The sequence below is a fragment of the Phaseolus vulgaris genome, chromosome 3 (assembly GCF_051622355.1).
Source record: "Phaseolus vulgaris cultivar YP4 chromosome 3, ASM5162235v1, whole genome shotgun sequence".
In the NCBI taxonomy this organism is placed as follows: Eukaryota; Viridiplantae; Streptophyta; class Magnoliopsida; order Fabales; family Fabaceae; genus Phaseolus; species Phaseolus vulgaris.
The window spans coordinates 36,619,971-36,691,390 of NC_143500.1; the positions used below are offsets into that span (position 1 = coordinate 36,619,971).

Sequence of the window (71,420 nt, forward strand, 5' to 3'; positions counted from 1 at the left end):
GACTACGTGAAAGTAATGGTAATGCGTATGCCGAACGAGGCATAAATAATTTTCTTTAAAGTAATAAGTTAATTTGGATGTCAAACGAGGCATAAATAACTTTCTTTAAAGTTAGAAGTTAATTCGGATGCCGGACGAGGCATAAATAATCCTTATTACTTTGAAGTAACAAGTTAATTTGGATGCCGAACGAGGCATAAATAACCCTGATTACGTTAAAGTAATGTTAATTCGGATGTCGGACGAGGCATAAATAATTTTCTTTAAAGTAATAAGTTAATTTGGATGCCGAACGAGGCATAAATAACTTTCTTTAAAGTAATAAGTTAATTCGGATGCCGGACGAGGCATAAATAATCCTTATTACTTTGAAGTAACAAGTTAATTTGGATGCCGAACGAGACATAAATAACCCTGATTACGTTAAAGTAATGTTAATCCGGATGCCGGACGAGGCATAAATAACCCTGATTAGGTTTAATTCAGATGCCGAACGAGGCATAAATAATCCTTATTACGTAAAAGTAATGTTTATTCGGATGCCGAACGAGGCTTAAATAACCCTGATTAGGTTTAATTCAGATGCCGAACGAGGCATAAATAATCCTTATTACGTTAAAGTAATGTTTATTCGGATGCCGAACGAGGCATAAATAACCCTGATTACGTTTAAGTAATGTTAATTCGGTTGCCGGACGAGGCATAAATTGGGAGTAATAAAAGGAGTAGGAGATTGATTTTAATTTATAGTGCCTTGTTAAAACCTTCTCGGTCGTAAACCCTCCTTAGGGAAAAACCGACCGAGCGAGGAAAGAGTACACTTTTTATTAAGTTCAACTGTAATAAAATTTGAGATGCGTGGCATTCCACGTTCTCGGTATGTCTTTCCCAGATAAATGTTCTAAGTAATAGGCTCCACCGGCTGCCGTATCTGCTATGCGGAAAGGTCCTTCCCAATTACTAGAGAACTTACCTCCTTCCTTCCGAGCGCTGCTCCGCATTCGCCATACTAAGTCGCCTTTGTGGAACAATCTTGGTTTAACTTTGGAGTTGTATCGTCTGGCCGCCCGAATTTTGCATGCTTCTTCTCTAATTCTACATTTGTCCCAAAGTTCGTTGATGAGATCGAGGCCGACCGAGAGGCTTTCCTTGTTTAGATCAAGATCAAGGGTTTGCAGGCGGAGAGAGGGTTCGCCAATCTCGACGGGGATCATAGCTTCAGTGCCATACGTTAGGCTGTACGGCGTTTCTTGTGTAGTCGTCTGAGGAGTACAGCGATATGCCCATAAGACTTCTAAGAGTTCTTCAGTCCAGTTGTCCTTTGCTGGGCCGAGACGTTTCTTCAGTTCGTTCAAAATGACCTTGTTTGCAGCTTCTACTTGTCCGTTTGTTTGCGGATGTTCGACAGAACTAGCGATGTGTTTGATGTGGAGCTTCTCGTAAAATTCAGCTAACGTTCGGTCGGTGAATTGCCGACCGTTATCGGTGATGATGATTTGTGGAAGCCCGAAGCGGCAAACGATATTTTTCCATACGAAATTTTGAACATTGCGGGCGGTGATTGCAGTCAGGGGCTCGGCTTCGATCCACTTGGTGAAGTAATCAATGCCGACTAGTAAGAATTTACACTGGCCTTTACCGGGGTCGAAAGGACCAATGATGTCCATACCCCATTGGACGAACGGCCAAGGTGATAACATAAAATGGAGTTCCTCAGGCTTTTGATGGGACAAAGTGCCAAACTCTTGGCATTTAAGACATTTTTGGACGAAATTGGTGCAGTCACCCTGGACGGTCGGCCAGTAGTATCCGGCCCGGAATACCTTGGCAGCCATTGTCCGTGCGCCGGAGTGAGTTCCGCAAATTCCTTCGTGCAACTCTTGAATGACATAGGAAGCTTGGTCTGGTGTCAAACATTTAAAGAGTGGTTGGGTATAACCTTGGCGATAAAGGTCGTCGCCGATTAAGACAAAACGGGCGGCCTGCAGCTTCATGGTTTTTTCGCCGAGAGGACTACATGTGCCGTCGAGTAAATATTGCTTGATTGGGGTAATCCAAGTAGATTCCGCGTCGGTCGTTAGGCATTCCTGTAGATCGATGCTTGGGCGTGCAAGCGTAACATGGATGACCGACCGATGCATTCCTTTACACTTCGTGGTTGCTAACCGGGACAGGGCGTCCGCGCGAGTATTGTGATCGCGTCGAACGTGCTGCATAGAAATTTCAGAAAAGGTGTTCATCGACTGTTTGACTAAGTGATAATATCGCTGTAAAAAGCTTTCTCGGACTTCATATTCGTCATTAAGTTGACCGATGACTAGCCTGGAATCACTTTTACAAATTAACTTAGTGATTTCCAATTCTTGAGCGAGGCGTAGACCGGCTAAAATGGCTTCATATTCGGCCTGATTGTTTGAAGTTTTGAAGTCAAATTTTAGGGCTTGCTCGATGACAATCTCGTCGGGACCTTCCAAAACGACTCCAGCGCCGCACGACCTTTCGTTGGAGGAGCCATCCACGTATAGGACCCACGATGAGTGTTCAGTCTCGGCTGAGGAAGGAGTGAGTTCGGCTGCGAAATCAGCAAGAGCTTGCGACTTGATGGCCCCTCGTGGTTGGTACTGAATATGGAATTCGGACAGTTCTATCGTCCATCCGATCATTCGTCCGGCTAAATCTGGTTTAGTGAGAATTTTTACGATGGGGTAATTTGTCCGAACAATAATACGATGATTTTGAAAATACATCCGCATTCGTCGGGCGGTAATAACGAGAGCCATAACTACTTTTTTGATCGTTTGGTATCGGATTTCGACACCATGGAGGGCGCGACTGACGAAATAAACTGGTCGTTCTTCCAAATTAATTTCTTGCACTAAGACCGAACTGACGGCTTCGTGTGAAACAGCGAGGTAGACTATAATGGGCTCTCGGACGTCCGGTTTCTGGATGATCGGCGGGGAAGATAGAAAAGTTTTCAATTGGAGGAAAATTTCTTCGCATTCGGTCGACCATTCAAAGCGGGATGCTTTTTTCAATAGTCGGACGATGGGTCTCGTTCGTTCGGCAAGTTTAGGAACAAATCTGGATAGAGCAGTGAGTCGGCCGATAAGTCTCTGAATTTCCTGAATGGAGTTGGGACTTCTCATTTCGGAGATAGCTTTACATTTCTCGGGGTTAGCTTCGATGCCTCTATGAGTTAACATAAAACCTAAGAACTTCCCTCCCTCGACGCCGAACGCACACTTGTCAGGATTGAGTCGCATCTGGTGTTGGCGGAGGGCCTGAAAAACTTCTTTTAGGTCAGCAATGTGTTGTTTGCATGAGTCGGACTTGACAACAATGTCATCAACATAGACTTCAACATTCCTGCCGATCATGTCGTGGAATACATGGTCCATTAGTCTTTGATAAGTGGCCCCGACATTTTTGAGTCCGAAAGGCATAACTTCATAGTAGAAGTTATTGGAATCAGTCATGAAGGCTGTCTTCTTTCGGTCGGCCGGGTGCATTTGGATTTGATTATAACCTGAGTAGGCGTCAAGGAAACTGAGGATGTGATGTCCGGCCGCTCCATCAACGAGACGATCGATGGTAGGCAGAGGGTAAGAGTCTTTTGGACATGCCTTATTGAGGTCCGTGTAATCAACACACATTCGCCATTTTCCGTTTGCTTTCTTTACCATAACCACGTTGGCGAGCCATGTGGTGTAATGGGCTTTCCGAATGAATCCAGCTTGTAATAATTTATCTGCTTCGTCACGTGCGGCTTGACGTCGTTCCTCGCCTACATGTCTTTTCTTTTGAGCTATTGGCCTAGCTTCTTTATACAGTGATAGTCGGTGAGTGATAACCTGTGGGTCTACGCCAGGCATATCCACGACCGTCCAGGCGAATAGATCGGCATTTTTAACGAGTGTCGTTCCGATGGCCGTTCGGTCGTCCGGCTTCAGCGAAGTGCCAATGTGCGTAGTGTGGCGATCATCGCGAAGTGGGAATGGATGCAAGTCTTCTCCTGCTTCCATACGGGGATCGTCCATACGAGGGTCGAGGTCAACAAGGGCTATCATCTGACGACGAGACATGTGCCGTCCGGAACGCCGAGTGGGGGATCGTCCTCGTTTTTGTGGGACTCGGTCGTCCGGATTGGTTGTGTAGAGTCGTCGAGTTGGCTCACTTTTCAAACTTGCGACATAACATTCTCTAGCGGTTTTTTGATCGACATGGATGGTTGCAATGTCGTTAGTGGCCAAAGGGAATTTCATGGCTAAGTGTGGGGTGGAGACAATGGCTTTTAATCTATTGATGGACGGTCGGCCGAGCAGGATGTTGTAGGAAGTCTAGGCGTTAACCAGTAGATATCGTACGTTTATTGTTTTGTGGAGACCGTCTTCGTCACCAAAGGTTGTATATAAGTCTATATACCCCTTAGTGTCGACCCGTTCACCTGAGAACCCTACAATTTGTTCGTTATATGGTTGAATATCTGATTCTGGGATACGCATTTTCTTGAAAATTTCCCAGTATAATATGTCGACCGAGCTACCTTGGTCGACCAAGGTTTTGGCGATTGCGAACTTGTCAATTTCTACAGTGATTACCATAGGGTCGTCCTGGGCTGGATCTATAGCTGTAAAGTCATCGTCAGTGAAGGTGATCGGAGGTATGTGTGGACGCCTCCTTGTGGTAGCATGAGCGGACTGGATGTCCCTGAGATGTTTCTTTCGGGCGGAATTTGAGCACCCGCCACCGGCAAAGCCTCCAGCTATATAATTTGCTTCGTGGTTCGGTTCGCCCAAGTTAACGGGTCCAGCAATCATGTTGATGACTTCGCGGACTCGTTGGCGAGGACGGGTGTTTCGGTCGGGACTTGTGCTGCGGGCGCGTGTACGCCGAACGGGGCTTCCACTGCGTTTCCGCGAAGCTTGGTTATGGTCGGTTCGGCGTTTGTAATCGTTACGGTATGACCGGTCAACACCACGAGATGAACGGTCGGTACTCCATGGTGGGGATCTTGAATTTCTTGTCCTCTTAACGAACTGTCTCAAATGACCAGCCTGGATGAGCTCTTCGATTTTGTCTTTCAACGCCTGACATCCTTCGGTCGTGTGGCCGAAGTTTCGATGGTATTGGCAATGCTTAGTGGTGTCTGCATTCGGTGGCGTTTGATATTGCTTCAATATCGGGATCAAGTCTGTTTGTAGTGCTTCATCTAGGGCTCGTCCCCTCGGCACAGTTAAGGGGGTATAACTGTTAAACCTGGGGATTCGGCCTCCTCTGCTCCGGTCGGATCTTGGAGTGATTCGGACAGTTCGTTCGGTCTCGACTTCTCTTTCTTTGTTCGGGGTTTGATCTTTGAGGACTCCAGATCCGACGGTTTTGAACCGTTGGTGGTAATCGATGTGTTCTTCGATTTGCATGAATTTGGTTGCTCGAGTTCGAAGGTCTTCCATGTCTTGAGGCGGCTTCTTGATGAGACTTTCAGTAAAACGGCTCGGCCAGATGGCCGAGACCAAATGGTGCAATGCAACTTCCTGCTTGAGTCCTCGGATGTGCATACATGCTTTGTTGAACCTATCTAGAAAAGTTCTGAGAGATTCACCTTTTTCTTGTTGTACCGCTAGGAGAGACATGGAGGACATGTGATGCGGTCGGCTGGTGGCATATTGTGTGGAGAATTTTACAGCTAAGATGTCAAAGTCGTCAATGGAGTTCGGAGGCAGCTCTGTAAACCAAGTGAGAGGTTCTCCCTAAAGGGACGTGGGGAATACTTTACACCACACATTATTATCTGTGGTATACAAAGTCATTTGTGTCTTGTACACATTTAAATGCTCGTCCGGGTCGGTCGAGCCGTCATAGAGTTTAATAGCGAGACCTCTCCATTTGTCAGGAAGTGGTGTGGTGATAATTTCGTCTGTAAAAGGATGACCCCTTTTACTGGACTTTCGTTCGACTGTTTCAGCTCTGGAAGCAGGATTGGTATTGGTCGGTGTAGGTATGAGAGAGGCGGTTCGGTCGGCCATATGGGATTGGCCTTCTCGTTCGGGATTATCGACCTGTTGCTGGAGTCGTGCATTCTGCTCTCTCAATAAGGCGATTTCTTCTTCTTGGCGGCATCTATCTTCTTCATGTTGGCGATGGTCTTCCATCCCCTTTTGTCGCAGTTCCTCCATCTGAGCTTGGAGGGTTTGAATCATAGTCATCTGTTCTGCCATAGCGTCGTTGTTGTTTCTTGTCACAACCATTATATCTTCAAAAAGTTGAAGATTTGTCTCGGCCCCACGGTGGGCGCCAATTGTACTTGAGTGGAGAGATGGGGCCCAGGCACGGTCGGTTGATGTAGTGTAGTTGCTGACGTGTCGGTCTTCTTCTCTTTCGGTCGGTCGCTCCTTCTTGGTGTCTCCTTCGGTCGGGCGGGGGAGGGTACCTGCGAAGGCACTCCGACGCTCAAGTAAGTGTGAGATTCTAAGTGTGGTTTAGTCAGTGATTGAAAAACGTACCTTTCTCTGGCTTGAGCACATATTTATAGGATTGCCTAATGGGCTTTCTATTCCTTGGGCTCAGGGTAGTTGTGGATAGGTCCTGTCAATCGTGCTCCGAAATGCCCGGGGAACATATCTTCTTTAAACGCGCATTCCTTATTCTTCGGAGGTGTATCTTAACCACTTTTAGTTGTCATACATGCCTCACATTTATTGTGGCTTCGGTCGGTCGGTCAAGTTCGTCCGGTGCCTACCGATACACATCTTGTACACATGTTTTTGACATTGTTTGGATGAATTCATACCAAGTAATTATTCTAACCAAGGTTTGGATAGCAAATCCTAGAAGTATTATCCATGGATGTTAGCTATTCCCACACCTTGTTTTGGCAAGGCTTGTACACGACCTCAAGCCTATACAAGGGAGCTAAGGAAAATCTCACCTTTGTAATCAATATATGAGGTGTATTTTGAGAAGCTTTTGTATCTTTTTTCAATGTGAAAGAACTTCATCTTAGGTGGTACTATCAGGAAGGTCATCAAACTCCAAGAAAGTCTTCCACCTAAAGTAAATCTTGATTTCTTTTTGGTCATTTCAGCCTATATTCAAAGCTAGCATGCATAAGAATCCTTCCAATAACCACCACTTCCACCTTCAGGAATCCTATCTGAAGACTTCCACAGACATAAAATCTAAAGAAAAGGAAACTAAAACCTCTGACCACTTAGGTTTGATATCTCTATTGTGTTCCTTACTACAAAAACTTAACAAGAACCATGTAAGTTTCCTAGGTTGAGTGGATTATCCTCTCTTCTCTTTCAAGAAAGTTTATTCCAGATCTATGATTAAGAATTAGGAATGGAGAGCAAAAAAGTGTATATATATATATATATATATATATATATATATTCTTTTATGTGTTTTAAGAAATATTTGTATATTATATAAACATTTTTAATTTATGTAAACCAAGATAAGAATAACATGAATATCATTAAATTTGATTGTAAAAGTAAGTCTTAAGTTTTGTCTCACAAATTTTGTCCTAAATTTTTTAGTTTGAATTTATAGATAGAAAAAAATATAATTGGAATAACATATTTCAGTCAATTTATTCAATAAAAATTAAGAATAACAAAGGAATTAGTTAGAGTCTTGTTTTTTACCCATAAAAAATGTTAACATAAATGGATGTATTTTAACTTGCTATAGTCAAATGATGAACATAAAAATGTGTGTCTACTTTCCAAATTGATTAAATATGTAAAAGTTCAAGTTGTTTCTTTAAATTAAAATAAAAAAAACAAAATCTGAGACGAAGAATGGAAAAATAAAATTTATAACATCTTAAAAACAAAATTTGAAACAAATCTCACACAAAATAAAGAAAAACAAAATCAAAAAATTTTGAAACCTTGAAAACCGAGAAACGGTTAACAAAATCTAAATCACAGTATCTTTCCAAAATTCTTAAAACAGGAAAACTATAAAAAGACACAAACCTAAAGAGAGAAAAAATAGTGTAAAACATATAATATGGTGTATCCACAAAAATAGTAAAGTTAAATATTTTTATACAATTATGAAAAAAAAAATTAAAAGAATGAAAAGCTTGGTAAAATTAAGAAAAAAATAATAATTACATTCAAGTATGAGAAAGTTGTAACTCAATGCATAATCTCAACTTCAATTCTTAAGATCAACTATTGATTCAAAGATGTACTTTTTTTTCCTTCATAAAACAAACTCATTCTAATTACTAAAATGATCTAATAAGTGGTGGAAACGCAGGACGAAAGGGGAGGTTGTTACTCAGAACTATGGAAAATTAAGGTTTGTCCACTGCAACAATTTTTGCATGGAAGGTTCTTAAATAGAGATTGGCTACAAAAGAAAGTCTATGTAGGAGAGTAGTTCATCAAATAGAGCTAGTTTGTCCTGTGTGCTAAAAAAGTACTGAATCCTTAGAACATCTGTTTTTTTTACTGTAAGATAGTACAAAAGGTATGACACTCTTGTGAAAGTTGGGTGGGTATTATAATAGGTAATGATATATTACGAATTTTAATATTTTTATATTATTTAATTTCAAACTTATAACTTTAAGAGTTATGAAAGTATCATTTATAATGTAACACATAATAAATGACAAGAACATTTCAATTAGTTTGGTATAAATCAGCTTAATTTGAAAGGGAATCTGATCTGGAAAGGGGTATGGGTTGGGGTGATTTGGAATCTATGAAAACAAAGGAACCCAGTGATATTTCAAAAATGAAAAATCAGATGTAGAACAAATTTTTTGTTTAGTATAGCTGAAGGTTTGGGCTTGAATTAGGAACTTGTATCCAAAATCAATTTTTTCTTACTCTGATTGTATTTCAATATGGTTTTGTGCATCAAACTGTTGAAATAGGAAGCTATTAGGAGTACTTGATTTTAGGGTAGGTAGGAAACCATGTTACGAATTGGTCACAGTAAAGAAAACAATATGGAATATGGTATGTGTTTGTTTGCTTTGTTATAGACTTATTGCAAGTTATTTTTTGGAGGCTAATATGCTACCAGAACACAAATTGAACCAGTTCTGGTGCAGATTCATGATAATGAATTAATTCCATAAGGGTGGCTGTGTGTGTGCAGCCAATGCCATAAACATGAAAGTTGGTTTAAGTAGTTGGGATCACACAAAATATTCTCAATTGCTTACAATGACCACTTCTGGGACAGTATATTTTGGAGGCTTTCTTCATTATCAAATGCACAATTTGAGACTGATAAGAGCATAATCATTTTCACTGACTGAGCATAATCTTCGGAGAAGTTTTGATTAGGCAACAAGGACATTAATTGTAGATTGATACCTTGTAACCAGAACCTTGTGCAAATGTGAATCTTTAATTTCAGAGAGAAGGGGAGAGGGATTCACGAATGTATCCAAATATAATGTCATTTTGATGCATCTGTTTTGCAGTAGGCAATAGGTAGTTCTTCTGGATGCAATGTACTATTGTGCTGGACGTGTATGAGGGCTATGACAGATAGCTTAAAACTTGTTGAACTTCTTTCAAATGATCTAAGTTTATTTATTTTATTCTTCGTGGAAAAATAAAAAGTGGTGGAAACGTAATAAGAATTTGTTACATTTTTCATGATTTTTTTAAATATTTACATAAAAATATAATTATTTTCTAAAGTTCTAATATTTATAAAACTATATTTATTGTTATTGATTTAATTTCAATATATTTTAGTGAGTTGAAAGTTTATCAACCTCCATCATCCAAGAATTAGTGTTTCTACTTCCCACATAATGAATAGATAAATAAAAATAATAACTTGAGTTAGAAAGTAAAAGTATGTAATTTGTTTTTTTTAACATAAGTGCACAAAAGTAGTCGTGGTCGCTTAAAGTGACATACCTCAGCCTGAGCCCCATATCGGTACGAAAAAAAAATTCAATTCATTGCATGGAGCATGTGAAGTGAAGGGCCAGTAGATGCTGAAGACTACAACCTACCCACTAGGCATCACAATTATTTCACCCCACATAACTTAGTTTTTGAGATTCAAATCATAGAATGAAAGACAGTTATAATTTGTTAAGAGAAAAAAACAGAGTTCCTTCTTTTACTAATTGAAACTAAAAAAAATATTGTTAATTTTGATGGATAAATTGAAATAACCAAAGTATCACTCAACCTTGTGTATTTCAAAATTTATCTTACATCAGAGTGGTAAAAAGTGTATTTCAAAATTTGATTGCAATGGAATTTAAGAGAAATCACTACATCAGATCTTACGCCATGCCTCGAATAAATTAAGCTTATTTGCTCACATTTAATTGGAATTCACACTTGAATTTTAATAATTTACACTCACAAAATTCCCAACCCTACTAACTCATTTATGAACTTTATTGAATTTCCAGTATGTTCTCTTTCAAGCGTGACTTCAAGGACTAACTCGATCTTATGAGAATATGACTTGACCTAACGTCCCAATTTAAAACCATAAAACTGTAAATTTATGGTTCATTTCATTCATGAATTCCCAACTTTGTCTATTCTCTTTTAATGTGAAACTTACTTCATCATCATGCGGAACTTGCTCTAGTATTTCTACCAAAAAATTTCACCACCTATACACACAAAAAGAGAGTAAGCACTTTTAATTTCTTCAATAAAAAAAGCATACTGTTGTAATTTCATAAGGACTCTCTCATACTTAGATCAAACCACTACTAAGAGAGTTTCCAACTGATACAGACATAAGAATCATGCTATCTTTCGTAAGATACAGCTTCTCTGAGCAGACAAAATCATGAATCCAACTGCAGAATGTGACTGTTCTGTTTGAAAGAGACAGAATCATGGCCATTTATAATGAGACTGCCATGTGATGCTCTTAATTATTGATCCCTTTTTGAGTTTATTAGTGCATTGAGAATGCATATTATGTTATACTAAATACTCAGTGCATCCAGTATGAAGTTAAACATTTACAATAGCATAATTCGGTTAGAATGTTGAGAACGAAAATAGTTTTAGAAGCACTGCAAATTAGCTACTATCTCTATACAAAAGGGCACTCAGAAGTGGGTGTATAAGCTGTTTGTTTATTATTGGAATAAAGTAGAAAGTAATCTAGGAATCTGAATGCATGAACCATATCAATTCGGTGGTCCATGTAAGGTTGAAAGGATACAAACAAGTTATAGTGCTATTTAAGCTTTAGACCTTGAGAAAGCCAATGTGGCCCCTTTCCTTCCCGAGTAAATGTAACAGTGGTGCTACTCATTGGGGTGGTGGGGTCACTGTATTCTCCTGTTCTATCTGATTTGAAGGAGGCAGATGAATTCAGCTTCCTAGTTTTCCCACTGATTGAGTTTGAGCATGCTAAATGAGGTAATTGAGAACTCTTATTAACTTGACTACCACCTATACTTAGTGTCAAATCCACTTCCATTTCTTCATCATAGCCACTAGTACTTAGTTTACAACTCTGAAATGCAGTGTGGGAGCTAGGCCCTGCCTCACCTTCATCAAAGCCACGCCCTTGAGAAAAAATGTCCTCCTCAGCAGGCCTTTCAAGATCAAAACCTCTTTGCATCTGTATGGTGTCTGACCAGCTTCTAATCTTTTCTCTTGACCAAAGATCCTCTCTCAAATTTTGAACATGGAAATCAGGCTTGTGTGAAATCTGTGTCGTTTGATGTTGCGGTTTAATGAGATGTGGATGGCTTACATCAATCTCATTCCTGTGGTGCCAAAATTTCGGCTGTCTAGTTTCGTTTTTGAGCTCACCCATCAACATCTTTTGCACACTGTATACCCGGTGTAGCTCTCTTACCTGCAAATTCCAAATTCTCATAATTGTCAACTTCTTAGAGATTCATGTTTTTTCAACAGTATTGGCACCAATATTTCACTTTCGCACATAGTGGCTTCTTGGAATTGGTAATAAATAATAAATGAAGTTCAGAGTAACGAAAATTGATCATAAATAAGATGTCATGGAAGAAGGGCTTCATCACACACTGATTTTGACATCAGTATGTTCAGTTTCAAAGCACTATCATTGTATTGCCATTTACACACAAAATGTAATGTTGCTGCCTCCAAAGATAAAGAAAAAGAAATGCCACTGAAATGAAAAGGCTCTCTCCTTCAACCTCTAATGCTCATGAATTCAAGCCTAAGTCACTTGATTGACCATATGATCATGGTTGTCAAGGAATGCAACATTTGTCGCAACATGAATTTTGTAATTTTTAAGACGAAAAGTGCAATCATACAACATCATCCGAATACCTGGTGTTTGAAGATGTCCTCATGCATCTGCATTGTCTTTTTGATGGACTCTACATTGTTTCTATCAAGCATCCTATCCATGGGACCTTGCAGTTTTCTGATTTCAGTCCTTTGATTCTTGTTCTGATAATGCTCCCAGACATCCACTCCACCCACAGCTAAGTTGGTGCTGTCTACTATGGTTGCTAGAAGATTTATGGAATATTCAATTTTGGTTCCCATGCCTGAAAAAAGAAAAGATGTTTAATTTTTTTCAACTTTTTTCTATCACACCTTGCAGGTGTAAGGTAATGCCTCAAGTCAACAATTAGAAAATTTCCGTTTAATGAGAAAATCCTTGAGAGAAGTAATAATGAATAAAACATGTCTTGTTCCTTTCTCTGCTTTTTAGGCTAAGCAATGCGGTTATGATCTCTGAAGCTAAAATGTGAAGGTGGGGACAAAATTCAATTATGCCGAGGTTGGAGAATTTTATTTAATATCTAAACGGCAAAGGTTGGCTGAAACTGCAAACTCATAATTTTGGACTTGTTGAAAAACCCACATTTGTAGGCAGCCATACCAGACACATGGCAAGAAATTGAAATGAAAATTCAACAGGATCGACCAGTCATGATAAGCTGACATTATCCTGCAAGATTCTGTCACTGCCCTTTTTGGTGCACAAATGCAGGCAATATATAGGGAAGATTCTTGTTTATGTTGTGAGGTAATTTGTCAAAATAGGGACTATCACTTTAGCACCCAAAAGTGGAGAGAGAGAGAAAGAGGGGACCAAGAGAATTATGCATTGAAATGTTCAAACGTGCAATCAAACATTGCTGGGACACTGATGCAGCGTGTAACATGAACAACGCAACAGTAAAACCAACTAATATGTGGGTCTGTGATTGTATGATGAAAGCATCACTAGCCATAAGGTCTATAACAGTGGTTATCATCCCCTACTCCTAGACACTGGCCTCCGAGAAGTGTCCACTTATCCTTGTTTCTTTTAAAGCTACCCTCTCTTGAGCTATTCGAAAGACAACACCCAAACTTTATATACAGTGAAGCTAAGGTAAATAGGAACTAGAAAGAATTCACTAAAACTCAAAGATCACACCGACACGAGGAGTTTACATGCCACGGACATGTGCAAAGGAGTCAACTTATTTTCCTTTTTATGTTATTCTGGAAACTTTTGATGTACCACCAAGGTTAGATAATTGAAATCATTTTCATGGCAATTGCAAATTTCAAACTAACAAAAGAAACGGACTTCAACGTGATGAAATAAATACTCATTGAATCTCAGAAGTCAGAACTGCAACATGAGACCTTCTCACACCATGTTTGGAGACCACACATGAAGAAAATATCAAAAACTAAACTCATTAGGATTTTGTACGTAATTCAAGTTAGTGGAAACATATTTCTGTGCTGTTGTCTAGTACCTGTACCTGTAATAAGAAGTACCAAAATAGCAGCTTTCTGTGATGAAGGTCATTGAACATGTTCTTCTCTCATGCCAGCATTTTTATACCCATAAAAGAGCCTTAGAAATAAGACCAATTCTAACATTACAAAGGGCCAATTGTGTCACGAGTCTCCTTGAATCATTCCCAAGGCAAAGGACGGATCAATCCAAAGAGTGCAGCACCTGGGGAATCAGGAGAAAGCTCATTGACAGCATCAAATCTCTTGGCATATGAGAACCATTCAACCCTTTACTAAGAAACAACAAAGCAATAACAGCTCAAATTTAAAACTGTAATCATGAGTTTAATAATTCAGGCTTGACAGGCTGTGAGGCAAGGAGGCAAGAGAAAAGCTGGAGTAGCAATGTGTCTGTTTGTGTAGTATGAGTGACTTTGTGATATTTAGAAAGAGAGAGAAAGAGAGAGAGAGAGATGTATGTTCATATTATAATATATAAACATTTTTGTATTTGTATAATACTAACATTTACTGTAGTTGATTGTATTTTGTACATATAGTTGCTTTACTGTAATGTGGGAAAGGATATATAGAAGAAAGGGGGACCACAATGATGTATAATAATAAAAACAAATGACACTCAACATGAGCCAATGTAGGCCAGTGAACAAGATATTCCAGACAAGGTCTTGCAGAACTTAATCAAGATATGCATGAGCAATGAAACTTAGTGCTTGGTTACTGTACCACCACGACTTATTTCTCTTTAAACTTTCTTGGTTCAAATTCAATTATACTTCTGTCATCAGAAACCAATTTCAGTTGTTGGATGACTTCATTTCTCTTGGTACCAAGGATTTGAATCGTCAGTTCTATTGAGAAGTCTAGCATCATACACATTTTTCTTTTCTTCCTGGCAAAAAATCCTCAACATTTTTTTTCTTGCTCTCTAAATATGATTTATCAAATCAACTGATCAGTCTTCAACATGGTCTCTGGGTGGGGGGAAACTAGGTAAGTCTTATTTCCTTAATAATAAAATCACTATCAAAAAGCGGTTCTGATTTTCATCATCAAAAAGCTAAATTCCACTCATTTTGTTATATTTCCTCTGGAAGAAAAAAGCAAGAAATAATAATACATGGATTGAAAATGAAGAAGTCATTGATAACTTTTATGTGTCTGGTCATAACGATATTGTATACTAATACCTTGAAGAAAGATGCATTTAATAGTGTAAATAGAAAGTGGCCTAATAATGCATCATAGATGTCCCCTCTTCTGTAGTTGTCCTACCATTTAAAGATTACTTATTATTTTCTTGTTAAAACACGTGGATCTTTTGTCAAAAAAGAACTATACTACAATATATTATCCCATCAAACAACCCTGTATAGTTGTTATTGTATCAACTAATATAGAGCTTTAAAATGGCAGAGTTTAACAATATCTAATGATTCTATGCATTTATTGTCACTTTTTAATTCTTGGTGTTCTTGTTATTAAAAAAACATTAGCATATGATCTATCTAATCTGATCTTATCGTTAAAGTGAACAAAGAAAATAGTTAGGACTTAAGACTCCGATAAGAAACCTCTGGTGTATGACTTTTCCCCTAAAAGCTGAAGGGCAAGAAATACCACACACCTAAACTTTACAAGCTTCCTAGCTTTCAAAATTCTGATCATGAAAAATCAGAACCACACACGTGTATATTTGTCCAAATCATGAGTCTGATTATTTAGCAATCCATAGATTTTGTTACTTAAAATCTCCTTTCATCTTATATATATGGGCATTCATGTCTTTGTCTCTTATTTGTTAAGTTTCTGTCTGATTGCTGTATAGTTTCAAATAGTGTAGCAATAAATGAAAAGATAGGTTTGGCAAATAGATGAACAACACGCGTGACATTAATAACATACGACCCATAATCCCATATCTTGTCTGGGAGGAGATTGAATGGGAAAACATCAATCAAAATTTTAGAAAATGGTCGCCATCGCAGTTTTTTTGCCTCAATTTTAAAAATATACCAAAATTTTCTGATTAATTATTAGCATGGAAATAAATAACTTCAGAATACATACCAAAGCATGACCTCACAGTACGTTGTGAATTCTACAAAACGCCCAAACTGAAAAATGTGAGATTGCTTTCCATTTTGTTGAAGAGTGAAGTTACATTGTTACCTATGTGATTATATTGTCCCTTTTCTATTAAAATTATCTGTTATTATTATTCTCTTTACACCACCAGAAAGATCTGCTAGCAGACACAAACTGGTGGAGGACATCGAAAGTTGTCAGAATCAAAGATGAGTTTTATATCCAGCTTGACTCAAATGACTTTGTTCTCCAAAAACATTTTGTCAACGTCAACACATCACAATAAAAAAAAGTTTTTTCCTTCAACTTTAAACTCTATTTTTTAAATATATACACACACAAAATTATTCTCTTCCTACTGTCTTCTCACAATGTAAAATATTCTTATAATTGTTAAAACTATCGTAGATCATGATTCATCTCCTTAAACTCTGTTATTGGTGGTTTGGTTAGGTCTACGTTTCCTTTTTCTTCTTATTTTTTTGTTGTTGTGGGAGTGAACAATATCATATCACACATGACCTTTGTGTGAATCACCAACTTTATTGCTGAACATTATTCCCTTTGTGATGTTTTAGTCGAATAACATCTGACCTACCCATAAGTAACTAAAGCTACCTTTTTTTTGTAGTCTATTTTACTAACTTCCAAGTAAACCCTGATTTTGGTATTACTAAAGAAGATAAACTGATGCATATATGAGAAAATGATAGAAATACTAAGTGTATATATATAGATATATATGTTATATGCAATGCATGATTAAAGAATAGTGTGTCCTTGAAGTTGGATGAGGAAAGGCACGCGCTGTAGCCCCACCAAGGCACAAGTCTAAGAGAACAGACCCACCACCACACTTATCCACATGTCCTTTAATTTCACTTCAATTCTGGATTTGGATTCTCCCATAACTCTAACTTTACTATGCCAACACATTGACCAATCTTGACCATTATCAGATGCAAGATGAATCAAAGCATTTTAACCTTTTACAATAATTGGATGTAAATATGATCCAATTCTTACATATCATCTACCATCAATCATTATCATAAAAACCCATATAGATTCCTTTCTGGGGATAAATCCAAATAACTACATAGTCGCTTCACGCATAAGCCTTTCTCATCACCAAATTGCTGTTTTGTTCTCTTTTTTTTCTTTTCTTGGCTTCTATCTAAATGAGCTCATCATTCTTCATACCTTTAAGTCGTGTCAATTTTGTATATTAATAAGTCTTAACTATTTAGCCATTATCGTACCCAGAGGCGGGTCCTTGTCTGCCTTCTATTTGTCCCCATCCCTCTGTATATATCTATCAAGTAATTAATTTAATTTTAATTTACTTTCTCAAGTATAACAAGAACATGGTTGAAAAAGTTACACTAAAGGTGCACACTATCCCAAGATAATATAATCTTTAATGTATAGGATCTCAATCTCGAGCACATTTTCATACTAAGGATTCATCAGGTGGGCCCTAGCAGGGTATTAAAAATACTGAGTTTAAACATAATTGGTCACTTCAAATTAGTTACTTGGGTTTCAACGAATGGCTGCCACATTAAGTGCAGTCATGATCCATAGATTCATAAGAATGTCACATTCACACATGGGTTGTGATAAGGTATGGCCAGAAAATGTTGTGTGAGATATGGGGTCCAAGATGTACGGTGGTGACGCGTGTACGAAACCCAACCATGCAAATGCTTCTCCTTTCTTAGTACTCTTATCATGTTGTTTCTAAGTTCAAAGTGGATTGGAGAGGATCTAATGGTCACTGTGATTTAACCTCTTTTGGGGTCATTTGTTGCTTAGCCATTTTCCAAGGGGCCTTCACTAACATGCCTTTACTTTGCTCATTTAGGAAGCAATTGACTCCAGATTCAACTTTCCATTCAATCATGTTAGGTTAAACCCTATTTTCCTTTTCACTAATTGATTCGGGCCAAAGGAGCTACCTCATTGCTTCATGTTCATGAATCCGATAAGCATCATCACTACTTTATTAATCTCATATAATAGTGGTTAAATAAGGACATCTCATGCTTTGTACACAATATCATTAATTAGTTCTTGGATCTGTTCTATTGCTACAACAATTGAGTTTCATACTCTCTTTTTCTCTTATTCGAATCTTCACTAATTAAAAAAATTGTCTATATATCAAAAAATAATAAAATTAAGTGATGTCATTCTTTAAATTATTTAAGTTTTAACTGCTTATGTATGACATAACTAAGATTTCTTAATTTTTTTCATATTTCTTTCCAACTATCATATATATATAAAGATGGAAATTTTATATTTTGAGAATCAAATAAATACGAAAAAGAACGAACCCAATTGATTTATTTAAGAGTGGAAGTGGTTTAAATAAGATGAAGTATCAATATTTTTATTATTTAAGTTAAAAAATTATAAATAGAAAATTTTAATAATTCAAATATTACTTCATAATTAAAAGTATCTTCTCTCTAAAATAGTTTTCTTTGTCTTTCTATATTTCTAAAATAATGGTTATCTTTTCATAGATTTGAGTCTGTCATAGAGATTTTGATGGAGAATAGAACTTTTTTTTATGAGAAGTTGTATTTAAGTAAGTTTTTCTTTATCAGTTAAATCTCTATTAGTTTAGGAGCGTATGTGTTTCACTTAAACTTGATTAACAAATGTCAGGGAAACTAGTTATAATTTTGATAGAGTTTTAGTTATAATTTTGATAGAGTTTTAGGGTAGATGATCTAAATTGTGGATGTGACTTGGTCACAATTAAGTTTTGTGTAGTGATTGTATTTTGTTTGAGAATATTCAAAAGTGTTTTGAATTTTGATATGGATAGTATTTATGAAGGTGGATTTTGAAATATTTGTGGCAATAATTCTATGTTTGTAATATAGTTAATATTTATTATAGACATTACTAATTAGTAATATATTGTATGAATGAGATGTTAAATTGTTGAAAGTGATGGACATGATAAATTATAAAGTTTGTGTAAGTAAATTCTAAGTGAGATATATATATTGTATGTTTAGTAGTTGAAAATATAGAATGTTGCAAGTGGGTCAAATTGATTCAAGATATTCTTATTTAGATATTAATTACTTAATTTATATAATAAATGAAGTAACCAATTTTTAGACCAATTTGATGCAATTATGAAAGTCTACATAAATCTAATTTTTGTAAATTCGTTGAGCCGGCAATTTATTGTTTAGTTAAATTCATTTACTTGAAAATTTGAAAGGTTTAGACATTTGATGACCATTTTGCTCACTAGGCGAACAAACATTTGGTTGAACAAGCAAAATGGTGGTTGGATTAATTTAGAAATGTGCTTAATTGACTAAGTGAGAAAACTAGTGGTTAAGTGTGACATTGTTTTCAAAACTTTGAAAAACGTATTTTTAATGTTTCTAAATGCTAAAATGTTTATATTTCACTATATTGTTATACTTTATCAATATATTATCCTTGAATATTACTATAATGTGATTAATGATAAATTGGAATTTTATTGTTGTTTTAAATTTAATTGAAATGTCTATGAATAGGAATATATGTTGTTATAAGGTTGTGGGATGACATGTGGTGTGGTGTACACAGTTATTTTCGCAAAAGGAATACTATGTTTGAATGTTTAGGTTATGTATTGAATTTGGGATTTTGAAGGAGATTTCTTGTCTCTACCGGTATTAGATTTACATAGAGAAAAATATCAAGTGATGAAAGTTGAAGAAAATTCTTATGACCTGTTTGTAGTGTGAAAAAAAACTTTGTATAATAAGTAGGGATGGTATAGTAGGTCGGGCCTGACTGATAGACCCGCCAACCCGCCTCATTTAGGTGAGGCGAGTCAACATTTTGAACCGGCCAGCCTGTATAGGCCCAGCGCGCCTAACCTGCCAACCCAACAAGTCACATGCGGGGTGGGGTGAGTTACCTGTCAGCTCGCCCTTCTTTATTTTTATACTTTTAGAGAGAAATCTCATGCTTTTGGAATTAAAATTGGTGATGATCAATGTTTTATATAGAAATTTATTTACATCAATTTTTTATACATCATTTAATTCATTGAAGTATTGTTGATATTTACTTTATTTTATTAGGCATTAAACCTTATTTTATTAGAATATTAAATTTTATTGTCAAAAAAATGATATCAATGACTATAACAAAATAAATAGATCCGAAACAAACAAAATAATAGAAATAAAAGAAAAAATTTGATAAAAAATTGAAAAGTGACGGATCAACTCGCCAACCCACCCTGTGACAAGGTGGATTACCAATTTCAGCTTGTATAACCTTAGCGGACCAACCTTAGGTGACCCGTTTTTCACTCGTACTAGTAGGTCATAGAAATTTATCCCGTCACATGAATTGATACATTTTTTTTATATAGTTTTGTTATATGAGTCAACTTAGTGCAGATAATGCGATAGGTGCATATATTTAGATATTTAATTTAAGTTAATGCATGTGTTTTTTTTTTGAAGTAAAATCTAAGTACATTTGATATATTTGATATTGATGTTGGTCATTGATTACATGAGGTATAGTATGGGCTAAGAATTTAACATTTTTGTTATGATATATGTATATTATTTTTTAAATTATGATCATAGTGTGTTAGTATATAATATTTTAGCAGTAAAATCTCAATAAAGATAATAGCTGAAATGAGGGGAAAAAATTAATTTCTGTTTTGTTTAATTTCTTTTCTTGTGATGCTTATATTATAATTCTTCACGAGGAAGGAGGGAAATTTATTTTGAAAAGACTTTAATTTGTATATGTTTATTTATTGAGAAATAGTAATGCAACTCTTCGAGGGATATTACAAAACATATCTCATTTTTTTCCAAAAAGAAATATATATTTACATTTTACATTTTACATAATGTATATTAAATTATCAAATTCATTTTTATGTAAATAATTCTAAAATCTCAATAAATAAAAAACCTTTAGAAAAACTTGAGAACCACATATACATTTATATAATTTCAACTTTTTATTTAATTATTATAATTTAAACTATTTATTTAATATAGTAATTAATATTAATTTTCAACAATTATAAAATCATTGTAAAATAAATCTTATTTGTATCTTTTCATTAATAATTTTACAACTTGTTAAACTAGAAGAATAAAAAGAAGATATATACCAAATGAAACCTAACATAAATTAGCCGAAAATCTCAATTCAGAAAAATCATTATGCTAAACAAATAATATATTTATGGTCAATTATAATTAAAATTTTAATAATTTTAATTGCATTCAAATATCTAAGAAAACACTAGAAGAAAATAACAATTTAGTTATCGAATTCAGAAACTGAAAATAAGTGATCACAATTTGGGACTGAAATAGCCACGGAATACCGTCAATGTAAAAAATGCGACCGAAATAGCAAAACATTTTAATGCTAAAATTAGTGAAAATAGACTCTATATTTTTTTTATAAAATACAAAATTTGATAATAGTAGTTACATAAATAATGAGTAGTATGTGATGTGTTATATTAATTTAGAAAGTACAAATAAAATTGAAAGAGAATAATAATAATTATTATTATTATTATTATTATTAAATGGGTAAAATAAAAATTACAAAATGTATGTATCAAAATAATATATTATAGATTATTGATATTTAAAAGAAATAAAAAAAATTGTTATAAAAAACTACATTAAAAATTTAGGTATAGATGTTATATTTTTTAATTTATACCTTTTTATTCTTTTAAATTCTTTATTTTCTTTTCCTTTTTCAACTTAGAAAAAACTTATAAATACATAAATAAATAAATAAATAAAGATGTTAACATTAACCAAATTTAAGTGATTAAAAATTAGGATTTTGTTATAAACAATGTATTAATTGCGATAATATATTCTTAATACAATAAATTAATATTTTATATAATAACTTTAAAAAGATAGTTTTAGAGTAAAAGTGATATAATTAAAATAGTATTTAAATATTTTACTATTAAAATGAAAAGTTCATATAAATATAAAACTAAATTATTCAAGTTTTATTTTAAAATAACTATCCTCTCTTTTAAAAAAAAATATTCTTTTTTCCATGTTTTCTCTTTAAAAAATTCATTTCATTATTTATCAAATTGACGATTAGAGATCATCTTTAACCTTCTGAAAGTAAATAAAATAAAGTTGTCTGATAAGAATTTTAATTAGAGTAAATTCATATTTGTTCATTTCCTTTGAGACAATTTTGAGTTTACCTCTTTATATAGGTAATCGTGCTTTGCATGTGGTGTTTGTGGTTACAATATTATTTTTTGTTAGTTTAGGATTATTGTGATGTGTTTAGATCATTGATCAAAATTTTGTGGTATATATTATGTTATATTTGTGTCATTTAGGAGTCAAAACTCCTTTTTGGTACTTAACCGTTCAATCAGGTAAGGGAGGTTAGACTTAAGTTTCTATAATACTTAGGTTATAAGATCTGATTGTGAAAGTGACTTGATTGTTTTGTTGTAATTTCTTGCAGGGATTGAACCTTTGAGTGAAAAAAATGTGTTTTTAATTGAATGGTGATATGAAATGGCTGGATGTTTGAGGTCAGTAGACTATGTTTAGTGTAGTTTGATGAAAATGAATTAGATATATTGAAGAAATTGTGGTATTATTGATTTGTGTATGATTTTATCATGATCCTTTACTCTTTTATGTGAAATTTTGGTTAGTTTGAAATGTCTAAATTGTGTGTTAGAGTACCTGAGTAGTGGTAAAACTTTTAATAGGAACAAGTGACTCAAGTTGAAAATAATAGTTTGGAAACAAGTAAGAAAATAATATGTAAAACTCTCTTGAGTCACCTAGACCAATCTCATAATTTTGTAGAATATACAAAATTATCAGACTCACTGAGCAAGACATATGCTCGTTGGACGAAATTCGTAAATTTGAAAACTCGAGAGCATTGATAGTTGGGTAAGCCACTCTCACTAGGTGAATATAGTCCTAGTGATTTGGTCGTTGGGTGAGTAATGTTCTCGCAGAGCGAAACTCAAGAAATAAAAAACCTAAGAGCATTGGCCACTGGGTGAGCCACTCTTGCTGGAAGAAATTGGTCCCAATGGTTTGGTTGTTGGTTGAGCCTGACATTCGCTGGCGAATTTGGTCCTAGGACTTCGTCATTGGACGAGCCTGAGACTCGTTGGACGAGAATGTGGGTCTACGCATGTGAATTGTGATTGTGTGATTAAGACATAGTATTTTCAAGAAAGGATATACCATGTTGAAATTGTTTAGGATATACATTGAATTAGAGATTAGTCTAGAAAAAGATATCTTGACTTTAGTGATATAATGGAAACATATAGATGAAAATTATCAGGTAGTGAGAGTCAAAGGAGGTTCATATGACTGAATTTGTGGTTTGAAAAAGATAGTTGGTCTAACAAGTCATGTGGATTTATCCTGTTGTATGAGAAGACTTAGTTCCTATGTTTATGTAGCTATGTGGAGAGAACAATGAAGTAAATGTAATATGACAAGTACATATCTTTGAGTCAAATGTAAAGTATGTATTTCTCGGGAGTAAAGTCAAATGTCTTTGTATGTATGTCAATAGATTTCTAGCATGATATTGAATGTGAGTTATTTGTAGACACTTTATTATTTTAGTGAACGGTACCAGATGTAAGTATGAAAGTTTGAGGTTTGTAACTTGTTTGAATGGAAATTTAAATTCATGTTGATATCTTTTAAAAAAATTTAGCTTACCCGGTTTCTTGTTGTGATTATTTAAAATTTGTGATGATCGTGTGTTATAGAGGAATAAAAAATGTTGCACGGAATAAAACTTCATATTAAGTTGATTGAGTCTTTTTTTTTTCTTTTGATGTTCTATTTTAGCATGTGTATATTTAAAAATCCGATATATTTTTTTTAAAACTATTTGATATATTTTTTTTAAAACTATTTGATGATGTTGTAAATAATATGTACATATTTATTTTTATATATATATATATGATATACCTTTTTAGATAATATAACTATAGGTGTTATATTTTCTTCATTGATAAGAAAATATCACATTTATTTACATATTTTATATTATAGAAAAATTGACAACTAATAGTGTAATAATATTAAAAATAATTTTAATGATTAAATAAAAGTTAATTTATTTTTTTGTATTTTTTTACAAATTTTAATGAGATTTTGAACAAAATAATTATAGTAATTAACTTTGATTAAAAAAATATTAAATATAAACTAATAGAGACCAAAATAATTAATTATTGATATTTAAAGTAATTTTTATTATTAATAAAAATTTATAAATTAGTTTATAAATTAATATCTAACTATTAATTATCAAGATTTTAGCTATTAACTACTCTATATTATAACATTAGTTTTTTTTAAGAACATAAAATCTTATAACTAATTTAAAAAATATTTTATAAATTTTCATTAATAATAAAAATAATCAATAACTATAGTATTCAATTTAGTTTAATAATTAATTTTTTCTCTTAAAATTAATTTTTATTTATTAATTTTTTTAAGTATCTAAATTAATACTTTAAAGTGATGTAATTGATAAAGTCGTTAAAAGAAAATAAGATAAAAAGTAACAGAATTATTATATCTTTTAAAAGTTTCCGACATTTTATAAAATTGTTAAATAAAAACAAATATAATAGAAACATAAAGCAAATTAATATTTCATATTTAACAAATAATAGACAAATATTTAGAATTGTTCTTTCTAATAATAGACAAAAAAACAATTGCATCCAATTAAATTGGCACATTCAATGCATCAGATTCTGATAATTAATTTTGTGTGTTTCCACCATTAAGATACGAGAAAAAACAACGAAATGGATATTTAAAGATCAAAAGGAATCTTCCCATTTGGAATTTGAAGTCTTATCTCTTCTCTTCTTTTGGATCCATTGCCTTCCCACTCTCTTTCTTCATTATTACTTTTATATTAATAATACTATCTCTTCTCTTCTCTTCCTTCCCAACTTATTCTTATGTTTCTTCATATTATTTATTTTCTCATCCTTCCTACCTATTATTTATGATAATACTCATTCTCCATTTTTTAACATTAATCACGAGACAAAAACATTACCTACAAAACTTTAAAGAAAAAATATTTCTGCTTATTTATCTATTCAGGAATTTAAGATAGGTTTACTTAATTATTATTTTTTTAATTCTTATCATATGAAGAAAAAATAATCTTAAAATCACATTTAAAAGTAAATATATATATATATATATAAACAAAATCATTATTTACTATGTTTTTATTTTTTATGGATAAATGAAAAATAATCATACGACCTATTTACTTTTATTTATTTATTTTAAAATCATTTTAAATCCTGATAAATTTAAGTATTTTAATTGAATAATTTTGTTTTGTCTGTCACTTTTTTGAGTTGTCTACACATAAAAATATTAATTAGTAAACAAAATTAAACTTCATTTTAATATTTTATGTATTATATATATATATATATATTATATGTATGTATATATATATATATTATATGTATATATAAATGTTATGTAAAATATTGTTTAGACTCAAGTTTGTTGAGATACATCCTTTTGTTTTGGAGTTTTTGAGTTTTGTTACAGTTTTGTTTTTAATAAACATCTTAAATAAAAATATATTTAAATTATTATTAACCTTAACTCACTATATTTTAATCTTACTTAAACAGGTATTATGTTAATTTTGTGGATTCGATACTTAAACTTAAAATTTCATTCTATGACGAGTGAAAAGATATTATAAAATTCTTCTTTCATGTTATTCGTATAGATAAAGTTTTCAGAAACTATTTTATGATATAATTTCTTAATTGTTTTTCCAAAATCTCTATCTAGATTTTTTAACTATCTAAAAGATATTTTAATTAAAATATATATTTTGTTCTGAGAAGATAGTGTGAAACATACGAGAAAGTAGAGAAAAGTGGAGGGAATGTACTGTTTGTTTATAGTATTGTTATGAAAATCAGTGTTATTGTGTTGAAATCCAAGTGCTCCACCACCATAAACACGCCACCGCTAACTCTTGCTCAGTTATTCTCAACTCTAATGGTTAATTAAACAAATGCTTATTACAAACCACTTCATATCAAATAGTCTTACAATAAAGTGAACATAGGGTTACATTAATTGTATATAGAGTAAACATCAAGTTATCTCAATTTTTTAGAGAAATTATGGCTTCAGTCACTTTGCTCAATAATTTTTATTCACATCATATTTTCAAAATCCAACAATTCAGTATTATTGTTATAATTAAGTAAAAATAGGTTTAGTTTTTTTTTTCTATTTTTCATAAGAAAAATATTTGTGTTTAAGGTGCAAGTTTCTTCTTAACATATAATTAAATTTTAATATTGCCATAGTTGAGTATTTTCTTACATGTCACATGTGTATACCAAATTTTAAATAATTTTGACACTATTATAGTAGTCAACGTTTATTCATATTTTATAAAATTACATTATATATTAATATGAAATTATTTAAAGAAGTATCACATATAGCTTTTAACCTTTATAAAATATCTTAATTGGATATTCCAATTTAGTAGTTAGATAGTTATATATATGGCCCAAAGAAGGTGCTATGTCATGGGCCTAATACATCAAAGTTGTTTCTTCCTGCACCCTATTAAAACGCTTCCTGCAAGTCATTAATTTCTAAAAATACTATTTTATCCTTTTTTTAAATATTTCTGGATTATCTTTTCCAAAGTCTTCTGGAACATCCCTTTCCGAAATTCATGAAGTATATTGTGGAAAACAATTTTTGGAAAGAAACACAATATTTGGAAAATAATTTTCAGAAATTATATTCGAAATATTTCCAAAAGATATATAATACGTTCCAGAATGTTTCAAAAAGAATTTTCCAGAATAAGAGAAAATTACATAAGACATTTTAATCATTTTACCTATTTAATGGGTGCATGGAGAACTTTGATGAGATGCAGGAAGAAACACCCCCAAAATAAACTTCACAGAATATGTCCAAAATTGAAACTTGAAATTTACTAATATTAAAAGTAAATAGTCTGATTCTAGTTAATATGACCGGCTTTAACTAGATTTTACTTAAATTGCTTTTACGTAATTGTTCATTTAAATATAATATTATTAGATTTAGATTTGATCATGTATGAGAAAATATTGGGTTAACCTCTTGAGATACAAATTTTATTGTTATGAATAACTAAAAAAATGAAATATGAAATAAAAATGAAAGTATTAGTAGCATCTTGACCACTATTTTTCCTTACTATATTATATTTATAAAAGAAAAATTATAAAGTAGTCCTGAGTTACTTAATTTATAGAGTTATTGCAACACGAGATTAAATATCATTAGCTACTTTATTTTAAATTCAAAAGTTAAATTTGTCTCTTAGAAATTGATGAAGATCATAGAACATGTGGTGGTCTAAGTCTAAGGCAACCTAGTAATTTTTTTACATAAATTCATGGATTTGGAAGATGTTCTCTATATTTACTATTAAGAGAAAGGAATTTTAAGAATAATTCAATTTTGTAAAATGGTAAAAAACTTTTTTTAAATATATTTTAATACCATATTAAGAAAAATAAAATTTTAAGTTAAACTCAATTTTTTTATAAGCAAACTTAACTTAATTATATAAAATCAATTATAAAATAAGATTTACATTCAATTATATATTATTAATTATTTTTATTTTTAGTCGATATATATCTCTAATATTTACTTTTTTCACCAATATGATCTAATGGATCACGTGACCTAAAAAAACCATTGCCAGTAGAATGATAAATCCATAAAAGGATTTTTTTTTTAAATAATTAAAAAAATAGTGAATTTGTAAAATCTTATATTATTAATTATTTTTATCTATAATCGATATTATATCTCTAATATTTACTTTTTTACTTTTTTGCACCAATATGATCTAATGGATCACGTGTCCTAGAAAACCATTGCCAGTAGAATGGTAAATCCATAAAAGGACTTTTTTTTTAAATGATTAAAAAAATAGTGAATTTGTAAAATCTTGTATATTTTATTGATTCTTTTGAAATTAGTGAAAATGAAAACTTTGAATGATGTAGTATAATACATCTGTATTGCTTCATGACATACTGTGTAACAAGCATGTAAACCATACATTAGAAAGCACAATACTGCTTTGCTTTGAAATACAGTATCTCAAAATACATCAAACTAATGAATTGGTCACTCTGCCATTATTCTATACATCGACTTAATTTCACACTCCCTTTAAAATTCTTTTATACAGCTAGTAGTCATCATCATCATCTTCATTTCTTGACCCAAAGAATCTCCTCACAACTGCAGCACCAGCACCAAGAAACATAAACAGAAGAAGAGTGTCAAATCCACCTCCAACGCCTACAGCTACACTGGGACCTGGTGCAAAGAATGAAAATGGAGACCATCCCCAGCCACCATATGGCACACCATAACCATAGCCATAGCCATAACCACCAACAAGTGGAGGTGCCACTCCAGGATTGATATAGATATTGGTCCTGTCAATTGGCATAAATTTCAGAAACAACATTGCCAAATTATGTCAGGTGAAATCTTACATGTTTACATAGTTACATACATATATGAAATTTCCTAACAATGATCCATCCAATAATAAAAGACATTTCTTTTCTTTCAATTTGATCTCTAATGATACTCCAGGTATGAATATCACATAGCAACTTAAATAAAATGGATTCTGCGTACTTTCAGTGCAGCACTGAACTTTTTGGTATTTTTAGGTGGAAGCCTTCAAATAAATTTCTGATAGAATTTTCGGGGTAAAACATAAAGAGGGAAAAAAAATTACTACAGAAATGTTGTCCAATCAAAACATAAGCATTACCAAATCAGATTAAGTCTTGTTCAGATGAAATTTCCGTAAACACTTGTAAAAAAAAAGTAAGATGATAAAATGAATATAAGAATTGGAATTCTCCCAAAAATTAAAATCAGCTTATCACATCAACTTTGAAGAAATTAAATAGGAGAGGTTCTGTAAAAGTATAGTGCAGAAGTTTATTCTATCTTATAAGGAAAGCATAATTCATTTTACCTTTTTTATTTATTTATACTTGCTAAGAATTTTATCCAAGCGTGATATTAATTTGCTACCTCTAATATTTGTACATATACTATGCAAGACAAAAAATGTCCCATTTTGTAGTTCACTAAAAAATGCTTTTTAACCTTAACACCTTTGTGTTGATGACATTTTTCACAAGGCAACAGATCTCAGACATTACTGCTCAAGCAAACCAAAACATGTATTAAGAAGTGGAATCCTAATTCAACTTTATGAGGCTAGTTATATACTTATTTATATAATATGATCTTCATCAACATATATGTGTGCTTGACTATTACTAACGATTTCATCCTTATGGATTTCATCCTTGTTACAATTATAGGAATATGATGAGCCAAAAAGAAAAAGTTGAAAAAATGAGCTAGCACAAGCAAATAAAGTGGATTTATGAGACAGCAATGAAAATAAGCAGTGATGATTTAGTCCATACCTGGAATTGTTGATTCTTGGTGAGGAGCGTGGAGCTGATGATTTGAAGGCCTGGCCACCAATTCTACCACCAGTCTTGGCAGCAGATGCATCCTGAACCGACCCAAGTGTTAATACCCCAGCGGCCACTGCAATCAGTGCTAACTTTGCTAACTTGTTCTCATTCTTCTTCCTGTTAACACAACACACACATTAAAGTGATGAAATTTCAAGCTATGAAATTGATAGTTTGGAAATTGAGTGAAATTCCAAGATGAAATAGGGAGCAGTTGAAGTACCTTGGAGATTGGTGTTGTTGGTGATGTTGGGCAGTGGTTTTGAGTGAAGGGATTGAAACAGTCCTTGCCCTGAAGTTTGGGTTGTGGGTTAATGGAGTGAGAGCGTTGGTGAGAAAGGTGTGGTGTGAGGAGGGTATGGTGATGGACATTTCTGGAATCACAGAACAATTATGTGAATGTTAATATGTGAATATTATTCTGCTTTCGTCTTCTTTGCTCCGACCAACCTTTTTAATCGCTAACCAAACTCACTATATCTTCTCATATTTTACTTTCTCTCTGTTTTGAACCATATGCATCAAAACAATGCCAATCCTTTTCGTGGTTCTCCACTTGCCACGCGATTTAACTATTATTATTATTATTATTATTGAAATTAAGTGCTGCTAGTAAATCAATTCAGATTTTCTTTTTATAGAAAATTATGGATGGACGTTATACTTACATATATTATTTTTAATAATAATATTATTTTATTATGTGAAATATTTATCTATATTGATAAATAACTTTTCTTCGTAAAAAATGACCAGTCATTCTAAGTAATAAATTGAACAAGTTTTTAGTTTACATTATAATAGACGATATAAAATATTTATTAATTCATTTTAATCTATTAGAAAGTTTGATAATATTAATTCATTTGACAAAATTCAACTTAATCCATCAAATAATAATTTCGATTCTTGAAAACTTAAAAAGTTGAAATTAAAAAAAGTTTCTAGAAGTATGATTTCTTTTTTACTTCACGGTCATGAATCTCTTTCACATTTTTTCAATCTCTTTTTCATTCTTAATTCCTTTTGATCTCTTATGTGAATGTGAGGTTTCAAGGATAATACTAAATATGTAACTTTAGTCTCGTTAGTTATAATTCAACATTCCTTTCTTTTTCTTTTTTTGAGTTTAGAGTTTTTTTTTATTTCTTTTTCTTTCTCCTTTTCTTTGTTTATTTTTATCATTTTAAAATATTTTCATTGATTCTCAACTCATGCATGAGACATATATATTTATGGATGATCCAATAACAAGTAAGATTATAAGTCCAACAAACTCTTCATATAATAAATTTTAGATGACTCTTTATAAAATTGAATTAAACTTAAAGTTCAATTCTTAATATTTTTCTAAAAAAAATAATTATTCAATAGATAATAAAAAATAAAATAATTCACGTATATCATTTCTTTAAATAAACTCATAGAAATAAAGAATTGAAAGTTTAGAAATAAAATACTCATAGATGCCAAAATATTCTTTCAAGATCTTAATAATTAAAAAAATAATAAAATTTCATTCAAACAAATTAAAGTAAATAAATAAATAATTATAGCATACTTCATCATAATATATCTCATAGAATAAGATAAAGAAAGTTAAAATTTAGTTACTAGAAACCTCTTTTCACATGTCACGTGGGACTCAAAGCTAAGTCCCTTAAGGAATGTCCATAGAAATTTTAACCATTACACCAGTCAAGTTTTATTGTCATGTTATGATTATTATTATATTTATGAGTATAATTATCAATATTAATATAATTAATAAAATAAAAATTAATAACATTATTCATATATTTAATATCATCATTATTATTAATATTGTTAAATATTTTTAATATTATTAAATATTCTTAATATTCCTAAATATTCTTAATATTATTATAAATTCTTAATATTAATAAATATTCTTAAAATTATTATATTTTCTTAGTATTATTAACTATTATTAAATATTATTAAATATTCTTAATATTCCTAAATATTCTTAATATTATTATAAATTCTTAGTATTAATAAATATTCATAAAATTATTATATTTTCTTAGTATTATTAACTATTATTAAATATTACATATTATTAATATTATTAAATATTGTTAAATATTATTAATATTATTAAATATTATTAATATTATTAATATTATCAATATTATTAAATATTATTAATATTAGTAATATTATTAATATTAATATTATTAATATTATTAATAATGTTAATAGTATTATTAATATTATTATTAATAATATTAATATTATTAATATTAACATTATTAATATTATTAATATTATATTATATATTATTAACACTAGCGGGAACAAAGGCACTGACGTGCCCTGTGTATCCGCATTTTTTATTTATGTCTCTTTAGTATTTGTTTTATTTTTTAAAAACAATTTCTCTTAATAAAATAAAAATGAGAAGTTAAAGAGTATACAATTAAAGAGTAGTGTGTATCTGCATTTTTTATTTCTCTTTTCTTTAGTATTTTTTTTATTTTTTAAAAACAATTTCTCTTAATAACATTAAAATGAGAAGTTAAAGAGTATATTGTTAAAGAGTATGTTAGTAAAATAGTGGAGAGCGGTAATTAAAAGTTACATATGGCAAAGAGAATGAATGAATTTATTTATTTACATGAAAGTGAAAAGGAAAGAGAAAAGAAAGTGAGAAGTATGGTAAAAAAAGAATGTGTTATGTGTAGTGGAGAGAGAAAGTGGGGAGTAGGTACCTATATGAGAGAGAAAGTGGGAAGTAGGATACGTGGTTTATGTGTAGTGGAGAATCATAAAATCCGTTTCTTAAATCAATTTTAAAATTTTACCATTTTAATAAAAGAGAATATCAATTTAAATAAATAAAGGTAACGTAACAAATCTCCACCCTCCCGCTAAAGTGGTACACAAAATATTACAAATATTTTTAATTTTTTATTTAATAGAGAATAATATCTTTAAAATAGAAAAGTAACTAATCACTCTCTCCACTCTCCAGTTAAATAATAACAAATAAAATAAATTTTAAAATTAATTTATTAATTTTTGAAATTATAAAATGTCCAAATAACCAAAATAAATTAATACAATAAATTATTAAGTAAGGATAAAATGAAAAAAAAAAGCAGTTAAGAGGGAAATAAGAAATGACACAATGACCATAATACAATAATAAAATTAAATATTAATATAAGGATAAAATAGAAAAAAAAATTAAGAGCAGTTAAGAGGGGAATCCCCTTTATATATAGGTCTAGATTATTAATATTATGAATATTATTAAATATTATGAATATTATTAAATATTATGAATATTATTAAATATTATGAATATTATTAATATTATGAATATTATTAAATATTGTTAAATATTATTGATATTATTAAATATTATTAATATTATTAATATTATTAAATATTATTAATATTATTAAATATTATTAAATATTATTAATATTATTAAATATTATTAATATTATTAAATATTATTAATATTATTAAATATTATTAATATTATTAAATATTATTAAATATTATTAATATTATTAACTATTATTAAATATTATTAATATTATTAAATATTATTAAACATTATTAATATTATTAAATATTATTAAACATTATTAATATTATTAAATATTATTAATATTATGATTTATGATTTTATAATTCTTCATATTATATTAATATTTTTAATATTATTTATATAATTATTATGATAATAGATGGTAGATAATAGAGATTTGTGGGTGATAGTTCGTAGGTAATAGAGATTTGTGGGTAATAGTTGGTAGGTAATCGCGATCCGTAGGTAAAAGTTGGTAGGTAATAGAGATTCGTAGGTAAAAGTTGGTTGGTAATAAGATCCGTGGGTAATAGTTTGTAGGTAATGCTGAATTTACCTACGGATTCAAAATCTGTGAGTAATGTTCGTAGGTAATGTTATATCCGTAAGTAATGTTGAATTTACCTACAAACTCAGATCCGTGGGTAAAAATCCATAGAGAATACGGATTTTTTTTGTAGTGTCACTTATAAGGGTGTTTAAAAAAAACTGATAACATTATTAGGAAAGTAAAAAATATATCTCACATAAATAAAGGACACAGACATATATCAAAAGGTCAAGTATATCTAAATGATAAGACTCTAACGAGATCTAATACAGTCTAAAGACACTAAATTATCCTTAAGTTGAAGTTTTGAGTATATTACTACCAACTAACATTTATATTATTTTTCCCAAATACACAAATTTTATGCACACTTAGAATGTTGCATATAAAATAGAACATAATAGTCTTAGCTTTTAATTGTTAGAGGTTAAATAAATTGCAAGTAACAATGATTAACTTCTAATTATGAACGGCTACAAATTAACTTCTAATTATTAAATATAATTGAATAATTTAACATATGAAAATAATAATACTTTTAAATTATTTAATTAAAAATATTAATTACCCAATTAAAAACTTAAAACATATATTACATTATTAAATAGACTTGTAATATATATAAATATTAAAGATATAAAAAAATAAAAAAAAGTAACAAAAGAATAAAAAAGTATGCTAACCGGTTAGCTTGTTAAGAACAATGATGTTCGGACACTCCTCTTAAATGGCGTGTCCGTGTCGAACACAGGTATCGAACACCGACTCTAGTACGACATGTATCGGTGAAGTGTGAAATTCAAAAAATATTTGTTAGATTTCTAACAATTCTACTACATATCTAACATAATTTTAAAAAGGAGAAATACATTAATTTTCTAAAAACTCAAACTTATTGTATAAGTTTTTATTATGATTTTAAAAATAAGAAACAAATCATTTTGAACCAGCCATGAAAAATATTTTTCTGCTAAAAAAACTGAAACATACTTAGTTTACATAAATTTTTATTGTCAATTTATATAATTCATAACTATATGATATATAGATTCGTATCCCAGTATCTTATTTTTAAAATATTATACATATTTTTGTCTTCGTATCGTATGAGTGTCTGTGCTAAAAATAGAGAAGGAATATTATTGTTTATCCCATTCCGTATTTGGCACAAATTAACCTATTTAACCATCTCTAGCTAGTATCATTTCTATAATAATTATTCAGTAATTATTATATTATATTACTATATTCTAAAGCTACATCTGACATGCTTATACTATCATCTAGTTTTTGCATTAGTATATAAAATTGCTTATTTCTGCAGTATATGTATTATTATACAATTTCACAATATTTATACTGATAACTTTATTTTTCCTACAATAGCTGAGTTACATTCATTAATTATCATATTTTTATGATAAACTTTAATCTATATACGTTCTTTTCCACAAGTGTCTTTATACAAATATAATCCTATTCAAAACATTATTAGATATTAAGCATAATTTTAGGAGTGATTAGAAATCTGAATTATGACGTTGTGAAATATTAGTTCTTTCTATTAGACTTCCTAACCAAAATAAAGTAAATTTGTGTTACGATTTTATAATACATGTAGGCTTATTGTATTGGCTAATATTTACTACTATATTTTATTCTAAATATAGTGAATAATGAATGAGCCACATCTTTTTCCTCATTTAATAAGTATTTTGACAAGCCTATTGATAACTATTTTAGAGTAAGAGAGTAAGTGCATTATCTGAAATAATAAATTTATGACGAATATCGAAATTTATAAAGATAGTTAAATTTTTAAGTATAATATTTATTAAATAAAAAGTAATATATAAAAGTTTGTTGTGTAGGATGAATTACAAAAATGTAAATAAAGAAAAATAAAAATTTGTGTGATTCAATTGGGAAAATTGGGATTGAGGTTTCATCATTCTTATTCTTTTGTATTTTGAAAATCATATAATATTCTATTTTTTATTGATATTGATGTTCATATAAAATTCATTTATATTCATTCCTCCCATATAAAACTATTAAGGTAGTTACGAGCAGATATTGATAGTAATTAACATTTTAAATTTAATCATAACATTCAAATATATTAAGCATTATCATGTCAGATACTTAGAAGTACTTTCCAATCAAATATAAGGATCAAAATCATGATAATTCAAGCGTTAAGAATAAAATGACATAAGAACATAATATTATGTTTAAAAATCACCTAAACACATAAGAGTTTGAACATATTACTTCCAACCCCAAATGGTAGAATTAATCACTCATGTTGGTCATTACAAGCATGAAACACAATTGGTTGTAGTCTTTGTAGCTTAAAGAGGAACCAACAACCATAAGAAGAACAATATGCTCTTGTTTTGGTATTCCTCAAAGATGTTGCTCGCTACAATTGATGAGAATCATCAGGGCCTTATGACTTTCTCTACTTTCCATATGAATTCAAGTTAACATAGTACCAAATGGAGAAGATTGAAGACAATGGCGAGTTCATAAGTTCAAGGCCTACGTGATGAAGAATAGATAAGAGAGGCTTTTACCAATGGAGGAAGAGGTCATTCACCCACACATTTGAAGTTCTTCCTTCTAGTCTTCTCAAATATTAAAGAAGAATTAAAAAAAAATAGAGGACCAAGCCTAAAGCCAAAAGAAGACTCAAGAATAGATTTCAATTAATATCTCTCTTTATAGTTTCTTTTGTATAAATTTGTAAATAAATATAGAATAGTTTTTAGGAAGGTGCTTAGAGGGAAACATTAGATACCTCTTTTGTAAAGCATCCTTAGGCAATAGTTTAGAATTTTCTAGAAGATGACTCTTCATGCCTCACTATAGGCGTTAGAAGTGAGTAGCTTGAAAGAGACTTTTGGTTAGCTTGTGGAGCAAGCTTTGTAAGCTTCATCACCGGCCCTTGCTCCTATAAAAGGAGGGCTTGGGTCCTTCTAAATTCAGAATTGGAATTTGTAGTATCAAAACTCTCCCAAATTGGTGATTGAGTGTAGTGAGAACTTGCCTTCTCCTCTTCCTAGTCTCATCTTGAGAGCATTGGTTTCCTCAAGTGGCGGCAATTCACACTTATCTTGGAGCTTTCACACTTCAAGTGGCGTGTTCATCAACCAAGAACTACAACCACATAGGTCTTCTTTCTTCTCCATCTTCTCTTTCCATTTCCGTGATCATATGAACTCCTAAACATGTCTTAGGTTCCTTTCTTGCATTTCTGTTTGGTGCTTTTGTTTTAAATCTTGTTTTGTTCGGTTCATCTTCTCCTTTGCTGGATTTAATCGGTTCTTCTTCATTTTCCATTGATTTGTTCGGTGAAATTCAATTGTTATGCAATTTAATCGGTTCAATTACATTCTTACATCTTTTAATCGGTTCAATTGACAAGAAATGGGACTTTCATGTGAGTTTTGGTGTTTGGCGCAAGTTTTGGTGAGTTCTTGAAACTAGAACATTGATCCATTTCTATAAAAGTGCCTCTTCATTCTCCAACTCAAGTTGATTCCATAAAATGTCAAAGAATCATCTTTATCTTGCTATTGGAATCATATCATGTGGTATCATGAGTTTAGGTTTCTTGTTGTTTGTGTTTTGAGTTGTTTGTAGGCTCTTTAATTCAAGAACTTTCAATTCTTGTTGTTTCATTTCTGTTTTTAGGATATTTTTGAGTTTTTTTTGCTGTTTTTCTTTTGCTATTACATTATGTTTGTGTCATTTTAATTTTTGAATCCTTATAAGTTTTGTCATAGTCATGTTTTTCCAAGAATGTTATCAATTCCTTGTGTTCCTTTTGTTGTAATTTTTTTGTTTCTTGCTTTTGTGTAATGCAGTTTTCTGAGTTTGTTTCTTGTTCCTTTGGTGCATTTTCTTTTTAGTATTGAGTTCATACTTGTATTTTAGACCTATACAAGTTCTTACACATCATTTCCATTATGTCTTTGCTAGTTCTTAATTCTGTTTTTCATTCCTGTTAGGATTCCTCTTTTTTCATGCAAATGTGCTGACTGTTTCGCCTTATTGCAATTGATTTACTTACTGGAAATTTCTGAAATTCTGGATTTGTGTTCGTCAAAGTGTTATAAAAAAAAGTAGAAAAAGGAAGTACTTCAAAATTCAAAGTACAAAAAAAATGATAAATAAAATACAAACAGTGTGTAATTCTGCCGAAAAAAATACAGTAATCTGGCAGTGATTTTAGAAAATTTATCACAATTAATTGGCTTACTTTTTTTGAGTAATTTCAGTGCCATTATTGAGATAAGATCTTGAAATTTCTGTGGTTACAATTTCATAATCCAGTTCTCTTTATATCATTCCAGATAAATCTGTAAACATCACGGACAGTTTGCACAATTTTTTTTTCCAGTAGTTCTGTTTTTGTTTTATTCATCTACTCTAGTGCTTTTCTTTAGGTCTCTTTTGTGTGCCTTATTTTTCATTGAGTACCTTATTTTCTTGCTTGTCTTTTCTTCATTAATCTTTGAGTTTGTCCTACATATTGTATTCCTTTTGTTATAGCCTTTTATTGTTTATACCTTTTCTTGTTTGTCCTTCATTGTTTCTTTGGTTTTGTGGTGATTTGGCTTTGAGATAAGAGTGCTTCTGCTTTGACATTTTTCATTTGAGGTTACTAAAGGCCTCAAGATCAGATTGGTAAAGGGGAGTATTCTTTCTTTGGAGTGCTTTAAGTGACACTTCACTTCGACATTTGGATCTAATTGTTGCTAACCTTGTTTTCTTAACATTGTTTGTTCTTGTGTTTGCTGTTTTTCTTTTCTAATGGATACCTATTCAAGTGTTGAATCTTCAAAGCCACGCTCTACTCATAGAGCTTATGTTCTTAATGAGTTAAAAGAAGCAAAAAAGGCTCTTGCTCAAAAGGATGAAGAATTGCAAAGATTAGAAGCACGTTTGGCCAAAATTGAATTGAAGCAAGAAGGAGTTGCCCATTCTTTGCATAGTAGACACATTTCTCCTCGGCATTCTTCCAAGAGCTCTTCAAATGCTCACGGAAATGGAGAGGATACTAGAAGAATGAGGCATCATCATCCTTCCAATGGGGGAAGCCACCACCGTGATCAAAGACATCATCAAGAGACCAAGCCCCAAGTTCCTTTTATGAAAATTCCTAGCTTTAATGGGGATAGTGATCCAAATGTGTACTTAGATTGGGAGGCTAAATGTGAACAAATTTTTGATTTCCATGAGGTCAAAGAAGACCAAAAGGTTAAGCTAGCCTTCTTAGAATTCATTGATTATGCCATGAAATGGTGGCATAGTGTTGTAAAGGACATTATCTATAACAAGAGCCTTCACGTGGACTCTTGGGACACTTTAAAGGAACGCATGCGCCTTAGATTTGTGCCACCACACTTTAGGAAAGACCTCATGTTGAAGCTCCAACGGTTTCAACAAGGCACGCTAAGTGTGGATGCTTATTTTAAGGAGTTAGAAACGTTTTTACTTAAAGTTAATTTGAAAGAAAGTGAGGAAGCTATGATAGCTAGGTTTGGAAGTGGCCTAAGAAGGGATATTCAAGATATTGTTGAGCTTCAAGAGTATTCATCCTTGGGTTCTTTGGTTCATCTTGCAATGAAGGTGGAAGCCCAACTTGCAAAGAAAAATGCTTTTAAAAATGATCCCAATGATGGTTACTACAACAACTCTTGGAAAAATAAAAAGTCTTTTTCAAAAATTCCTTCTAAAGATTCTTCTTTCACACCTAAGGAATCTAAGCCTTCTACTTCTACGCCTAGATCACCAATTAAATCGTCTAGTAAGAAATGCTTTAAATGTATGGGTTATGGTCACATTGCTTCTAATTGTCCTTCTAAAAGGAATATGTTTGTGCATAATGGGGTAGTTGTTAGTGAGCATGATTCCAATTCATCTAGGCATTCTTCACCTTCTAAGCCATCAAGTGAGATTGAGAGCGAAAGTCCTTGTGAAGGTGACTTATTGATGATAAGACGTATGTTGGGAACAATTCCAAAATCTTTGAATGATACCCAAAGGGAAAATATTTTTCACACCCGCTGTCTTATCAACAACAAGTTATGTTCCTTGATTATTGATGGGGGTAGTTGCACTAATGTGGCTAGTACAAAAGTTGTGGAGAAGTTAGCCTTACCCACTATCTCTCATACCAAGCCTTATAAATTGCAATGGTTAAGTACCAAAGGTGAAATAATGGTTAACAAACAAGTCCTCATTAACTTTGCAATAGGAAAGTATAAAGATGAGGTTTTATGTGATGTTGTACCCATGGAAGCAACTCATTTTCTTTTAGGAAGGCCTTGGAAATATGATAGACATGTTTTACATGATGGCCTATCCAATACAATGTCTTTTTCCTTCCAAGGGCGCAAGGTTATCTTAAAACCCCTATCTCCCAAAAAGGTTCATGAGGACCAAATAAAAATGAAAACTGAAAGAGAAAATGAGAAAGAAAAAGAAGTAAGTACTAAACCGAGTCACACCACTTTCTCCACTAAATCCATCATGTTGACTCGTACTATGCCTCAAGTTGAACCAACAAGGTCTTCTTCTTCTTTATCTTTTTCATTACCCAAGGTTCCTATTTCAACACCAACTTGGTTAAAGAATGTTAGGGATGATTTTTTCATACCTCCTAATGGTTTTCACCATTTAAGAGGACTTTTTCCAAAAGATATCATCATTCCCAAACAAAGTTTTCCAACTTGGTCTGTTTATAGGACTTCATTTTCTGAACTCCCACTGCTTCCAACTTCTAAGTCATGTTTGCCTTTTTCTTCAACTTTTAATTGTAAAAATAAACTGACTTTGTTATATGCAGGGATTCAGAATTCGCGGTCGAATTCTCTCCAACTCGAGGAGTATGATGAAGAACAGATAAGAAAGGCTTTTACCAATGGAGGAAGAGGTCATTCACCAACACATTTGAAGTTATTCCTTCTAGTCTTCTCAAATATTAGAGAAGAATTAAAATAAAGAGAGGACCAAGCCTAAATCCAAAAGAAGACTCAAGAATAGGTTTCAATTAATATCTCTCTTTATAGTTTCTTTTGTATAAATTTGTAAATAAATATAGAATAATTTTTAGGAAGGTGCTTAGATGGAAACATTAGATACCTCTTTTGTAAAGCATCCTTAGGCAATAGTTTAGAATTTTCTAGAAGATGACTCTTCATGCCTCACTATAGGCGTTAGAAGTGAGTAGCTTGAAAGAGACTTTTGGTTAGCTTGTGGAGCAAGCTTTGTAAGCTTCATCACCGGCCCTTGCTCCTATAAAAGGAGGGCTTGGGTCCTTCTAAATTCAGAATTGGAATTTGTAGTATCAAAACTCTCCCAAATTGGTGATTGAGTGTAGTGAGAACTTGTCTTCTCTTCTTCCTAGTCTCATCTTGAGAGCATTGGTTCCCTCAAGTGGTGGCAATTCACACTTATCTTGGAGCTTTCACACTTCAAGTGGCGTGTTCATCAACCAAGAACTACAACCACATAAGTCTTCTTTCTTCTCTTCTCCATCTTCTCCTTCCATTTTCGTGATCATATGAACTCCTAAACATGTCTTAGGTTCTTTTCTTGCATTTCTGTTCGGTGCTTTTATTTTAAATCTTGTTTTGTTCGGTTCATCTTCTCCTTTGCTGGATTTAATCGGTTCTTCTTCATTTTCCATTGATTTGTTCGGTGCAATTCAATTGTTATGCAATTTAATCGGTTCAATTACATTCTTACATCTTTTAATCGGTTCAATTGACAAGAAATGGGACTTCCATGTGAGTTTTGGTGTTTGGCGCAAGTTTTGGTGAGTTCTTGAAACATAGAACATTGATCCATTTCTACAAAAGTGCCTATTCAATCTCCAACTCAAGTTGATTCCATAAAATGTCAAAGAATCATCTATATCTTGCTATTGGAATCATATCACTACGATTAAACCAAACTTTGGTGAGAAAATTGGTATCTGAAACCTCATCCGGAAGTCTTGTTATCAACTATACATCTCTATAGATGTGAAGGAAGATGATGAAAGTGTGGAAGATTGGAAGCAAGAAGTCTAGAATGGGCTTGAGGTTAGACGGGGTTTGATACTGTTTTGAGAATGTTGTTTTGAACATAGAGCATACTGTTTGGAGCAGGGGAGAAGTAGGAGAGGAAGATGAGTGCAATAATTCCTAAGGAATGTATTATTGTGACTATTGTGTTCTTGCGCAGCAGGAGGTTTTGGTCAAGTCCGTGAGGTGTATGGTAGGGGTATGTTGTGCTTTTCTGTACTCTTAATATATCATTTTGTGTACCTGTACTAGAGTTTTATGCAGAAAAGTTTAGGTGTTGGAAGTGTGTCTTTAGCTTGTTATCTATTGTGCTATAGTTGTTTAAGTTAGCTAAAAGACTTTGGTATTTGTTAAAGGGTTGAGATACCCCTAAAGTGTCTCCTTTTATTTATTTATTATTTTCCGATAAAAAAACAAACATGGAATGCAAGAAAAGAATATTTAGGATGTTTCTTCTTGACGGTTGTCTCTTCTATACAAAAAGGTGAGATGAAGTTTCTTCTTCCTTCCCGTACATATATTGTTAATCATGTCTATCCCCCTTCTCATCAAATTCTCTTTAGACGATATTTTGTCTTCCAAGACCCTCCATGTTGTAATGTGAGCTGATGGTTATGCCTTAATCCTCCAAAAACTCACGAATAGCTCCTTCTCATTCGCTTGAATCTCTTCTTTAAGCATTTGTATGCAGATTTGACCGTGTACACCTTTATCTCCCCATCTTTCCAAACCCAAACATCCTCCTTTTTCACCCTTAACCTCTGCTCTCCCAAAAGATGCATCAGATGTTGTTCCTGATTTTTTCCCCATTTGAACAAGTTCCTTCTCCATTCAATCCTCCAAGACTACTCTGAATTATCACCCCTCTCCCCTCCTTGCCACAGGAGAGATTCCTTATTAGAGCAAATGGAGAACAACCTCGAAAAATTGTCCTTAAGAATCATATTTTTCAACAATTTGTCCTTCCATAACTATGAGTGGCAAAGCGGGCCGACCCGCACCGCACACAAAATGCGAGCTGGTTTTCATGACCCGCTTTTTTTTTGGAACGTAGAGGAGGAGTGGAAGCAGTAGCGGAGCAGCAGTTACAGGCGAAGCCACGCGGAGTCGCAAGCGAAGCGAGCGACGAAGCTGCAAAGGAGAGTGCGTCGTGTGTTGTGTGCGTTTTTTGGAATAGCGTAACTGCGTTGTGTTTTGAGTAAAAACTTAATTTCTTTCACTCAAAGTTGTCACTCCTACTGGACCATTGTTGTCAAGTCAATTAATTTTATTTTTTTTACGGGCTAGTGGGCCAGCCCGCCCCACTGCTGGCCCGCACAGGCTGCAGGTTATGTGGGACGGGCTAATGCGGGTCAGCGGGTTGAAAACATCAGCCTGCCCCGTGTTTTTTACCGCAGGCCAGCCTACACGGTCCGCCCCACTTTGTCACCCCTATCCATAACCTTATAACCCTCCCGTTTCCAACTTATCAAGTGAAATGGTCCTCGAACTTATGTTTTCATCCCTCGTAAGACCAAATCTCCTTCAAATCCCGCCACCAAGTGAATCTGTTATGCAATTCCTTTGAGTCTGAAGATCCCTCCAACCTCCATACTTAGATTCCAACACTTCTCTCCACAAACCCTTCTTCTCGTACCTTAGACACCAAAAATCCACTTTCCTAACAAGGTAATGTTAAACCGTCTAATATCAACCATTCCAAACCCTCCTTCCTCCTTTGGCTCGCAAACCTTTTTCCACGAAGCTTTCCTATCATTCGAGCCTCATCCCCACAAAAAGTCATCTATAAGTTCACTAATTCCTTCACCACCATAGTCGACATTTTATACATATCTTTTTCTTTTATGAAGAAATTTACTTTAATAATATCAACTTTTTTAGAAAGAAATAAATAAGGCTAAGTTTTTCTTAACATGCATTCAAGTGCCAATATAGCTTTGCTTGAGTATACATGTTTAATAAATAAATTTATCTCACTGGTTTGTTAATGTTTTTCAAACACTGTTTTGATATAATTATAATTTTATCCAAACTTGTAACTTATAAAGATTTACTCTTTTATATTTAGCAACCACTTTTAAAATGATAAATGATTTTAATTTCGTAGCATAATTTTAAATTTTTAACTAACTATTCTTTCAATTATTAACTAATTTAATAGAATTTAATTAGCATATTAATAATTTAAGCAAAACCATTATATTTTCCTACTCCATCCAACTAATTAATAATCTTGCATTTTCAGAAATCACATTCCTCAAATATTGTACTTAGAACGGTTATTTTTTATGGATACATTTTATTAGTATTTAGTAATTTTATGAAGAATTTTTTTTTAAAATTTAACTAATTGAAAATTGAAAAAATTGAGGAAGAATAAAATAGGAATGTTAGATGTTGATTTAATCTTCATTGAAATATTGTCTAAAACATGAAAATATGTGTGGTTCCCAACATTAGATTATAGTAAAAAAATTATTTTTCTTTACCTTCTAACAAAAATATTCTTTTTATTTTTTTATTTTCAAATATAAAGTAAGATGAGGTGAAAAAAACGTCTCCTAAAATTAATAACCATGTTAAGGAGTAACTAATAATATTTCTTTACCAATAAATTTAATTATAATTTAAGATTTTGTAGGAAGGCATAAAAAAAATGCAGAGTTCACTTGAATTAAAAATACTCAAGTATTGTATATTTTATTTTATTAAATAATAAACTTACAGAATCTTAAACGTCCAAATAATGGAACCTTAGATGAAAAGGCCTTTCTTTTTTTAATTACGGAAGTCAACACCATTATCCATTAATTAACTCTAGCGTATGGTTGAGACTTTAATTTTAAAGAGAAAATAAAAGTGATATAAATGCTGATTTTTTTCATAAATATTATTTAGTTTTTATATTTATATATATACAATAAAGAAATCAATTAATATAATTTTTTTCTAAACTTTATTTTTTCAACTATTTATCTCTTTAATTAAAAAAAAAAATTTGCTCTTTTTTTTTTTTTCGTTTCAGACCTCCCTCTCATATATTGTCTCCTAGGAGAAAATACAGAAATGCAATTAAGAGAACTCACAATAACGAGAATGAAAAGGAAGAAAAAACAAAAACCAAAAATTACATTTATGATTTAAATGCTGAATTAATCAAAACTTTTTTATTTTCTTTTTCCGGATTGAAGATATGCCTCTCTCTATATAACTAGGTTGGAATCCAAAACCTTTGTGATAATAAATTGAGTGGGGTGAATGTGCATGTGATTCTCCTATCCTTTGAGTTAAAACTTAAAAAATGTGTAGCTTGCAAAACCCAAAATCCAAAGTGTAGTACCCCTCAGTCTTGTAATGGAAAAAAAATGTCTAGTACTTGAGTATTAATGGTACGTGTTTGTTCCTTTATAAGAGTCTTGAGAAAATGTTGATCACTTGAGCAGCTCATGAAAAAGTAAGCCAGTTGTATCATCATTTTTTATCTGCTGCCAAAGCTCTTAATGATGCATGACTTTGCTGCTCCTAAAAGGACACTTCGTAGAATGCGTAAACAATGCCCAAAGCACCATAATCAATATTCAACACAATACCTTTTTTCAAATTAACTATAGCTAACACACAAATCATAAATATCAACAACTTACCTACCTCCCTTGTTTAACTCACAAATATTAACCAAACTGCATTTTCATCCATCTTACATTCCCTACTGTGTGAATGTGATGAAGAGGGAGAATATTTATAAACCAAAATATCTTCTTTGCTTTGGAATATTATAGAAACAACTTTTGTTAATTGCACCACTTCTTTGAACCTTTTTGTACCCATTCTTTTCTGTCCTCAACAGGTTTGAAAAAGAAAAATAATATTTCCACACCCAAAAATACTAGTTCACACATAATGAGTGAGATAAAATAGAAAAAATATTATAAATGATAACCAGGTGTTAAAAAAAATGAAGTGTTTTAATTGCTCTTTGAAAAATATGTGCAATAATCATATTCAAATTACAACAGCAGCAAAAGTAAATAAAGAACAATTAATTATATGTTGAATTGAACATAGTTTATGGCTAAATTTGTGGAAATGCAAGAGATACACATTAAATTAACGCGTCTGTGGCAGCAGTAACTGAAGAGCGTTCACCTGCATTTGCAAACAGCTTATGTAACTCTCAAGCTCTTTACCCATTTGTTCATCACACATCTCTTCTCCTCCAGGTATTAACCTTCTCAGCCTCTTCAACTGCTTGTTGATGTCCTCATCTTCATTATCATCTTCTCTGGCCAAATCCCGTTCCATTTCTGACAATTCCTTGCACTTGGACTTGCTCCCTAGAGCCTCTACCTTAGACTTCGAGCTAGGGTTTGAAGAGAATTCCATTGGGACAACCTCATTTTTGTCACAAGCCTTTGGTGAACCTTCACCATCCTCATTTTCAAGAAACGTACTGCTTTTAGCTGCATTGACACGAAAATGATCGTTTTGAAGCTTGACTTTAAGGCCGTTACTCCATGCAAAACCTTGTGCTGACAACACCATTGCCATGTCCACCTCATACTTGACAGCATTGTTAATATCACAATGGCTGTTATCTTCTATAGAGCTCTTTTCCTTTATCTTCACCAACGCTGGAACTAAATGGTTCAAATAATTCCTAGTAAATATAGATCTCACTATTTGGTTTGGTTCCACAGAGTATACACGTCTGCGTTTAGCTACTTGCCCTTCCATTTATCTAGGACAACAATGCTGGCACCAAGAGAAGTGGGGGTGATGAAATCAGAACAGAAAGACCCTTTTGTTGACTAAAAATATGCAACTAGCAAAAGGGATTAGAGAGAAGAGGATGTAGAGAGATGGTTGGTGATAGTGGAAGAAGTAGTAGGACAAAGGAGCAAAGGCAAAGCAAAGTAATAATAATAATAATAGGACACGGTGAGAAAGTAAGCAAAAGAGTTGTTGTCAGCTGTGTATATATATATATATGGTAGAGCTGAATGAAGGTAAACTTAACGATTGAAGAAGTTGATGAAGGTTTATTGGTTCAGTAACTGAAGTTAAACAAAGTTGGCTTGAGATGGGGTGCGAACAAAATAGTTGGAATGATATTAAGGAGATTGAAGGAGAAGCAGAAGCAGAAGCACGGAAAGAAGAGGAAGAAAGTGAGAGTGATTATAGCGAGGGAGTGACAGAGCAGAAAGATTTGTGTGCAAATGTTGGGAGTGGTCTACTTATTTAGAATGGCACATGGACTCACATGCTTCTTGCTTTCCACAACTGCCCACAGAACGGACTTCTCCCATGTGCACTAGAAAACAAAGACACCAAAACCCCACTATAAATGCCCTCACATGACTCCACCTCTTTAACTGGTACTCTTTCCCTTTGCTCCTCCACCCTCTCCCTAATTACAAAACCTTTTCCCCTCATTTCAAATCAACCAGCTCATCCTACTCCTACTCCTATGTGGGAGGGAGCACTTCAACTCAATCAGTTTTTCTCTTCTCTTCTCGTATCTTACAATAATAATCATTTTTCACTATACAATCACATTCCTATATATACATACTTATTTAATGCTACTGCTACCTCATCATTTATTTTGCTCAATTTCAGTCTTAATTGCATGCTTAAAATTTGTTATTCTCGTCATAATATAACAAGATTCTTATCTTATAGTATGGGATGATTATATTATAAATCATTTGTGTCTCGTGCATATAAATAGAGCCAAAATGTTGTGTTGATTAGAGAAAGAAAAAACAAAAAGGTTGATGATGGATAAAATCCTTGACCTTCTTGCTTATGAGAGTAGTCATAAGAGAATATCGTAGGCCATTTAAAAGGAAAGTAAAAGGATAAAATGAGAAAAGGAAGAAGTAGAAGATGAGGAGTTAGTTAGGTTTATTGTTTCAGAGGATCCTATAATAGTAGATATATTGGAAGTCTAAAGTAAAACTAAATGCCAACCACCCTTTGAAGTTTGTGGGACAAGTGTGCATGTGAAGAGTCTGAGAACTCAGGTAATTAGTGCAAGGTAGGGTTGGGATTGTGGTAGTTAATAATTGTTATAGTAAGTTAGTGGTAATATATATACCTGAAGCAGAAACAGAGGTAAGGGTATGGTATGGTATGTGTGTGTGTTTGTTGGGTAGGGTCAGTTGAAAAGCAAGCATGAATATTAGCCATGGTAGCTAGGAGAGAAATAAGGCACTAACATTGATTGAATTGAGGTGAATGTTGGTGGTGGTACTGGTATGGAAGAGAGATTGCATTGACGAGTCATACACAATTAACGGGTTCCAGAAATTGTCAGAGGGTACGTCATTGATTGATTGAATTGTGAGGATGGACAAATAGCAACGTAGTATTTCTCACTCAACACCCACTTCTAACCAAATATCCTCATAAACGTGTAAATCTGAAAGGAAAAGTATCTCCTCGTAACTTCCCACCAAGACTATCTTTTTAATATCAACAAAATTATGTCAATGGCTTCTCCATGGAAAAAGAGTACTGCACTACTTTTTTTTCAATTAAAACATTGCACTTAAAAAATACTTTTTACTTTCATTTAATACTCATTAATCAAATTTTCTTCACCCAGCACTCATTAATCAGATATTTTACTTTTCTTCACTTTAATGGAATTTATTTATAAGGGAATATAGTAAGTATCAGAAAAACCAAATTGTGTGTTTATTTTTTTTTTAAACCCAAACACGCTTATAATATGCATGTAATGTATCAGCTTCTATTTTTAATATATATATATATATATATATATATATATTAAAGTTGATATTAAATACATATATTCTTATAAACTTAAAAGTAAATTATTCGACGGATAATCATTAAGTGATCCTGTAGTTATGTTTCATGTGATGTTTTTTTCTATTTTTGTTTTTTCTGTCTCATATATAAGCCAAGGTTTATCATCTTAGGTAACATAAGATACAATTCAATTAAATCATTTTTTTAGTAATCATTTTTTTAGTTTTTTTTCATGTCTTTGCTTGTTATTATCTTTTCTTCTTTGCACATTCTTCCTTTCATAATAAAATTTTTGCAAATTCTTCCTTTCATAATAAATGCTAAAGAGTTATCTTGTAAAAATAGATCTAATATCATATATAACTTTGTTGAGAGTTTTTTTTTCACTTGTTGAGAGGTCTTCGTCTCAGGGACAAATTAAGACTTGTTGTCTGGAGAGGTGTTCAATACTTGCAGTTTGGAGAGGTGTTCAATACTTGTTACATAGAGAGGTGAAAAATACTTGTATACCTGAAAATGTGGAAAATACTTGAGTTGATAAAGACTCTTAAGCGAGTTGTTTAAGAGGATTGAACATAATCCAAGTTGTGGGTGAATCAATATAAATTATGTGCATACTTTTCTCTCCATCCTTTATCTTTTAGATATTATTTCGCCTTGATATTTTTGCAGGTACCGAATAGAGTTTGTGCTTTATTCAACCACCCATTCTAGAGTCAACTGCACCTTCACCTGTCTCAATGTCATGGATATTTTCTTATTAATTATTATAGATTATTATTCTCGTTTTACATGGATTTATCTTATGAATATGAAACTCATACTCATCTTACAAATTTACTATTTTTGTTAAAAAACCATTTGAGAAACATGTAAAAATTAAAAGATCTAATAATAGGCCTAAATTTTCCATGAAAGACTTTTAATTATCAAGAAATTCTTCATCAAATAAGTTGTTTGAAACACTCTAAAAAAATAGAATTGTAGAAAGAAAAAATCAACATATCTTGAATGTCACTCGTGTTTTAATGTTTCAATCACATGTTTCCACACAATTTTGGTTTTATAATGTTAAATATGTTCGTCATTTAATAAATCACACACCTATATTGCTTCTTAAAAATTTCATATATTTTGAAAATTTGTACGATAAAAAATGTGATCTCAATAACATTTGTGTGTTAGAATGTTTATGTTATCTTGGCACTGTAACTAATAATAGAAAGAAACTTGACACTCGTGCAACTCCTATCTTGGTTTTAGACCTAATACTAAAGGATATATTATATATAATCTGAAAACTAACAACATTTATGTTTCAAGAAACAATGTTATCACGTCCTCAATCTCATATTTTGCATGATACTGCTACAACTCCTTAACCTTCTTTCTCTTTACGATTTGATCATCATGATGATTTTATTGATAATTTACCTGAAGAAGAAAATGTCGTTGATGAAATTATTAATAATGAAACATAAGATGAGTCATTCCTCTTCTCGACGATTTACCAAAATAATACTTTTACCTTACAAGACTATCAAGTGTCTCTTGCATCCTCCATACCTATCAACAAAATAAGGTATTCAACTTAGTCTTTTATATCTCTTACCATACTCTATCCTTCTTTTCAATGGGTGATCCTATTTAAAGATAACAACAAAGAACCAACCACCGAAGAAGATGTCTCGAAACATGATATCTAGATAAAGGCAATGAAAAAATCAAAGCTCCTAAACAAAATAACACTTGGGACAATTCTCTTTATTAACATATAAAATTGTTATTGGTTACAAGTGGGTATACAAGGTGAAGTATAATGCAAATGGATCTATTGATAGATGCAAGGCTCGTCTCATTGTGAAAAGGATATAATCAATTAGAAGGAATAGATTTCATTGATGCTTATTTTCTCCAGTTGCAAAGTTAACCACTGTCAGGTTTCTTTTATCCTTAGCTCCAATACACAATTTGATGTTAACAGCATCTCCCTTCATGGAGATCTTCATGACGAAGTCTACATGAAGCTTCCCTAAGTATGAAACACGAAAAGAACAAGTATGTTACCTACACAAATATCTTTACAACATTGAATGAGCTAGTTTTCTGTTTTTACATGGTTAAAAAGCTTATGCTTATCACTCATTAATGTTAAAGTTCATTGAGTCCAACTCAACAACTTTACTAGTATATATATATATATATATATATATATATATATATATATATGACATTACTATTGTTGGTAACAACATCACAAAGATAACCAACATCATTAAAATGCTTGAAGAAGTCTTCAAAATAAAGAATCTCGAAGATCTAACATATTTTCTCGATCTTGAGGTTGAAAGGATCAATAAAGAAATCCTTTTATGTCAACATAAATATACCTTGGACCTGTTTCAACACCCATGAACTTCTCCACTCACATTTCTTCCACAATTGAAATACCTCTTAGTGATCCCTCTTCTTATCGAAGACTTATTGGATGACTAATACATCTTACAAATATGCATCCTGATATTACTCATGTTGTCCATATTTTAAGCCAGTTTGTTGCTGCTCCAACCACAACACACCATCAAGTTTCTCTTTGGACCTTAAGATATCTCAAACAAAGAACTAGAAACTTTTTTCTTGTTGCAAACTATGATGTTTAGTTTAATGCCTTCAGTGATTCTGATTGGACTGGATGTCCTGACTGTTGGTGATTTATCACTACTTATATTATCTACCTTAGTTATTCTCCTATATAATGATGATCAAAGAAATAATAAATCGTTTCTATATGCTCAAATAAATAATAAATCATTTCTAAAGAAGCAAAATATGGAATTGTTGCATATTACAATAACTCTCCTATCTTATGAATATGAAAGATCCATGTGTTCTTCATTCTCAACATGTTATTCTTTATTGTGATAATCAACTAGCCATATAGACTGCTTCCAACCAAGTTTTCCATAACACACCAAACACATTGAAATTTATTGTCACATTGTTCATGAAAAGCTTCATCAAGGATTAATTAAACTCCTTTGTATATGTTCCAATTTGTAACATGCGAGTATTTTAATCAGAGCTATGTTGGCATCCACCTTCCATACATTATGTTCTAAGTTGGAAATGTTCAACATCTACTCTCAGCTTTAGGAGGGCTCTCAGAAACTTAAAATAAATTCTTAACTGATAATCATTAAGAACTCTTAATCTAATTAGTGATTCATCATATGTTGTGTTTGATGTTTGCTTTGATGTTGTTTCCTTATTCTTCTGTTTTTTATATTTCTGTGTTTGTTCTTTAGTTTCTTTTCTTTTCATCTTGTATATAAGTTGTATATAAGCTAAGACTTATCACCTAACATAAGATACAATTCAATCAAATCTTTCCTTAACTTTTCTTTGTCCATATCTTCGTTTGTTCTTATCTTCTCTTCTTTGCACATTCTTCCTTATCTTCGTTTAGATATATACTATCCAAACTATATTTTCTATATATAGTATAATTAATACTATAAAGAAGCTAAATACTAATAAAATGAATGCGAAAGAAGGTTTCCCTCATGGAAAAATAGATTGATTCTACATCCAATCAATCTACAGAAGTGTTTTTAAAATCTTCTTGCGACTCATTGGTTCTTAATCTCACTCACACCTACTCCAGCTTCCTCGTCCTTACTATTCCAAATCTAGCAACGACCACAAGATTACTGTTTGTGTGTTTAGAAAATAAATGTGATTATATATATATTAATAAATGGTCTATGTTTAACTATTTAAATGAGATGCTTTTTACAAGTTTTGGGTCAATGCGTTAACAAATGTTGAGAAGAGTTTGGTACCATCAAATTAAGAATTTCTGCCAATAAAATCGGATATAGGATTTTTATGATTTAAATATGGTTGTTTGAATTGAATATGGCATGAAGTAGTGGCATTGTACGTATTGTATAAAAGTTAAGGAAAAAAAAAGAATTGGAAGATATGGTTGGATTTTGAGGGACACCACAGGAGCATTTAGTTTGATGAGGTGCAGATAGAGTTTGAGATATTTAATGAGAACAGTTATAACATTGCTGCAGATTCTATCTAAAACCACAAACCAAAATCCAAGCATAGGCTCCAATTCATCCACGCCCTCCCATTCTGCTTCACAAACTTCTCAGTACGGCTCCACCTTCAGAGTGTTTGAGGTATTTTTGTGGTTACAGATATTAATTTTATTATAGGAAGTAGTTTTGTTTTGTTTAGGAAATGTTGATTTGCAGAGAAAGTTTGAAAATGAAAGGTGAAGAAAATTATGTGGTAATAACAGCGCATTAGATGGTATATTTGGCGGAGGAGATTGAAAAGGACATGAGAATGAGGTTGATTAGGGAAGGAATGGAAATGAAGATGGTTGAAGTGGCAATATCCGCATGTGTGCGTCCTTAAATAAGTGAGAAACGGAGGTAGGGTTGTCATGAGTGGGGAATTCGCGTTACATTTCAGGCCCACCAACATTTCTTTCTGGGGACCCTTTTCACTCACCCAATCCCAATCTTATGTTTCTCACTGCTTTAACCCTATCAGATACATTCCTCTCAATGCTATATAATTCATACTAATTTTTTTTCACAATTAATAGTTTTAAGATAGATTAATAAGACACAAAAACTAAATTATACATATATTTAAGAGATCTTTGAAAAAAATTATACATATACAAATTTTCTTAAGAAAATATTATTAATTATAAATATGTTGCAATGTATACTATAAGAAATTAGATAAAATTAATTTTAAAGATAAAAACTAAATAATTATTATATTAACTAAATTATATACATTTTACAAATTATACATATTATTAGTATTTAAAGTAATTTTTTATTAATAAAAAAGTAATTTCTAAATTAATATATAATTAGGTAGGTAAAGAACCTAAAAGTTGTTTCATTTATTATCATGTTTCATTTCATTTATTCATTCAAAATGTTTCTCTTTACAAAAGTATTTAGATATCTTCATAACATGATAAAAAAATCTTTGCAAAATTTAATTTGATCGAATTTATTTAAGAAAAAATAGATCTTAGATATATATGAAAAGTAGAGACAAATAGAGTTATTGCACAGTTTCAAATATTTACGTTTTTGGTATAAAATCTTATTGATTGAACGTTTATTTAGTAGATATGTATATTCAAAAAAAATTATTTAACTTTTAAACAAAATATGTTACACAATTTATTCATCAAACAGTATTAACAAAAGTTGTATGTGCAAAACATTGGACAGAAAAGTTAGATTATGCAGCACTGCTGCATTGCAGAATTTATGCAGCGTTGCTGCAGTAGTAAGTCTACAAAGTTGCTGCAGCTATAAAAACCATGTCAGTGTACAAGCATTGATCATATCTTTTCAATTTTGTTTGCTCCTTTGATTTGTTATTAGGTAATGAAATTTCATAATTATTGTATTGCATAAATAAAATAAACAAATAAATTTTAATGCAGAACATAGAAGACATGTGCATGCTTGGCTAAACCAAACACAACCACCAAAGTAGCCGCAATGCAACTGGTTGACTAGTCAATAGGACAAGCAGGTGAAACCTAATTATCCTTATGACTTCATTTAATGCACAGCAAATTATGCATGTCAACACCAAATAAATTGTAACATCAATGGTTTCACATGTAGAGTTAGATGTACTAACACAGAAAAATTCAATCAAAACTTCAATCACGCTTTTTTTCTAATTCACAATTTTATTAATTTAATTCTCACAACTTTCTGGGTCAAATTTATTACATGTAGATTGTAATGATACATTAAGTCATTTTTTATAATTTGTAAATTTGTTTATTATTTTTATAAAATATAAATAAATTAGTATTTTTCCTTTTAAAACTATTTATAAAAACTTCAAACTTGCTTGTCATTTCCTCACAGATAAATTTAAACATACTTACTTTATGAACTTTATATTACTTTATTATTACTGATTTTAATAACTCAAGGGGATAGGAGGAAGAGAATGCATATATTTCATAAAAGTAAACTATTTTTTTTTTTAAAAAAGGTAATGAGTTACTGGTCATTAGATGTTATCTCTATATTTTTATTTTTCAACTTACATATTCATCTTAAGAAATAAATATATTTAGCAAAGATTAAATATTAGCAGATAATCTAATAAAAACCTAATAGAAGATGATACAATAAATTTAATAGATTTTGTTTGGATGGAATATACAATAAATAATTCTGATTTATAGTAAATAGATTTATGTTTAATTTAAATTCACAAAATTGGTTTGTGGTTCAAGTTGGCTAGTTATATTATATTTTTTCAATAAAATTAAATGAAATAAAAAATAGTTATTATTAACTTATTTTTTTAGTGTGATATGGAATGGTTTTTACAAGTGTTGTCCATTTTAGATAAAATACCATTTGTTAGTTACCCCATATGATTTTAGAATTTATTTATTATGAATTGGAGACAAAACCTCATTAAACACATTTAGTGTGTTAAGCATACTAATCTACTAATACCATTATTTGAACTTAAATTAGTAAAAAAAATATGTCAAATACATAAGTCTTTGTGATCATATCAGAACTTCAAACTTGATCCTAGGTTTTTCATTATCACTTCGACAAAAGTGTTATTTCCAAGCTACTAGATAATTTTTCTATTTCTAGTACATATAATGAATGATGAAACTTGACATACCTAAAAAATTATGTCTCCTACTTGGAATAGTCATTCAATGTCTTAATTGTTAGATCTCTTAGTGATGAATTCAATACCAAATAATGTATATATTCTTATTAGAAATCTCTTTATGCACTCAATAACTACACTTTCATGAATTCATATACTATCCACAACACTCATATGCCAATATATAATTGCAATGCATTTCTATATCTGTGGAAGACCAATCTTTCTAATTACACCAAACCTCGTCTAGAAATATTTATCATGTTCACCAATGTCCTATACAATTTAAAGGAACATATATGTATTTACACTTGAAACCTTTGTTGACATTTAGCATTTTTATAAATTAAATTTTCGAAAAAGTAATCATTAAAAATATTGAATTAATGAGTAAAATGGTTACTAGTTCAACGTTAAAAAAATTCAAAATATTATATATATATATATGGTATAACTTAACAAATTCAATCCAAATTTCATTTTTTTACATAATAAAAGTATAAAATAAAAATACATTTTAAAACAATATGAACCCAAAGTTCACTCTTTAAAATTCTTAATAACAATATAAGTTGATGATAACATGATTACTACCCAAAAATATTGTAATAATATAAGTTAATTATTTCTTAATATTGGTACATGAGACATTTCTCTTGGCAACAATGCAAAACTAAGGCATAAATTTATGCTCAAGTTAGACATAATATTAATTCATGATTTTCATGGATATACCTTATATATTAAATATATACTATACCAACAATATATTTGGCAAATGCATTTGATTTAGTTTCTTCTTCTGTAATTTGTATATATATTCCACTTTTGAGTAAAATTTGGTTTTATAACAGTTGTAGTTTTACCTTTAAAAGGAATTTTAAAGAGTTAAAAAAAAGGATTTAATTGAGTTAAGAAAAGAGTATGTATATAAAGGAACTTTAGTGAGTCAAAGAAGAAAGATATATATATATATATATATATATAAAGGAACTTTAGTTAATTAAAGAAGGATGAACTAAACTCATAGGATGGTTATGGTTGTACAAGAAAAAGTTTCCCAATCAAGGCTAAGGAACTAGAGTGGTGTCAGTATTCTGACCATTTTAAATCAATTGGACATGGTTAGGATCATTTCATTCCATGTGTTCACTTTCAAACTCAGACTATACTTTATCCTTAAAATGCGTTTAATTAGTTAAGAGATAAATACATATACAAACTTCTATTGATTTATAAATTGGATTCTAAAAATTTAGTTTTACAGAAACAATAATTTAAAAATAATATATAGCAGAATGTTAAAATAGTTTTTTCTCTAAAAAGTACTAGAAAATTTGTCCAAAAAAAAGGCTTGAAAAGTCTCATTGTTTGCTAATGAATTTGATTAAAAAAATTGTTTACTTTGTTTAGAAAGAAAATTATGATAAATTTCCAAAAAAAAAAAGGCTTGAGACTCTCAATGTTTGCTAATGAATTTCATTCAAAAAAAATTGTTTTTGCCTAGAAAGAAAATTATGATAAATTTTTCATGAAAGATTTATTAATAGTTTTAAATAAATTTTAAATCGTCTAGAAAGAAAATTGCGTTAAATTTTTCATGAAAAATTTAATATAAATAGGTATATATTATCTTCACTGAGGAGTGTTTCATGATTTTATATTTTGGAAAATCCCAATATTGACACAATAATTAGAGTGCAATTGGTGAGAACAGAAATAAAGAGAAGAGAAATGAAGAAGGAAAAGCAAGCACAATAGAAACTAACACTCCTTTGTCTCTATCAACGAATAAAAGAAAAGGTAAAGACGTTCATTTAGCTAGGAACCAGAAATACATGGAGAAGGGTAAACAGACTGCTAAAGCTACATGACAGACAAAGACATTCTTATCTACAATTTTCCAGTTTTGTCTCACACTGTGTAGTGTTGCTGGATATTATCAATGTCCAAACCCTTCAGCTTCACAACAGACTCAACATGCCCTTTCAGTGTGTGAAGCTCACGAAGCCTGTAAATATAATGAATTAGTAATAAAGACGCAGAGATTATACAATCATAAAATTTATAGAGATTAATTTCTATGCTTTATTAGTATAAATTGACCTTTGATTATTATAAAATTCAATTTACTTACCATGCATACCAAGTTGTGATTGAATGTCTAGTGTAAAATAGTTCTACACTATAGTCTAGTTACTCATTTTTCTGTAGATTTCACAAGTCCAAAGACACAAAGGTATTGTTGGCTTACCTTGCAACTTCAGCTCTTTTCATGGCCTGCTCCGCAATCTCTGAGAGTTCTCTATAACTGTTCTTCTCATTGAAAATGCTAGTAGTTTCTGGTGGTTGAAGTCCATGCAGGGTCCTCTGAGCATGAGCCCACTGAGCTTCCCTCTCCTCCCTACCGTAGTCTTTCTTGGTGGTGAAGGCAGTCTGTGGCAGATTTTGAAACAACCAATTCAAATTACTGTCATGAAAGCTTTCACCGTTATAGAAAGAAAGCTAACAAACCAATACATATATACCTTGTTTTCTAGGAGGTTTACCCAAGCCTTGCCACTCAATATGTAACGGATGGCAAACTTCATGAGGTCAAGAGGAAAATAGAAGACAATACTGTAAAGCCATATGACTCCTGCCCAACCCCAACCAATTCCTTTCACCTTTGCAAAGCTCCAGTCAGCATACACTGCTATGATTGTAGCAATCTGCAACAAGACAGAAAACTTGGTCAAAATATTGTTTCATTGATGATCTGGTAGCGTGGCTACAGACAATTCTGGGAGATTAAAAGGAGCATCATGCTTACCATCTGAGCAATCATGAAAGCGATAATTAACAGCATTCCAGGGCGTTCAACAAAGGACCAGCTTCGAGAACGGGTAACAAATATCAGAGCCTGGCTGACTATACTGACTTGTAAATACAAAGCAGACATCATTTCATCATGATTCAGGTGTCTAACTCCAAATTTTTCCTGCAAGAACAATCAAGGGGATGTTATTTGTTTGATCCAAGAAAAATACTTGAGCATATGTGTGTTGAATAATTCTTACAGGGAAGAAATCAGTTTCTTTCATTGCCCAGAAGAATATGATAGTCATCAGTGCCAAGTAACTTCCAAGCACAACCCCAGTAGCAAATATTTCTTGCAGTTTCCAGCTATCAGGCAAGGGAGATGGCTTCACTCTGTCCTTTGAAATTGTCATGATTGTTCCTAATAGTTTGACAAGTGTGTCAGACCTCTCATGTCAATCAGGACAGTAATGAAGAGAAATCAAGTTTAATTCAGGAGATTATCTGCCAAAATCCTAACAACTTTACCATCATTCAGAATGGCAATGATCAAAACCATGAAAGGAGAGAAGTCGAACTTCCAGATCAATGCGATGAACATGAAGCCAAACTGCAATCAGAACAAGAGAGAATCCAAACTTATTGATATGCACTCATTTTTTATCGTGACGAATTACATAAAATCATAACATTACTATCCCCTTACCACTATGCGGATAGTGATAGATACTGCATATATCTGAAATACAAAGAATATAAAGCAAACAACGTTAATTTAGAAACATCAAGCACAAAAGAAATTATATTTATGAAGAAATCAGACAGCAACCAACCGTGTAGTTTTTCATTCTCTGGAAAATAGCCCTGCTAGTTAAGACGGCACTAATGATAACACTCAAACCAGGTTCTGTCAGTACAATATCAGAAGCACCTCTAGCAGCATCAGTTGCATCAGCAACAGCGATTCCAATATCGGCCTTCTTCAAAGCAGGAGCGTCATTGACACCATCTCCAGTCATTCCACAGATGTGTTTCCTATCTTGCAACTTCTTGACAATTTCATACTTGTGCTCTGCAGGAATGAATAGGGGGTGGTGAGGACAATGTATAACATCCGGGAGAAGAAAAGAAGGTGAAAAGAAAATCATCGGGGTGAACTGGTAACGAGTGTGAACCTGGAAATACTCCAGCAAAACCATCTGCCTTCTCAATAAGCTCTTCTACTGGAAGAGAAGCAATACTTGCATCTTTGTCTTGACCAAGCAAGGAAGCAGATGGGTACATATTAGTTCCCATCCCGAGTCTTCGTCCAGTCTCCTTAGCTATGGCAAGTTGATCCCCTTGGGAATAGAACAGACAGAACACAGGACATTAAGTTGAGCATTCTTGACAATAAATACCATTTCATTCAAGAGACTCTTTGACGGGAAAAATACTTAGGGGGAGATAATGAGTTAGATTAATTACCAGTAATCATCTTGACATTTACACCAAGATGGAGAGCTCTACGGATAGTTTCAGCACTGTCATGTCTGGGAGGGTCGAACAGTGACAACAAACCAACAAACTGCCATGCACTGCCAGCGCTTTCTTTTGTTTTCTCAGGAACTTCCTGCAGAAGTAGCATAGAAGGACCGAGAGGGATTAGCAAAAAGAAATGCATATCTTCTAGACAAACTTCAAACGTGAAGATGCTATGAAAACCTGTCTAGCAACAGCAAGTGAACGAAGCCCTCTTTCTGCAAACTTGTCAATAATACTATGAACCTTCTTCTTTGCATCTTCCCTGAGGTTACACAGAGTCATGATCTGCTCACAAAATAAATTACATTAGCATCATCATTGGAGTAACTAGAAATCTCACCATTTCTGAACAAATTGAGTCATGAGATTACCTGCTCAGGAGCACCTTTGCTTGAACGGTGCCAATTTCCATCGTCATCAATGTAAGTCAAAGCAGTTCTCTTGTCAACAGGATTAAAGGGTAAGAAATGTACTTCTCTTGCCCCAGCCCTTGCCTACAAAAGCACAAATTTGTTCATCATAAGCCGTCACATCAACATTTTTTTAACAATTAACTGAAGTATAGGAACTGATGCAAATGAGACAAGTTAAAACCTCTTTTGGATCAGCAAGCATTCCAACAATGGCAGCATCTATTGCATCCTGGTTTTCAGTCCTGGAAGCCCTTGCGGCAAGAAGGATCACGTGATCCTTGTCAACACCCTTTGCAAAGACCTCAACCAAGTTCTTGTCAACACTCAACTTGTTAAGGGTGAGTGTACCTGTCTTGTCACTGCAAAGGACGTCCATACCGGCCATTTCTTCAATGGCTGTCATTCTCTTCGTTATAGCACCCTGCTGAGAAAGCCTGTGAGAACCAATGGCCATTGTCACAGACAGCACAGTGGGCATAGCAATGGGAATTCCTCCAATCAAGAGGACCAGAAGGTTGTCAATTCCATCTCTGTACTTGCGGTGCTGAATCGGGTACATGACTATGATCTCAGCCAACATACCAATTGCAATGGAACAAATACAGAAGTTTCCAATTGCAGTAAGCACTTTCTGGAAGTGACCAACTTGGTTGGTACTATCCACCAGGTGAGCTGCTTTCCCAAAAAATGTGTGGACACCAGTTGCAATGACAACAGCTTCAATTTCACCTTGCTTACAAGTTGATCCAGAGAAAACTTCATCTCCAGGACCCTTGGTAGCAGGAAGTGACTCTCCAGTCAAGGCGGATTGATCAACCTTCAAAGGATCACCCTCGAGAAGTCGAGCATCAGCCGGAATAATATCACCTAGTTTGATGCTTATGATGTCTCCAGGAACTAGAATAGCAGCTTCTTGCTCAGTCCATTTACCATCTCTAAGAACCTGCAACAATGAAAATTTAGCCAGACACTATGCTTAAACTTGTTTCTTCTTCTAATTACACAAACAGTTCAAAAATAGTATGTAACCTTATGGTAAAACAGAGACATTACAGTTCATAACCATTTAGTTTTGTTTTTAAACAATGAGAAGTGAGAATTCTCAATAAACTTCAATTTGTTACCTTTGTCTTAGGAGCAAGACCAGCCATAAGAGCAGCAGCTGCATTACCAGCATTATTTTCTTCAATGAAACTTATGGTGGAGTTGATCACCAGCAAGCACACAATACCCACAAAATCTTGCCAATCTGGGGGTCTTCCATCCCCATTTGCAAGAGCAATTGCCATAATAGCTGCAGCTTCCATCACCCATGACAGAGGGTTCCACATGAACCCAAGAAACTTGAGTAATTTGCTTTCCTACATCATTAAAATTGTCACCGATCAGCATTTATATTTAACAAATGTACCATATTAGCCAAATGTGTTGTAATGAAAGGAACCTTTTTCTCCTCTAGCTTGTTTGGCCCAAATATTTGAAGCCGATTGGCTCCTTCGTCCCCGGACAATCCTTCTCTGGAACATTTCAGTTGCTGGAACACTTCCTCGATAGGAATACGTTCCTGTGAATCAACAAACCATGTTAGAAAAACGGATTCCTTAGCACATTCACCACATGCATCATCTCCACCTCAACAAATGCTGTTTCAGTCGCTTCTTGAATACCATTTAGCAATTGTTTGCTTTTGCTTTTCAAAGATTTATGAACGCAATTATTTAGTTTTTATCCATTCATGCTTAGGTATGTGCTTCTGGTTAGGTAATATTTTACAAAATACTCAAGAAACAGATTTAGTTTTTAATAATTTCAAAATCAACTCGTTGTTTCTCCGTTGACTTTGATGTCAAAATTTGGCAACGTGAAGCGAAGAACGGTTAATTAAAAAAAGTGAGCCAAACGGGGCACAGGGGGTTGTGACCAAAGTCAGTGGCTGGGTTTATGACAGGGTGCAGTAATCACAAAAGAGTTGACTGAACACCGCCCAAGAAAGTGCTTGTGTCAGAGAGGACAGAACAACTATCCCTCCATGTGTAACACCTTGCACCGCCTTCCACATTATTCAATTCAATTTCTGTTCACATTTCACCAACAACAACTTCAACGAAACCAACTTCCTCTGCCCAGAAACAATAAATTACTGGTTGATTTTAACGTGAAAAATAACTTTGAACTATAATAAAAAAAATCTTCTTTTAAATAATTTTTTTATTTTAGTTTTTCATCCTTATTTGAATTTATATTTTATAATGATCGTGTTGAAAATTGCAAAAGGGGTTTGTAGTACTTGTAAATAAAATAAATATAAAAGTTGTGGACCCTGGTGTGTCAGGGCTAAGGATCGTGGCATCATAAATGTGAAAGTTACGGTTAATCAGGTGGGTCTGAATGTACACAAAAGAAAAATGAAAAAGCCGAAGTACCACGGAAAAGTACTTAAAATTCCCTCCGACCACACACGCCGCATAGAAAGAGACAGATAATACGTAATAGGCATATAAATTAATCGACTAATTAAATGTGAGAAATATGTTTTTGATGCCGTATTTTTCTTTTTTTAATTGAGAAATTCAGTTCTTTAAAAATATGTGTTTTCTTTTTTAAATTCAATATTACTGACAGTTTTCTACTGTTATAATAAAAAATTAAATCTATATATTTTTAAGAAATTAAAAATTAATTCATCAATTTTTAAAATATACAAATTAAAATCGAAATTTTTTCAGATCTAAAGTATATTTATCATATTAATTATTATTTACACACACGGAAAAAAAATATATCAAAAAGGGTAGACTTACAGAGCAGGTTGAGCAGTTTATCTTTTTTGCCTCTGACACGTTAGATCCATTAAAATAAAAGGTTGAGCTTTCAAAATAATGAGAAAATTATATTACGTAAGCTTTTGAAAGACTTAAAACATCACTGGATTATCATATTAAATCTCTGAAATACTTGATACTAAATTAGAATAAATTTGGACGAATTTTTAAAAAATATAAATATTTCTTTTACAAAATTTTAAAGGTTGTTATATAAAAATACTGACACAAGATTCCGTAATATAGCTGTTTAAAAAATAAAATGATGTTTTTCTTTAAAAAAAAACTATCCTAGAGTAACATACTGGAAACACGGTTCCTTAATTAAATTATTCACTGAAAAATATACACACACAAAAACTGACACGAGATTCGGCGATAATTTTTTAAAATCGGCGATAATTTTTTAAAAACTAAAATGGTCTTTTTTTTTATCTTTTAAAAAACTTAAGGTGAGAATAAAACGTTTAAAGATCAACAAAATTGTAGATAAATATAATTTTGAAACAGCATAATCTTTGCTTAATAAAATTATCCGAAATTCACGTGCTTGATAGCAGAAAAAGTGGAGAGATTTTGTCTGAAAAAAAAAATAGAATCCCTTATCCCATAATTGCGGGTTGCTTTTAGGAATCGTACCATGTCCCTTTAGGAGCATGTTCCCTCACCTAAACAAATAGCCCTCTGCAAATTCATTCCCTAATTTTTCTCCTCAATCAAATATTTTTTTTTTTAAATATATATATGCAAAAATATCCTCTCTGTTAAATTAATCTCTAAAAAGTATATTAAATTCAATTTTTTCAAAAAAAGGAATTTTTGAAATGAAAAATATAGTTAATTAAAGTAAAATGAGAAAACGGAGAATACTAATGACATGTGCTAAGCAACCTAATTAACAAAAGACACCTTGTACAACACAGGAAAAAAGGGGATGACAAAAGAAAATGAATACAGAGAGAAAATGCATTAATGTGTGGCAAAAGAATTGATTGTACGTTTAGCATTATGCTGTCATTGCGAAGAAACCTCAAAGGGAAAGGGTAGCAGCAGAGGCCCCCAAATTAAAAAAAAAAAATGAGATCTTTTTAAAGCTTTTGGCACACAAACAGTAGAAAACAGCAGAACATAAACAAAAAAAGTAGGGTTTGTGAGAAGATATACCAGATCAACAGTCTCGTTCTTGATTTGGTCGAGAGTGATAGCTGCTTTGTCAGCAGCCATGTTTGAGAGGAAAGAGGAACAGAGCAGAAGAGAGAAAAAGAGAGAGAGATCTGATAATAATGAGGATGAAGGTGCTATACCCAAACTCAGTCTAATGGGAGAAGCAAGAGAAGAGAAAGGTATGAGAATGAGAAGAGAAGGGTGGTGTGCCTTTTATACCCAAAACTCACCCAAGGAGGGCATCACAATTAAGACTTCTCCCACACAATTATGATGTTGACCGTGCTGATGCGCCTTGGACTTCAAAACCCCTCACTATAAAAATAATCCTATTTTCTAAGCCTATGTTTTCATACCACACTATTTTATCTTCTCTTTTTCTTATCATTTTCTAAATATTTTTAATTTAATATATTTTTTCAGTAAAAAAATAACTTAGGAAGGGGAAGCATAAATATCTACTCAAATTTCTCTTTTACAGTTAATATTCATAATAAATATATTATAAAAAAATAGATGTGTAAATAATCTACATTTTTAATCATAAATTATCATTATAGTAAATAAATTTACTATATCACTTTTGTAATACCTATCACAAAAGTTGTATCAACATATATTAATAATTAAATGAACATATTCAATAAAAAAACTAAAATTATTAACTTTTATAATAAATATCATAAAAAGTTCAGTAAGAATTAATTATATAAATGAGAATTCACAAATTTAACCGATATATATATATATATATATTAATTAGAGAATTCACAAATTTAACCAATTGAGATAGATTTTCTTGACATAATATAATATATACATATATACAACTATTTTATGAATATAAATTTTATACTGATTAGGATATGTAAACATATTAAGAAAATTTACCAAAGATCTCAACAATTATTTCCTATCACACCCCTAACTTTTATTAATTGCCTAGGGAGATGTTTCGGTTTTTTTTTTTAATTAAAATATTTTTTCAATAATTATTTAACAATAAATAAATTCATCAAGGATTACCATAGATGTTATGATTTTTAGAAGTATATTATTCAAAATTAATTACATATTGTTTTAGAAATTAATCAAAATTATTAATTAATAAGATGATGAATTGAAATACTCATTCACTAATGTTTTTAACTCCATATATTGACAGAACATTTTGTCACATTATTAGAAAATGGGAACGAATAATTAAAAAGTGGTACTTTTTCCATTGTACCATCAAAATAATACTTGTTATGATGCATTAAAATACATTAAACAAATTCTACCAAAAAAATACATTTTATAATGACAAAATTTGTATTTTAATTAATTAAAGGTAAACACAGAAGTTTAAGTCTATGTTTTTTTAATTGCGGTCAGATCACGGTCAATGGTGAATCTTATTAGGCTTGGTTTGATTAAAATTTATTAAAATGTTTAGTTACCCAAATAAAATTATTAATTACTAATTGAGTAAAGTCGATGTACACGTGATAAATAGTTTTTGTTACTCCTTTCAAATAATTTCTTTTAACTTTTGGTCTTATAATTTTTTCAATTTCCCCGAAAGGTATTTTGTGATTTCTAACTTCTATTATCTATTTCGTTCAGAAAAAAATTATAATACATATGATTTTTATTTCAAATATTAAAATACTATACGTATTTTTTTAATTTAGTTAATTAAAATAAATTGAAAAAATACTGCACGCGTAACTTTATTGATTTGTTAATGTGTATATCAAAACAGCTAATTATTATAATAGAAAATAAGTATATAGAGACGTTAAATCCACTCTTGATAATTACATAAACAAAATAAATTTGATTCAAAATATTCAAATAAAATTTAAAATAATATTTGTTAATATTGGTAATTCGGACAAAAAATCACTTTAAAATTAATTTTGATCCTAATCAAATGTATAAAATTATGTTAATATATAATTAATTTTCTTAATGCAAGTCTAAATAATACTTAACACGTCATTGATTAGTATAAAAAAATTAATTTTTTTTTCTCTCTGTATAACAGTTAAAGTTCTAAATAACTATTTGTTCCATTCTAAAAACTTAATAAAGAAGAAATTATTGAAAAACATGATCCATTTTTAGATAAATGATTTATTGAGGATTTTATCTTAAGTCATGACAACAATAACAATGAAAGTATTTTTCAATTATAAACAAAATATTTAGAAAACATAATTATATATTAACATAATTTTATATATAAATGATGGTATTCAGTTTCGAAATTCTCATAGAAGTAAAACATTAGGGTAACTACATCTAAACTAGATAAAAGAGATGTTATTTACTCATTGATGAAAGAGAAAGAAAAAAAATAAATGATAAAAAAAAACTAGATTTGGAAACCATGGATAAGGGAAGTCCTCCAAATGCCTATTAAAAAATAAATAACATTGAAATATATATTTTAGAAGTATAGTAAAAAACATAGAATTGTATTTAATAAAAAAGAGTACTGTATTAGTGTCATTGTTATTTATTTTCTTTTGTTTGACATCCATGTGTGATGCATGAAACAACTTTGTGATTTTCTTTCGAAGTCTGTGATTCACACTCATTATATATATATATATATATATATATATATATATATATATATATATATATATATATATATAATCCCAAAAATTAAAAATCATACTATTTTTTTCTTTTAGTTTTATCTTTGTATTGAGTTTAATATATTGTTTTACTATTAAACAGATTTTTAAAATAAAATTTCATAAAATAAAATAGAGATTGAAAATTTTGAAGGATTAAACTGAAAATTTTATAAAAGGAGTCTGTGTTTAATTTTGATCTATCTTCATGCCAAGGTTTTATAGTATAATTTATACATTATTTCAAACATTCTTCATATTTGTTTTCCAATAGATCTTATAAGATTTAGGGATGATAACTTAACACATAAATAGTATCATTAAACTTCTTTTTTATTCTCATCTTTATTAACTATTGTGTTTTGTAATAACAGTTATAATTTTGGAAAAAAAAATTAAAAAAAAAACTTTTTTTCTATTTATTCTTTTAAAATTTAAATAAAAATATTTTTTAGAATATAAACTCAAGTAAAAAATTGATTTTAAAATACAATCAAAATAAAATTTTATCATAAAATACTGATACAAAGAAAAATTATTTTTTTTAAAATAAATTTAATTAAATTACACTACATACCAAGTTTAAATAAAATGTATCTTTTATAAAAGCAAATTCCAAATAAAATACACTACATAACATAAGTTTTAAAAATGAATCTATTCAAAAATAAATTTAATTTCATAAAACTATAAAATCATCTTTTAAATAATTTTTCAATTATTAATATTTTTTACCAATAACTTTAGTTTGATATTTAATTTTTTAATTTATCAAGTATAAAAATGCATGTTTCTTTTTATGTGCAAATATGCATTAAATATACTTGTTTTTATCATTGTTTAGATATTTGTAAACATTGTCATCCTTCTAAAAATTAAGAGATGGGATTTAAAGTTAAAAATGTTATATATATAATAAAACTACTTTTTTATTCATTTATCTAAATAATTAATTCTCTAAATTTTATATTTTCTAATATTTTTAGATTTTCTTAACTGTCCTTTTTAGTATCGAATCTCATTATAACATAAATATATATATATATATATATATATATACATAAACTTTATCTTCTATTATTTTATTTTATTTTTTTAAAATAATTCTAATGAATTATTCTATAATTCACTTATATGTCATATTAAAATTAATTAAATTATATTTTCTTCTTTCTTTTCTTACAATTTTTATAAGAATTTTTTTTATAATATTAAGAAGAAATATTAAATTAACTAAGTAATTTAAAGGATTAATCAATTTCATTTACATTATTTATTAAAAAATAATTAAATTTATAAATATTAAGAAAATAAGTTAACTATATTAAATTATATTAATATGATTTTTTAAAACACTTTATTGTTAAGCATGCAAAATAATAAAAAAAAAACACATGCTATTAATGCCATAAAAATATGACATTAATTAAAATTAAAATGTTATAAAATAGAATTATTTATAATTTATCTTTCTAACAAATATTTCAATGTACACAAAGTCTTATAATTTTATTCTTTTGGTTTTGTAATTGTTCTTTTATGTGCATTTTTGCATTTTTCTCTTCTAAATTTAATGAACTATTTATGATAAAATTATAAATAAAAAAATAATGAAATTATTTTTTGTATTTTTTTCATAGTATAAATTTTGATAATACTTTTTATTTTATTAAAATTTTTGTAATTTTTATTTTATATTTTTTTTTACCATAGTAGGAAAAGGTAAATATATACGCCTGTACATGTTATTTTAAGCAGAAAATAAAAGTAGTTAAAATTATTTATTTTTAAAAATGATTTTTTATAAGATGATAAATAAAAAAAATTATTATTGGTACCAGTCTGCTATCAATAAATTTTATTTATCGAAAAAAGAAATTTCATTAATTTTGATTAGTTTTCTTAAAATGGTAGCCACGAGTTTGTCGGTTAGCACTGAGTATTTAGAGTTTCGATGTGTGTAGTAATGAGTACGTGAGGCACATATGAGAAGTATTCACAATTCGGTTTCATATTACTTTAGGTCAACTCCTTTAACTCATCCGGATACTGTATGCCCACCTCTATCACGTCACACATGACACCATATAATCTCAACCTCTCATGCCACGTAATACCTCCACCCACCGTTCTTTCTTCCAATCTCCATCTATAGTTATGGGTGGCGGTGCTGTCCCCTACGTTCAGAATTCAAATCAGATGCGCTAAAGTCCATAGTCTCTTGCCCTCATCATCTCATTGCCCGAGCTCATCACATCAAAGTGTTGTGGATAAAAGGAGATAGGTATGAGAGATTTTTCATTTGTTTTTCATCATGCCTTCTTTCATAAAAAAAAGTTATTTGAAAAAGAGAAAAGATTTATTTATTTCAAATTAATAAAAAATTATTATTAATCCAGGTGTCTTATTTCTTTTTAAGTTAATTCAAAATCATTAAATGAATTAAGTATATTTTGTTTCTCCCTTATAATGAAAGAAATAATATTTAGTAGGACTTGTACCTATTAATAATATATATTATAATGTATTTATTTCTTTTTTATTAATAAATATAACTTTGTCAAAGATAATTCATAAAAAATGTATAAATAATTTAATTTTTTCTAGTATTGAGCTACAATCCTATAATAATAATAATAATGTAGTTTATAATATAAATTGTAGTTAACAATCATATTTAAACTAGACATGTAAATTATATACATTTTATGAACTAAAATAATAATTTGTTTAACATATTACAGTATTAGAGGTAAACACATGTAAGTACAATAATAAAACTTAAAAAAAAAAATCATTTTTATATTTTTTTTCTTTTTTTCTTTTTTTCTTGTGATGCCAAATGATTGTTGTTACTTGATGTGTCAGTCTAACTGAGATCTTAAGTTGTATAGTGATGCATAACATGAAAACTTTTATTTTAAAAAAAAACTTTAAAAAAACATTTTTTAAAGGTCTTATGTAATCTGTAAATCTTATTCTACTCACCTTTTTTTTTTCTAAATAAAAGTTTTCATGTTAGACATCACTATACAACTACTCACCATTTTTTTTCTTACTCTTTTTTTTTCTCATTTCTCTAAACAATGAGATTTGTGAATTTGTTGAATGATATATTGTATGAAAATATTAGTGAGAATGATAGAATTTGTATGAATTGAAGTCATACATTTCACATCATGTGTGAACCGTAATTTTACTAATGGTCTAAGTTACATATATTAATATATCAAGTTATAAGAAGTTGATGGGAGATGTTACACACCATGCCCATATACAGATACACAACTTGAGTTGTAATGAACTTACCTTGATCATTTATCTTAAGTTTGCTTGTAAATTTAAGTATTAGATATTGGATCAGATTTTAATATATGGTAAGACATACTTAATACGACTCTTCTGAAAGGTGTCAATTGATATTTCGCTTGTTGAATATCCTAAATATATAAATCCATGTGTGGTTTATATATTTTTGTTCTACGTTGGTATTTGAAGAAGATTGAATGGTTGTGATATGTTGATCGGAATGTCTTTTTTATATATTTTTTCTTATCATGAAAATTTATTTCAATAGCTTACTTACATGTCTTGTTTGTTTGGTGAGCTGCAATGATTGTACAACGTATACAAGCATATACAAATACACGTACAGGAGCATCTAGAAGATCATAAACGTTATATTGTACTTCTCTTGTAAATATATTGTATTTATATAAGTATTATGTGTTTATAAAAAAATATTTTAAAATACTATATATCTTGTATAGATCCTCTGTCGGGTTCACAACATAATAGTTAGTAAATATTTAGGGTGTTCCATCCTGCTATTTTGACATTGTTCCATCCTGCTATTCTGACATTGTTCTTCATATTCATGACAGTTCTTTTTATCATTTTGAATAACTTTTTCTACATCATTTTTTCTTTCATTATCTTATGATACATGTGGATCTCTAAGAATCCAATGGAGTCCTTCACTTGATCAAATGTGAAATGTTGTTACTCATATTTTATAATTGACTCTAAAAGACAAGTTGTCAACAATATTAATGGTAGGTTTGGATTAAAAGGGGACTAAAAAATCAAGAGAAATGAATGGAAAGAAAGTGAAAAAATGAGGTTATTTGGATTCAAGGGAAAGAGACCGGAAAGTGACTGAAAAGTAGCACCATATGATTCTAATCCAATTGTATTGACCTTCGGGATTGGAGTAACAATGACAGTTTGGGACATTCATATTTCATAGTCAAAGGTAAAATTTATGGATATGATGGACTCTAAATGATTCTAATAAAGTTTGTAAGATGAGAATTGTCTCATTTATATAACATATAATATAAAAACTTTACTTACATATAATTGATTATGTTTTTAGAAGAAAAAATCATAAAATAAAGTAACAATGCCATCATCCATGTTTGTTTATAGTTTATAAATGAAGGAAACTAAAATGCATTTTTATCGAAAATAAAGAAATTGTCTTACAAATCCGAGTTTTATAAACAATAGAGAATGGAGAAGTGAAAAATATAATCAATTATATATAGTATACGATATAATAAATTACATTGTTATAGATAATCAAATATGTTGTTATTTATAATTGATTATATTGTTAAACATTATTTTTTTCGAATTTTTTGGAAATCTTTGTAAAAAAGTTACAAAAACAACATTATTTTTCATGTTTTAGAGTTTTATTTTTTCACATTTCTTCTTTTCCATTTTTTCCGTCGTTTGAAACAAACACATTGTAAGATCTAATTTCATCACTTCGTAGTGAAATACCAATTGAATAATATTAAGTTTAAGACTCTCAATTTTTAGAAAATAAAAAAAATAATGAAAATTCTAATAACAACATACATCTCAAACCTTTAAGATATACATATAACATTCTCCATATAGATATATTTAATCATTCAATCATCACCAACCATTTCATTTAATATAACTAAATATAGTCTTACTTAAATGTAAGATGTTTATTAGATAAAAGTTTATTCTTGTATTCTAAAAAAAATACATTATAATTTGTCTCTTTAAAACTATAATTCAATAGAGCAATGATAATTACAAAAAAATTTAGAAA

The 71,420-nt window shown here is 31.0% G+C and overlaps 5 protein-coding genes across 6 annotated transcripts; all 5 read right to left on the bottom strand.

Moving 5' to 3' along the window:
- Window positions 1–4,340: 4,340 nt before the first annotated feature.
- On the bottom strand, window positions 4,341–5,633 carry LOC137805588 (uncharacterized). Its single transcript, XM_068605528.1, has one exon. It carries the CDS (start codon window positions 5,631–5,633, stop codon window positions 4,341–4,343), a length of 1,293 nt encoding a protein of 430 aa, XP_068461629.1.
- Window positions 5,634–11,084: 5,451 nt separating this feature from the next.
- Window positions 11,085–14,241, bottom strand: LOC137807315 (uncharacterized). Of its 2 annotated transcripts, none has more exons than XM_068607909.1 (3): window positions 13,742–14,241; window positions 12,300–12,523; window positions 11,085–11,838 (listed from the first exon to the last, which is right to left on the bottom strand). In XM_068607909.1, the coding sequence occupies exons 2-3, from the start codon at window positions 12,519–12,521 to the stop codon at window positions 11,209–11,211; spliced, it is 852 nt and encodes a 283-aa protein (XP_068464010.1). In that variant the 5' UTR covers window positions 12,522–12,523; window positions 13,742–14,241; the 3' UTR covers window positions 11,085–11,208. The 2 variants fall into 2 exon arrangements, with proteins under 2 accessions (XP_068464010.1, XP_068464012.1); XM_068607911.2 differs by having other exon boundaries at window positions 13,736–14,213.
- A 13,774-nt stretch (window positions 14,242–28,015) lies between these two features.
- On the bottom strand, window positions 28,016–30,112 carry LOC137807316 (uncharacterized). The gene is made up of 3 exons (XM_068607912.1): window positions 29,726–30,112; window positions 29,449–29,619; window positions 28,016–28,428 (listed from the first exon to the last, which is right to left on the bottom strand). Exons 1-3 carry the CDS (start codon window positions 29,872–29,874, stop codon window positions 28,176–28,178), a joined length of 573 nt encoding a protein of 190 aa, XP_068464013.1. The 5' UTR covers window positions 29,875–30,112; the 3' UTR covers window positions 28,016–28,175.
- A 15,313-nt stretch (window positions 30,113–45,425) lies between these two features.
- On the bottom strand, window positions 45,426–46,702 carry LOC137807317 (transcription factor bHLH146). Its single transcript, XM_068607913.2, has one exon. The coding sequence runs from the start codon at window positions 46,211–46,213 to the stop codon at window positions 45,587–45,589; it is 627 nt and encodes a 208-aa protein (XP_068464014.1). The 5' UTR covers window positions 46,214–46,702; the 3' UTR covers window positions 45,426–45,586.
- Window positions 46,703–56,733: 10,031 nt separating this feature from the next.
- LOC137807318 (plasma membrane ATPase 4) lies at window positions 56,734–63,987 on the bottom strand. Its single transcript, XM_068607914.1, has 16 exons — window positions 63,696–63,987; window positions 61,154–61,273; window positions 60,834–61,070; window positions 59,891–60,652; window positions 59,668–59,790; window positions 59,477–59,581; window positions 59,240–59,384; window positions 58,948–59,112; window positions 58,606–58,844; window positions 58,479–58,511; window positions 58,301–58,382; window positions 58,033–58,193; window positions 57,786–57,953; window positions 57,502–57,684; window positions 57,228–57,409; window positions 56,734–56,984 (listed from the first exon to the last, which is right to left on the bottom strand). The coding sequence occupies exons 1-16, from the start codon at window positions 63,753–63,755 to the stop codon at window positions 56,888–56,890; spliced, it is 2,862 nt and encodes a 953-aa protein (XP_068464015.1). The 5' UTR covers window positions 63,756–63,987; the 3' UTR covers window positions 56,734–56,887.
- Between the last annotated feature and the right edge of the window lie 7,433 nt (window positions 63,988–71,420).

Excerpts from the sequence above, each read along its gene's own strand:
- LOC137807318 (XM_068607914.1), bottom strand. The coding sequence starts at position 63,755 with ATGGCTGCTGACAAAGCAGCTATCACTCTCGACCAAATCAAGAACGAG. Across the intron at positions 59,791-59,890 it reads TGCTTGCTGATCCAAAAGAG|GCAAGGGCTGGGGCAAGAGA; the intron begins GTTTTAACTTGT and ends GTGCTTTTGTAG. Across the intron at positions 59,113-59,239 it reads AAATGTCAAGATGATTACTG|GGGATCAACTTGCCATAGCT; the intron begins GTAATTAATCTA and ends TCTATTCCCAAG.
- LOC137807317 (XM_068607913.2), bottom strand. The coding sequence starts at position 46,213 with ATGGAAGGGCAAGTAGCTAAACGCAGACGTGTATACTCTGTGGAACCA.
- LOC137807315 (XM_068607909.1), bottom strand. The coding sequence starts at position 12,521 with ATGGGAACCAAAATTGAATATTCCATAAATCTTCTAGCAACCATAGTA. Across the intron at positions 11,839-12,299 it reads AGGACATCTTCAAACACCAG|GTAAGAGAGCTACACCGGGT; the intron begins GTATTCGGATGA and ends TGGAATTTGCAG.
- LOC137807316 (XM_068607912.1), bottom strand. The coding sequence starts at position 29,874 with ATGTCCATCACCATACCCTCCTCACACCACACCTTTCTCACCAACGCT. Across the intron at positions 29,620-29,725 it reads CAACAACACCAATCTCCAAG|GAAGAAGAATGAGAACAAGT; the intron begins GTACTTCAACTG and ends TTGTGTTAACAG. Across the intron at positions 28,429-29,448 it reads CCAAGAATCAACAATTCCAG|GACCAATATCTATATCAATC; the intron begins GTATGGACTAAA and ends GCCAATTGACAG.
- LOC137805588 (XM_068605528.1), bottom strand. The coding sequence starts at position 5,633 with ATGTCTCTCCTAGCGGTACAACAAGAAAAAGGTGAATCTCTCAGAACT.